Source organism: Mustela nivalis (assembly GCF_964662115.1).
Source record: "Mustela nivalis genome assembly, chromosome: 7".
Taxonomy (NCBI): domain Eukaryota; kingdom Metazoa; phylum Chordata; class Mammalia; order Carnivora; family Mustelidae; genus Mustela; species Mustela nivalis.
In genome coordinates, this window is record NC_139026.1 from 131,210,747 (window position 1) to 131,271,694 (window position 60,948).

Here is a 60,948-nt window from a genome sequence, read left to right on the forward strand (position 1 = left end):
TTTTAACAGATCTCTGATCATCCTTGCCAGAGCGTCACGTTGCCTGGCACTGGGCCAGAACAAGATGCCAGTCTTTTTGAATCTTTAGATAATAACTGTCTCTTCCTTTCTGTGGTCATCAGCGGATGCTACTTCTTTCATAAGACTCTCTCGGAGCCCATTTGTTCTTCAATTCCTTCGTTCCCTCCTACTTTCTGGAATTATCCCTGAATCATTCATATTTCTCCTTTCCACCTGCATTGGAAGGTCTATCGAGAGGCTTCTGTTTTCTCTCGTCCCACTGCCTCACTTAACAATAGGTCCTGCACAGTCTACTAAGGTCAAGGACATAGGAAATGCAAAGCTACTCTTCAACATGGGCTCTGTTCTGCACGGAGAACATCTCACCAGACGGACCTGTGCCGGGGCGCAAGCACACAATTGTTTGGTCTACGAAATGAGAAGGGAGGCAGGGGAAGGGAGAGGGATGAGAATGGAATTTACAAGGGAAGAATCACATTTAATAAACCACTTCTTTCTTATTAAGTAGGCTCCATGCCCAACCTGGGCCTCGAAATCACCACCCTCTGATCGAGGGTCCCATGCTCTATAGCCCACCTCAGGAGAACCAAAGGCAAATGTTCTTTAGAGACCTAAGGAAGCCCTCATGGTTTTGTTGTTGTTGTTGTTTTGTTGTTGTTGTTGTTGTTGTTTTCCTTTGAAAAACAAAGCTCCTTAAGGACGTTCCCATTTTGAAAGTGCAGGGGTTTCAGGAGCCACAACCGGGAGCACGGAGAGGACTCGGAGGAAAGGGTCTAATGGGGGCACTCAGCCTTGACTCTCAGCCTCCTGTATGTTCATCCATAAGAAGAAAATTTGCCGGAGCCACCGTGAGATCAATTGAAGTGATTCCAGATTCTGTCTGGAGGCATTTCTCCAATTCTCTGCCCTCACAGAGACCTGGAACCCTCACTAAACTCTTCCCAATCTCCCTCTGCCCTAGCTGGGCTCAGCCTCCAGTCTCTGCAGTCTATGCTCGGGCCGTGGGCCTTGGACAGCGCTGTCCTTCTCCTACTCGGAGGCTTGCTCTCCACATGCAGGGGAAGGCATGCAAATCTCCCGTGGGCTCCTGCTTTCTGCTCTGTGCTCTGAGATCCCGAGTCCCACACACTCTCTGTTCCACCCACCCTGAGCCTTCCCCTCGAGCCTTTGAGGCTTGGAAAACAGGTTCCCAACATAGTCATCAAAGACCAAGAAATTATACTCCAAAATGAGAAAATAGAAAACAAATGGAATTACAAATTCACTAGCGAATTTGTAATTTATAAATGCTTAGAGAAGAATCTTCCCCCTTCCCCTCATGAAATAGAAGAAAAATGTAGTAAATACTTCCTTAGTTCTCAATGAAAGAGGATGTTTGGAATAAGTACACACACACTGAAGTAAAGCTTAAATCAAAAACAATAAAAAGTATTATTTCATCTAACCCTGCAGAAAGTGGAATCATGTGTGGATGACTAGCTTGAGGAAATGATTTAGGATGTGAGGGAAATGATATATATTTAATTCTTTTTACAGTGTCATTGATGTATATTTTACACTCAGTAAAATTGCCCATTGTAGGCAGTTTGGTGGGTTTTGAGAAATATACATGGTTGTGCCACCATAATTAAGGTTTTCTTTTGCTTTTTTTTTCCCCCCTCTGAGAGGGAGAGAGGGGTAGGGGGCAAAGGGAGACGGAGAGTCTCAAGTGAACTCCCCACTGAGCGAGGAGCCCACAAAGGACTGGATCTCACCATGGGAGATGACCACCTGAGCTGAAACCAAGAGTTGGAGTCTTAACCAACTAAGCCATTCAGGCGCCCCTGATTTGGCATGGTGGTTTTGAAATTCTTTCGTGTTATGTATTTCAGAAGTTCGTTTCTTCTTCTAGTTGGGTCCATTGTATGGATAAACAACATTTTGCTTATCAAACATAGACAAATATTTGAGTGGTTTTCATTTGGGGCGTTATTAGGAATAATGTTATAAATATTCATGTAAAAGTCTTCATATGGACATACGATTTCATTTTTCCTAGGTAGCTGGAATGAAAATGTTGGTACATTGGTGACTTGGTACAAACCTAAGGTAGATTTATACTTAACTTTTAAAGAAGCAGTCAAACTTTTTCAAAGGGGTTTACATTCTCACCATATCTTCACCCACATTTGATATTAGCAGTCATTTTGATTTTAGCCATTTTAATGGACATGTAGTGGCATCTCATTATGGATTTAATTTGTATTTCCCTACTGACTAATGATGTAAAACATCTTCCCATCTGCCTGCTGGCCATTCAAATATTCTTTTGTAAAATGTCCAACCTTTTGTGTTCATTTGTCCAATCAGATTGCTTGTCTTCTTATTAATTACATTTTAGGAGTTCTATTTTTATTCTGAATACAAGTCCTTCATCAGATATACATTTTATACATACTTTTTTCCTAATCTGTGGCTTGCCTTTTCATTTTTTTCTGGTGTTTTCCAAGAAGCAAACATTATTAGTTTCGATGAAGTTCAATTTATTGATTTTTCCTTTTATTTTTGTGCTTTTTATGCCCCATCCAAGAAATCTTTGCCTAACTCGAAGCCACAAAAATACTCTCCTGTGTTTTCTTCTGCAGGAAATAATTAGAGTAAAGAGACAGACATGGAGGGCTGCCAATCCACAAACTATTGTTAGGAAAAAAGTAAGTAGAACAAATAGATTAGAAATACTAAGTACAGAAAAAAATCTCTTTACAAACCTAAAAGCATTTAACATCTGTATCTAAAATAAACCTAAGAACAAAGGCTCGAGGTAGGTGGTCACTGGTAGGGTAGAGGTAGGGAGTAGAAAGAAGATAAATCATGAGTGTTTCAAAGACAGTATAAAAAAAAAGTACATGTTGCAGTTAAATGTTTAAATCTAGAAAGGATCTTATCTTTCTAGCCCCAACCCTTGAATCCAGGCTGACTCACCTGCTCTCCTATGAAATGAAGGCCTGGAGGACTTTTCTGTTCCTGTTCAGAGACTGTGTGGCTTTTTTTTTTTTTTTTTTTAACCTGCTCTCCTATTCCAAATCCTGAGCATGTGACTCCCAGAACCCACCCCGGTCCTTGCTTTGTCCTCTAGGCCCTCTCATTCTCTCTTCTCTGCAGTCGAATGGTCTACTGGACCTCAGAGGATTCTACTTGGGAAAATGCAGGGGCTGTCCTGGTTGTGAGGCTGAGAGCTGACAGTCTATCATCCTATGGCTGAAGGAGGGAAGGCATTGAAGGATATAACTTCCGAAAGAACTAACCCAGCTTAGTATACAACTTCTTCTCTCCAGCAGTGGAACATAGGAAATAATGGAATAATAACTATAGGACTTAGAAGAAAAAAAAAAGAGAATGTAACCATCCATTTGAAGGCCGTTGAAAAAAAAAAATCAAATATGCGTATTTTCAGAATATAGCTGATCCCAGTGTGATTTTGTCAAAAGATGCTTTAAAATATGTTCAAAATAATTTTTGAGAGGCAAATCAGAGAAGAAATGAATTAATGGGGAGTGTGCATGTGAGAACTGGTAGTAGACTTTAAAATCTCCAAAGATGGAGATATGGCTAAACGTACTAATCTATGATTAGGATAAGAGCGGTTCTTGAACTGTTAAAAATAGTGTTAGCAATCAGCGCAAAATTATGAATAGCTTGAAAGGTATTGTTCAGAATTTAACTGAATCCACGAAGATGGGTTGAAACTTACTACATGCAAGGCACTGAGCTAGTCGTGATTCACAAGGACATAGAGATGCATTGACTCTGTTCTTGGGGAGTTTATGATTTACGTGGAAAGATAAGGCCCATTGTCTTAGTGAGGTTTAGGCAATGACAAGGGAGCAACTGGTCAGCAGAATCTGTAATGCCCAGGAGCCCATATCTGGGACTAAACTAGAGTGTAGTAAGTTTGGATAAAGTAGGTCAAGTTCTGCAGCAGATACTTTTTGGAAGGAAAAGAGCATCTGTGTCTATCTGTGCCAGAACAAAACTCAGGTCTACATGGCAGGAAGCCAGATGGCAAGAGACACATCCCAGGGTTGGTTCAGGTAGGCATCTGGGGATCTGGAAGCCAGGGCTTTCCAGTCACTGCACAATCTGACCGAGCACAGATGGGGTTATTATCATCCCTTGGTGGATGTTTTTCTTTCTGGGGGCAGTCTTTGATCCGCAGTCCTGGTGCTGCCTCTGGCGTGCCCCGAGAAGTGGTGACAGCTAGTGGGAGAGCAGAAACCCCCAGCTGCAGGAGTTGTGGGATACAGAACCACTGAGAGGTTTTATTTTTTTTTAAACATTTATTTATTTGATAGACAGAGATCACAAGTAGGCAGAGAGGCAGACAGAGAGAAAGAGGAGGAAGCAGGCTCCCCGCCGAGCAGAAAGCCCGATGTGGGGCTCAATCCCAGGACCCTGGGACCATGACCTGAGCCAAAGGCAGAGGCTTTAACCCACTGAGCCACCCGGGTGCCCCCACTGAGAGGTTTTAAACAAAAGAATGATATTATTAGACTGGAACTTTAGGTAGCTCACCGTGGTGGCTGATGGAGAAGGGAATGAGACTGGAGACAGGGAAGTTGGCTGAGTAAGTGTCACTTTAGCCTCCAGTAAGAAATGACAGGCTTGGATTGAGGTCCAAGTGGTAGAAGAGAAGGAAAGAATGGAAAAGATAGGGAGAATGTTTAGGAGGTAGACTCTGTGATGGGTGAGGGAAAATGAGATGCCTAGAGTTTCTTCCTGGTCACTGGCTGAGTTCCTGAATGGGACTTGGTGAAACCCACATGTAATGTCAGAGTGGAAACAGACATGAAGCTGGAGCAAATTAGCTGGGAATACAAGGATAATTATCCTCTTTTTTTTTTTTAAAGGATTTTATTGTAATAAAAAGCAATGTACATATACTGTAGGAAATTAGAAAATGCAGAGAAGCCAAAAATAAAATCATAAGAAGATCTCATTTCATCACCCACTGATAAAACTATTAAATTCTTAGTGTATATCCTTGTAAATCTTTTTTTTTTTCCCCCTAGGATATCATATTGTCTGTCCATTTTGTCTTGTTTGTTGCTTTTTTTCACTTAACAGTCTCCAACTTTTCATGTCCATAATCTTAGGGATATTTTATCTAACATTCCATTTGTATTACATTTCCACAATCATCCTAAAATAGCCCTTTCTACCTCATTTGTCTAAACTACTGTTCTGACCCGAAACCATGAAACACACCTGATTATTATTACAGAATGTAGACACTATGTCATAAGGCAGGGTCTCTGTTTTCATGGTACCGTCTCATTAAAGAGAAAAGACCAGCTAAATTACAGAATATCCCACTGTAGAATGTGCCGTCTTCTGGACCCATGTGGTCCTTCCTATAGGAAGTATCATTCAGCTGGTTCCTCCATCCTACAGGGAGATTGCTCCTCAGTCACTAGTGGAGGAAAAAAAGGTTAAAAAAAAAAAAAAAAAGCAAGTAGGGGCACCTGGGTGGCTCACTGGGTTAAGCCTCTGCCTTCGGCTTGGCTCGTGATCCCAGGGTCCTGGGATCAAGCTCCACATCGGACTCTCTGCTCAGTAGGGAGCCTGCTTCCTCCTCTCTCTCTGCCTGCCTCTCTGCCTATTTGTGATCTCTCTCTGTCAAATAAATAAATAAATAAATAAATAAATCTTTAAAAAAAGAAAGAAAGCAAGTAGTAAGCATAGAAAATGATCAGTCTAAAGGAGGTGTGCTAAGGAAGGATGGTTTTCCCCTGAAATTTATACCTTGAAACCTACTGGCCAAAGCAATGCTATTAGGAGGTAGGGTCATTAAGAGGCCAGTAGATCCCTATAATGAAATTAGTGCCCTTAGAAGAGCGGTCCAAGGGCGCTCCCCTACCTCCTCCCCCAACCATACTGGCACCCGGAGCTCAGACTTCCAGCCTCCAGAACAATGAGAAATACATTTCTGCGGTTGATTTGTCACCCACTCTGTGGTTTTTGTTTTCGCAGTCCAAAGGGACTAAGACAAAGTACAAAGACAGCAAGTGCCATAGAATTTCAGAAAAGGGAAGATGATATTTGAGCAGACCCCTTGAGTATGCATAGAATGTAGGTAGTTAACCACTTAGAGAAGAACTCAGGGAGATGGCACGATGAGCAAAGGCCTAGATAAGGGAAAGTATGAGTCTGAACTGATGACTCCAGTGCTTTCTTTTTACTCAGAGAATGCTGCCACTGCTTACCAAAGTTACCAATGATATAAGTAGTTGCTATTCATGACTGCTGTAACTAGAAACATTATTACTACCAGTGTTTACAAAGGATATTTTCTTTTGTATTGCACCACCAAAGATGTTTCCAACAATTTTACTATCTCAAAGAGTTCAAACAAATGAAATTTATTCAGAATGTGCATTTGATACAAGAAATGTGTTACTATTCTTTCATGTTCTGATTGTGTTTTATTTGGGTTATTTAAAGATGTACTCTGGACAATAAATTCACGGACGATATAGATTTTCAGAACATGTTGCGCACATGACTGCCCTACTGACAATCTTTTTCTGTGATAAAACTAGAAAGCTTGTCAGAGGTTGGAATGGACATTTTCAGTTACAAGTTTATCGCATTGAAATGAATGTAGATGTGTGCTTCTGAAAATAAGTTACATCAGATGTCTGCTTGAATTTACCTCAGTAATTGATACATCCTCCTAAGATCTGATCACTGAAATGAACAGACCTTTACTTCTAACTTGTGTACATGAGATTGCCACTATAATCCTAACAAGAGGATTCTAGATGCTGTCTTCAAAAGCCGAGAGAACTGTTTTCCTTCAGTCTCCTCACTAATTTGGATTCTAAACCTTACAATCATTTTGGCCTCTTCTCTTTCCTTTGTTTCAATAGTCATGATGCCCCATGGAGTCTTTTTCTTAAATCTTCTTGCCATCATACCTCTTCTTTTTAGTTCTTATTACATGCACGCTCATTGCCACTTATCACGTATGCTATCGTAGTAATAAAAATCGACTCCTGTTTCTGGTTCTTCACCTACATACTTTGCACCAGATAAATTATACTGAAACTCAAATTTCGGCCAGTCGTAAAACACAGACACAGACAGATGGACGGACGGAGAGACAAACATACAACCTCCAGAGACTGCATGACAATACCCTAACTCCATTCTCCCTGCCAGGAAATTTCTGATCCAGCCTGACTGATCAAGCTTCGGGTCTGACAAGGAGTAGCTTCTTGAGCACATCCCACATTCATTCTGAACTCTGGTCCTTTGCCTCTGCCATTTTCCTGCCTTGGAGGAAGCTCTTCCTTCCATCATTTCTAAATCCTGCCTGTCTTTATCTCATGTCCATAGAGCTTTTCTCAGTGGCCCCAGTAATTTCAATCTTCTATGAAATTACATAATTTAATTTGTGTATGTAATTTACTTTCAGTTTTTATTATTCTTGACTTCTCCTAGTTGCTTAATAGCTGTTTTGTTTCATTTATTTAGGTTTTATTTCAGAGGGCAGTTGAAGGGGAAGGTTGTCCTTGAATAGTGCTGTATTAAAGAATCCAGTGGCGGCCAGGCTATAATATGTAGGCTACGACCTCTGTCTAAAGCTGTGGTTTGTAACCTTAGGGACACTCCAGAATCACCCGGAGATCTTTTAAAAAAAGACTGCTTGGATCTCAGATCAAAATTCTGATTCAATTAATCAGGAGGTGTGGGGTGGGTGTTAAAAGCTTCCCAGGTGACGTGCAGCCAAGTCTGAGACATTGAACTACAGCCAGTCCCAAGCACTGCCCATTCAGAGGAAGGTGAGCCATTTAGGGTCTTTCTGGTGAGCTGGGAGGCAAGCTAGTATGTAAAAGACCGAAGTGGCCTTCTCTGTGACAATTGAAAACCACATTCAGGAGGCAGTGATTGAAACCTACATTGTAATCTGCATCCATCAACTAAATAGATAAGAAAAGACATCACCAGTAGTTAAAAGTAAGAAGGACAGATTGAATAAATAGGAGAAAGGGTTTGTTAAAAGGTTATTAGGTAACAGTGATATGAATTGAGAAGACTGCAAACTTGTATATTATTTTACATTTAGCCCAAAATACTGTATGTTGAGGGAGGGGCAGATGTCAAAACACTTGTCCAATTTTAAAGTGTCAAAATTAGGGGCGCTGGGGTGGCTCAGTCAGTTAGGTGTCTGCCATCAGCTCAGGTCATGATCCCGGGGTCCTGGGATCAAGCCCCACATTGTCTTCCTGCTCAGCGGGGAACCTGCTTCTTCTTCTCCCACTCCCCCTACTTGTGTGCTCCCTCTCTCTGTCAAGTAAATAAATAAAATCTTTTAAAAAGTCACAATTAAATGTGAGCAGGTTTTACACACACTCGAATACACTATATCCGTGTATTTTATATTACCCTCAATAAAAATCAGAGCTCAATCAAAATGTTTAATGTTAATTAACAGTAGAGTTATATTAGTGGTTCTCTAATAGTTTCAAGTGGCAAAGCATCTAGATATCATAAGATTTTTTTTAAAAGATTTTATTTATTTATTTAACAGAGATCACAAGTAGGCAGAGAAGCAGGCAAAGAGGGAGTAGGAAACAGGCTCTCTACTGAACAGAGAGCCGAATGTGGGACTCAATCCCAGGACCCTGGAATCATGACCTGAACGGAAGGCAGAGGCCTAACCTACTGAACCACCCAGGTGCCCCAAAATCATAAGATTTTTTTAATGGAATATCATGAAATATGGGTAAAGTAAATATATGGGAATTAAATATACACTTTTGTGTTAAATCAGATGCTATCTCTAATAGACAAATAATGTCTATACACGATTTATAGCAAGAGTCAAAGACTTAAGAAAAAAACCCAACTTTATAAAAACCAATAGAGAAAGCACTATCATTAACCTAAACTTCTCTTTGAGTTCTGAAAAAGTCATCCCTATTTCATTTTTAACGGGCAGGATATTTCAGTTCTGTTCAAGAAAATTGATATTCTTTGAGAGATATTCTTTGAGGAATGACTTCCTTTTATCAGTGAACAAAATGCATTAGTAAGTGCGATATTCCTGTTTTCTTCGTGATTCACACAGGGATGGAGCCTAACCCCGGGCACTGTGTGCCATCAGAAACTAAAGAAGAGATAGCTGACTGTGGGACTTGCCTTGTAGGCCCAAACACTCTAAGCAGTATAAAATATTAAGTGAGCATTTCACAAAAATAAGAGGGAAGGAAGGAAGGAAGTCTATTAAATTATGTCCTTCATGAACCAACTACAAACTGATTTCAGATGAGGGCTCTCTTACAAAAAAATTGTGCATTTCCTGAACCAAAGCAATAGTTAAAAATCTTTGGTTTTCTAGGAATTCATTTTCTATTAAATATTTCTCTTAAAACAAAAATATGTCTTCCTGTTTAAACTGTCCGATTATTTTAGTTTCCTGTCTTCTGAGTTAAAGTCCCTTGAAACTTATTTTTCAAAAAAAAAAAAAAAAGAAAGAAAATCTAAAATTTCCCAAGAAGTCAAACTGGATTAAAAACACATCAACAACCTTGGAGATGAACATAGGGCAACATTTTCAGATACCTTATTAAAAATATACCAAAAAAAAAAAAAAGATGCTATCCAGATAGATTTAAAAATGTGACAAAGGGATATTTTTCTGCCTAAGGGACTATAATGACCTATGTTCCTTTCTTCAAAAAAAAAAAAAAAGTGATTAAAAAAAAGTCCATCTTCATTAGCAAAGTAACAATCTTATAACTTTTAGCTACCTGCAGAAACCATACAGACTTTGAAATGGACTGGCCTTGCATCTAATTGGAAGTAAGCAGGTGATACGTCATAACTGTGCCCCTTGCTGATTTTTAAGTGCAGTAAAATTACCAATTAAAATGAAAACAATAAATAAAATAAAAACAATAAACAAATTTTGTGTGTGTATTTGCCAGAGATCTCCAATCTTATACAGTTTACGGCTCTGTCCTGATACTTGTGTCTCTGACCCTTAATTCTGTTTGGTTTTAGGCTCTTCAGATTTCTAGCAGAGAAAATAATCTTTATTACATACTTAGATATCGTGCTTCTTAAGTGAATTAGACATTAGAGAATGTCTTCTTAGACAAATCATATGTTTTTTATAGGATATGTAACAAAAAATGCCAATTTTTTTCTGCTTTTTTTAATAAGGTCCATTAATAATTCATTCATTTGCACTATAAGAGGATAACGTGTTCCAGCTGAATTTTCCAGATAGTGTAAACCTACCATTAAGCATCCAGCTGGAAGAATCAAAACAAAGCAAAACAAAAACTTTCTAGACATGGAGATCTTTTGAAAAATGTCATACAGTTTACCCTTTCCTCAGTTTCTCTGGGTCCTCATTATGGGCATCTTGTAAGGAGGAATACTGAAATAACAGGATGTTGCATCTTACTGTGGCCCAAGCATGGGACAAACATGGGCACTTGATTTCTACAGCACAGCTGAGACATGGCAAGAGTGTGCAGATTGGATTAGTGGATGTGATATAGGTCTGTCCACCTGTCCCTCTCCTCTTAGAAGTTCTGGAAGGCAGGGACTGTTTGTGACTTTTTGTTGCAAGCACAGAGTGATTGGTGGTCCTTCCTCATCAAATGCTTATGAGGAAGTGAGTCTATGGGGATCCTGGCCAGAGTCTCTTCCTTTTTGTCCAATGAAGCTCTGAATCGCAGACAGTGTCACTAGGTGAGGCTACCCAGAATTATTGTTAGGTTCAGCTTTAGGGCTTTGATTTCAATTTTAAAATAATGAATCGGGGCATCTGGCAGGCTCAGTTGGTAGAGCAAGCAACTCTCATTCTTTTTTTTTAAAGATTTAATTTATTTGTTTGACAGACAGAGATCACAAGTAGGCAGAGAGTCAGGCAGAGGGATAGGAGGAAGCAGGCTCCCTGCTGAGGCTCGATCCCAGGACCCTGAGATCATGATCTGAGCCGAAGGCAGAGGCTTTAACCCATAGGCTTTGAGCCACCTAGGTGCCCCATGACTCTCATTCTTGAGGTCAGGAGTCTAAGTCCCACGCTGGGCAAGGAGCCTACTTTTTTTTTTTTTTTTTTAAAGACTATTTATATATGAGTGGAGGGAGAGAGAGAGAAAGAGAAAATGAGTGCAGGGGTAGGAGCCGAGGGAGAGGGACAAGCAGACTCCATGTTGAGCGTGGAGCCTGATGCGGGGCTTGATCTCAGAACCCTGAGATCATAACCTGAGCCAAAACAAGGAGATGGATGCTTAATGGACTGAGCCACCTAAGGTGTGACAAGCAGGGAGCCTACTTAAAAAAAAAAATTTTTTTTAATGATGGATCAAAATTTAAAAATGTCTGATGGTCATGAGATGGAAAGTGCTACATTTAAAAGGGTCAGAATGCATGAATATTCCAAAGTATATACATTTGTCTCTAATAGAAGAGTCATAACCTTTGGTTTGAACACAACAGGTCCTCTCCTGTAGTACTTGAGAAGTGCTTACTGTCATTTTAATCAACAGATCAAAATGAGGAATAGCATGAAGGATCTCTGCTTCATTTAATTCTACTAATTGTCCCCTAATAGTAAGTTATTTTGTAGCACCTGGGAGTTAAATCTCATTAGGGCTAAGGACAAAAAAATTGTCAAATCTCACATTTAGATAGTTACCCTTTCTTGATCTTTTCACCAGAATGATGAATTTTTACTGTCTTCCACAACGATGAGCCTAAGCTCCCACCAGTTTAGAAGACAATTTAAGTCTAACGCTTACAAAGGGAAATTCAAATTCCCAGCGGATCTGGACATACAAGAGGTACTTACATCAACCTGCGGGGAAAACAAGAGCTTCCCTGATTGTTTGCCACGAAGTGCAAAATAAAGTGTTTAAACCAATGGTAACTGCAGTCACAGTCCCGGGAAAATGCCATTTCCTTTTCCTAAGGTCCTTGCAGCTTCCTCTTGAATATAATAAGCTCATGACTTGGATCGTCAGATTTTTATCGCAAAACCAGAACGTGTGTACCCTGTCACACCCCGAGGCTCTCCGGAACATTCTGCCTCATAGAAGCTTCAAGTTGTTTTTCAAATTCATCCAACACCAGTTAACTGCCTCTCTCTTCCCTCCCTGCAGCATCTTTTATTCTTTGGTATTTTTTTTTTTTTGAAGATGTTATTTATTTATTTATTTGACAGAGATCACAAGTAAGCAGAGAGAGAGAGAGGAGGAAGCAGGCTCCCCGCTGAGCAGAGAACCCCATGCGGGGCTCGATCCCAGGATGCTGGGATCATGACCTGAGCCAAAGGCAGAGGCTTAACCCACTGAGCCACCCAGGAGCACCCCCCCCCACACCCCCTCCCCCTGCCCCGCAGCATCTTTTAACCTATAAAAGGCCTCTCCTCTTTCTGCAGGCATTCTGTCACTTATAGAATCGGGACAGTAAAAATTAAATTTAAACAAAAAGTCAATTCAGCTATGACTCCATCCTTTACTTAATTTTGGCAAGAAGAAAAATTTTTTCCTTTCCTCTCTCTCTCTCTTTTGTAAATGGAAGATATAGTTTTCCTTATTTTCAGCTTATTGAGGTATAATCCACTAAGAAAACTGTAAAACAGTTAAAGTGTACGAACGCTGGTTTGATATGCACTCGCTGTGAATGGATTTCCCCCAATGAGTTAATGAACACTTCCAGATCTTTCGTCTTCATAGAGGTTTCCCTGATGCCCTTTTTGATTGTCTCGATTCTTCGTGTTTGTCTTTGTCCTAGCCTTTGACTCACCAGTTTTTATTATCCCAGAGAACTACATCTCCTCAGAGAGTGTGAGAGTTCAATACAGTGGCTTTAACCCGCTCTACAAACACATTTACTTATTTATTATAACTAAGCTCTACACCCAGTGTGGGGCTTGAACTCATGACCCTGGGATCGAGGGTGGCAAATGCTAACCCCTGAGCCCCCCAGCGGCCACTCTCTGCATTTAAGTAGAAACTAGGGGCCCCTGGCTGGCTCAGTGGGTAAAGCATGTCAACTCTCCATCTCAGGATCATGAGTTCAAGACCCACATTGGATATGGAGCCTAATTAAAATTTAAAAAAATAAATAAAATAAATAGAAACCAGATCCTAAAAATACATCACTTGTTAGATAGGGTTAACTAGCTGTCAATAGTTTTAAATAACAAACCACTTTCCCATAAATGTAAGGGTGCTATAGTTGTAAACTTAGAAAGTTAGTAGAATATTCCTTAAATGTCAATGGGTGGTGGACAATGTGGAATTTGGAAGCTTCTTGTAGAGCCAGCCTTTCGCAGGGGCCCCCGGGTGGCTCATTGGTTAAGCGGCTGCTTTCTGCTTGTGTCATGATTTTAGGGTTCTGGGATTGAGCCTTGCATCAGGCTCCCGGCTCAGCATGGAGTCTGCTTCTCCTTATCCCTCTGCCACCCTTCCCTCCATTCATGGTCTCTCTCTTTCTCTCTTTCTCAAATAAAGAAAGAAAATAAAATATTTTTAAATACCCCAGCCTTGGGGCGCCTGGGTGGCTCAGTGGGTTAAATCCTCTGCCTTCCGCTTGGGTCATGATCCCAGGGTCCTGAGATCAAGCCCCACACTGGGCTCTCTGCTTAGCAGGGAGACTGCTTCTCCCACCCCCCACCCTTGCCTGCCTCTCTGCCTCCTTGTGATCTCTGTCTGTCAACTAAGTTAAAAAAAAAATCTTAAAAAAAAAAAACCCAGCCTTTTGTGATTTTAGGATTGATGGATGACCTTTAATAAACTCATTTCATGTGACTTTTTATATGCTAGGCACTGTATTAAGCACTTTCTATGGTTATTTCATGTAATTTTTTTAAAAAGATTTTATTTATTTGACAAAGAGGGAGAGAGGGAGCCTAAGAAGGGAGAGCAGGAGGCAGCAGGCAGAGGACGAGGGAGAGGGAGAAGCAGACACCCTGCTGAGCCGAGAGCCCAAGGTGGGGCTCCATCCCAGAACCCTGGGATCATGACTTGAGCTGAAGACAGCTTAACCCACTGAGCCACCCAGGCGCCCCTCATTTAATTTCTATGACAGTTGTGCCTGGGTGGCTTAGTCTGTGAAGCATTTGCCTTTGGCTCAGGTCGTGATCCCAGGATCCTGGGATTGAGCCCCATATCCGGGTCTCTGCTGAGCAGGGAGCCTGCTTCTCCTTCTCTTGTTCCTGCTGCTCAGCTTACTTGTGCTCTCTCTCTTTCTGTCAAATAAATACATAAAATCTTAAAAACAAAAATCCCAAGAAAACAATTGTGTGAAGAAGGTAAGAAAACTGACCCTGAAATAGGTTAAGTAATTTACTTGCTCAGCTAGAAATATCCAGCTAGAATATCCAAAGCTAGAAATATCCAGAGGCAGGACCCAATTTAGATCTGAGTGAATTCAAAGCTCACACTTTGAACCATTTGGCCACATTGCTGATGGAGTCGTTGTTATCTGACCCATCTCTTCCCTCATTGAGTCTTAGATGCCTGACATTCCAAAAACTGTGATTCATTCCTTTACGTTAAGGCATCGTCTCGTTAAAATACTAATGGTTTGGATGAGTCAATACTGTAAGCTATTTTGGTCATTAATACTTTTGTGTGAGTTACTATATTACAGTCTTTCTACCGTGATTCATTTTGCCTAAAAACAACTGGGAGCAAAGGAAAGAGAAACTTTTCTCCACTAGGTTAAAAGGTACTTGTGTCTTCTTTTAGTTTATGGGAGCTTATGACAAACAACAGATTTCATGTCAAACTGATTCTTGGATTAGAAGACATTTCTGCAATAAAATTTCATATGTAGCCCATCAGAACTATTTCAATGAAATACTTTGAAGCATGTTTCAATCAAGTCAGTAAAGAAGGCTTAATTAGAAAGCTAACAAACCAAACAAAACCCTCATCATTTTTGGCCAAGTTTTGTGCAAGTGGGATTTAAAAGTTTAACCAGCTCATCAGGAGAAACTGATCATGGCGTTGGGTAATGAACCAGCTCATCAGGAGAAACTGATCATGGCGTTGGGTAATGTTAATTTCCAGTCTGTTTTATTTTTTTATTTTTTAAAGATTTTATTTATTTATTTGACAGACAGAGATCATAAGCAGGCAGAGAGGCAGGCAGAGAGAGAGGAAGGGAAGCAGGCTCCCTGCTGAGCAGAAGGCCCAATGCGGGGCTCCATCCTAGGACCCCGGGACCATGACCTGAGCCGAAGGCAGAGGCCTTAATCCACTGAGCCACCCAGGCGCCCCTTTCCAGTCTGTTTTAAATTGGAATTCCTGTCTCCTGCCTGTTCTCTTGGTGGGCAGTCTCAGTTAGATCTGAGATGCTTTCCCTGCACAATTTGTTGATTTGAAGTTTTGTGAATCAAAGAGATTTTACATATTTTTATTTATTCATTTATTTATTTTAGATTTTATTTATTTGATAGAGAAAGAGCACAAGCAGGGGGGCGGGGCTCAGGTAGCAGGCAGAGGGAGAAGGAGGAACAGACTCCCCACTGAGCAGGGAGCCCAATGCAGGACTCTATCCCAGGACCCTGGGATCATGACCTGAGCTGAAGGCAGATGCTTAGGGCCACCCAGGCACCCTTACATATTATTTTGAGGTGGCCCTTCAGTTGCTCCCACTGATGATTTTGTTAAAAGTGTTTTGTTAAAACACGGAGAGAGGGATGGAAACTTTAATGAAATTAAAAACTAGCAACATTTGGTTTCTTTACCAAGTAACGGAGACAGGTGAGTCTAGCAACCCAGGTTCCCAAGGTTCCCCCCAGGCCATGTCTGTGCTGCTTGCCTCTTTCTCTCTCCCCTCTAACTCACTAGTTAGCTCCAACTCTCCAGCCACAGGTGTGGATAAGAGGCTAAAGACAGCTTATTCATAGCTCCTCACCCTACCTGGGTCTGGGCAGGTTAAGATAGTGCTCATTTAAGGATCCTGGCAATCAGGCTGCATTTTGGGGGTCAATTTAGCTCCTCCCTCTATTTTAATTAAATAGTATATATATGTTAAAACTCAAGGAGTCTGGCCAACAAGCTGGACGTTTCTGATTGGACCCCACCATCCACTAAAATTTGACTACAACATTTAGTTCCAGTACACCCCGGTTATATTGCTACCGATAACCATGCCCAAAAGGGCTTTGTTTTACCTGCAGACTGAAAGACAACAAAAGAACTCAGTGAGATGGACAGAGCCCAAACACTTGATACCATCAGATCCTTGAATTATACAACTAATTTCTCTTGTTACAATTCTAGGCTTACAAAACAAAATTCTCATATACTGGTTTTCCACAAAGCTCACTTACAGCAGGGTGGGGGGTGGCCTGGGGTTGGGGGTGGAGAAGTCAGGGTTTGATTTATCCACGCACTGTATTTTTTATTATAGGCGAACCTCCTGGCCTGCAAATTTATTAACTTCATCTCCTGTGATGTTGTCAGGACGCATCAGGCCCCCCGAGCCCAGTCAACTTTGCCGAGCGACAGGAGTGAGTTTGTGAGTGAGCAGGTCTTGGACAGTGGTGAATGGGAACTGCTGTCACTTGGGTGGGTGATCTGCTGTCCTTCCCCGAGGAGACCCCGAGATGGGACTGCTGCTTACCGTTTAAAACTTTTACACCAACATCTTAGGTCCCAGGATGCGAATTGTGTGACTTTCCTGATTCATCCCAGCAAGAGAGTGTGGCCCAATCAGCTCTTCGGTGAAGAAGACAATTGTCTCTCCCACAAGTTCTCTGTAAGGCATTTTAAAAGGAAAAGGGAAAAAGTGGTTTGACCCAAACTACCCTGCATGATGGGCAAATTGTCTCAAGGAGACAACCTTAATGGTTGAGTGTGCATATTTTTCCTTTATAGAGTGCACAGGATAATAATTACCTAAGTTACTCTTTATATCTAAAGTTATTTTATGCCATGTTGTGATAAAGACAGGAAAAGAAAGGGCACCTAGCTGGCTCAGTGGGAAAAGCATGTGACTCTTGATCTCAGGGTCATGAGTTTGAGCCCCACATGGAGTGTAGAGACTGCCTAAATAAATAAAACTTAAAAAAAAATAATAAAGTTGGGAAAAGAAAATAAATACCAGAACCAAATTTTAAGCCTACATCCTATACCTTTATGTCTGGATCTCTCAGTTATATCTCATGGTGGCTTTTGAGATTATATATGTGTGTGTATGTGTGTGTGTGTGTGTGTGTGTGTATATATATATATATATATATATATATATATATATATATTTACCTAGAGTTATGAATGAAGTTTGAGAATAAGATATGTGTTAACAGCAGGAAATACTCTAATTAGACATTTTTAAATGCTGATCATTCTGTGACTTCTTTTTCTCTTTCTCTCTCTGGACATTTATGAGATGTCAGAATCATCTAAGATAGAAAATTCCATCAAGCTAATTAAAGGTTAAGAAGGTAGATGCTTTACTTTGAAAGAAAAGTATATACTCTTCATCAGATAAAACGTGATTTGCTCTTGGCGAGAACTGTGAACCAAAACTAAACTTCTGATTCTGGGCTTCTAAGTCTGCCTAGGTGTCCCTTACTGGTTAATTAGATTGAATTAACTTCAATTAAGAAAGGTTTATTGAATAACTACTATGTGACAGACACTGCCTCAAGAACAAGGCATGACAAACAAGTGAATGGGCAGCTATAATATCCTGTACGAAATACCACTCCATTCTGGTGCTTTTGAGGCGAAACCAGAGGAATGACAGCATGGCTTTCGGGAGATTTACTAGCCATTCCACTGTTGGTAAATTCTTGAACCAGGAAAAAGTATTCTCTATACCTCTATACTTTTTGGTATAAGTAAAATCTTAAAACAAAACAAAAACAACAACAACAACAAAAATCAAGAAAGAGAATCACAGGTTGAGATCTGGTACCTCAGTTTCTAGTTTCTGGTGTGAACCAGGTGGTGTTTTTCTCCAGGTGGTAGCATTATTTTGTTTGTTTCTTTTTTTTTTTTTTTTTAAGATTTATTTATTTATTTCAGAGAGCAAGAGAGAGCACAAGTGGGAGCGGGAGAGGGAGAGAGAACCTCAAGAAGACTCCATGCTGGGCACAGAACCAACGAAGGGCTCAATCTCATGACCCCCAGGTCTTGAACTGAGCTGAAATCAAGAGTTGAATGTTTAACTGACTTCTCTACTCAGGTGTCTCTATTTTGTTTCTTTATAATTCTCTACTTATTGAATTTTCTAAACTGAGCACATATTGCTCTGACGATCTGAAAAAATGTTAAAGCAACTGGAAAAAGTAAAACCAAACTGAACACAGCCATCCCTCCCTCCGCCACATCATCATTCCTTGGGTCTGGCCTTGCCCTGACCTTTATCATTGGGTCAAAGTGGGCCACCGAACTCTGTTGGGTGAATGGGCCCGGGTAGGTGATAATGACTAGTTCGCACCAGAAACTAGAAACTGAGGTACCAGATCTCAACCTGTGATTCTCTTTCTTGATTTTTGTTGTTGTTGTTTTGTTTTAAGATTTTACTTATTTGTCAGAGAGAGAGAGTATACAAGCAGGGAAAGAGGCAGGCAGGAGAAGCTGGATCCCGTGAGCAAGGAGCCTGATGTGCGACTTGATCTCAGGACCTTAGGATCATGACCTGAGGCAAAGGCAGACACTTAACTGGCTGAGCTACCCAGGCGTCCCTTTTCTAGTTTTTCTTTTGAGGATGATTATAGAGATGGAAGGCTCCATCTCAGAGATGCCTGGCCCTACAGGATAGTGACCTCAGCAATTGAATTACACTGATTCTGTGCCTAATGAAGATTTGACAGGTAATTTCTTTTCAGTCGGCCAAGTCAGATTGTTTGGCTCAGTGGCAATGACTGTAGACAGACATGATGTCCATGCGTAATCCTTTTTTTTTTTTTTTCCCCTCAGAACATCTCTTTCCTCCATTGGTCTAGTCAACTGCATAACTGAAGGAGAAAAGAGGTCAAATCCCACTTCCATCCTCTTGATGAAGGGGTAGGAGATAGGACGAGGGCAATTAGAACGCCATGTGAAGCAAAGTGATGTTTGAACTGCTATCAAGCCACCGAGGGGTTCAGAACAGGCCACTTTGTTTCTCCTCAGGGACTGAGGAATCTTGGCGTTCCTGGATGTGTTGAAAGACAAACTATAAATGGGTAGTTTAGAGCAAGACCAAATAAATACATGCTTTCGCCACATAGATTTCAGACTCTTGAGGGAAAGGAGCTATTTTATTTGATTGTAATTTTCTAGAATGTGCCACCTACAACTCTAGCATGGTCAAAATAGCCTGTAATATTTTGTCATGAGGTGCTTATGTTATCTATTTTTGAATTTCCCCATGAGAAGCTATAAAGGATGTGTTTATACTGGTGTCTGTTTTGCCTGTGGCTGTTGCCACTGGATGAATCCCTTTGACTGTGTGGAAACAATTGAAAAGTGTTACAGTGTATTATTGCTGAAAGGACAATGTAATGATTGTTTGGAAATGCCCTTGCCTTTAGGATGCAGATGGATTGTGATGTGATAGTCTGGACTGAAAGAACCCTTATTTTTGTGTTCCCTGTCTCTGGAAGAAGACATGCTGAAAATGGAATAAATAACATTCTGAGAGTTCTAGTGTCTTCTATGGAAACAGAAGCACGGTTGATTTTTTTTTTTTTTAAATGAAAATGCCAAAATACATTTCACAGTATATTTGGTAGTGTTTCATGAATGTTTTCTGTTTATTGCCTTTCATATACATACAAACATGCACACATACCATTTTGTCTACACTCATAGTTTAGACCAAGAAGTAAAACTGTTTTCAAGGAAAGCTGAAAAAATGTCTGTGCTTGTGTCACAATCTTATTTGAATATTTCTCGTAATTTTTTTCTGAACTCTGACTAGTTCTAATGGCATATTGGAAAGGTCATAGTTTTTTTTTGTTGTTGTTTTGCTTTTCTGCTTTTGGCTCTGCTGGGAGAACTTATTGTTGAAAAAGACAAAGGGACAAAATGGGCAGTATATTGATTGTTGCCATTCTGAAGAAGAATGGAAGGTTCTGGACAATGAGGTTGATGCATCATTAAACACATGTGTGGTGGAAAGAAAAGACGGCAGTTTAGGGCACAAGATAACACACTCATACACTAGATTAATTCTCTAAGCTTTGATATTTTAAAAAAAGGTGGATTTATTGCAATACCAGCCTGGTTTCTTTTCTGTAATAACTGTGAATTTCCTAAGAGGTACAACACAAGATACTCTGAAAGCTGCAACTTGAGCAAATCCCAGCCACTTGGTCGGTGGAGAGAAGGCGCAGATGCAGAAGACAGGAGGGGATTATGACAACCTGTTAGTAGGCAGGTTTGATCTGCTGTCCCACATGGGGTATATTCCGGGATAAAAATAATGCATGTGTGCTGGTGTTCCTGTTTCTTCATATCAGTGTCTAACAGTGCCCAAGCCCGCAGACCTGTGCTTCCCTAAACCCAGAATAATAAATGGAGGGTTCAGTACATGGGACACAGCATCAAAACCTTCCAACTCCATTCAGAACCTGGGTGAGGATTGTCCAAATTAGACAGCTGGAGGGGTTCTGAAAAAATGTAGAGGACCCAGGTTCTCATGTGACTCGCCTTAACTATCTGTGATTCTAGTTTCATGGAATTAATGAACAGAAGAATACGAATCGAGACATTTTACACTAACTTGTTACACACACTTGTTACAGACATGGTCCCACGCATGTTTTCATTGAAAGAGGATAGAGGTTAATGCCTTAGTTATGAAAGTGTGTTTTCATATTTAAGAAAGAGTTGGGCCTTTCTAAGTATCTATGGAAGTGATCTAGAGAGTAAACTCTATCTATAGTCATACAGGACTTAGTATTATAAGTATTACTAATTATTGGCATTATTATTTTATTATTTTATCTTACTCTCTGTATTTTTTTAGGGTACCTTATGATCTTTAACTACACCATGTAATCCAAAAGGAAAAAGAATACCTTTTTACCTTTCTTCCTTCCTCCTTCCTTTCTTTCTTTCTCTCTCTCTTTTTCTTTTTATTTATTTATTTTAGAGAGAGAGTGAAAGAGAGAGCATAAGAGAGGAGAAGGTCAGAGGGAGAAGCAGATTCCCCATGGAGCTGGGAGCCTGATGTGGGATTTGATCCCGGGGATCCTGGATCATGACCTGAGCTCAATCCTGGGAATCCTGGATCATGACCTGAGCTGAAGGCAGTTGCTCAACCAGCTGAGCCACCCAGGCACCCATCTCCCTTTTTTCCCTAAAGATTTATTTATTCGCTCTAGAGAGAGGGACAGAGGGAGAGCATGAGTAGGAGGGGCAGAGAGAGGGGAGAGACAATCCCAAGCAGATTCCATGCTGAGTGCGGAGCCTGATGCAGGGCTCAGTCTCACCACCCCAACACCACGACTCAAGTGGAAACCAAGAGTGGGCCCCTAAAAAGCCTTTCTGTAGAAATTTGATGTATGTCTCAATGTAATTTTGGTCTTTCTCCGTAGTCAAAGAGCTAATGTTTTATTGCTTTGGCAAAAGATGAAATCATTATCACAGGATCTCCATGTATCTAAGTGAGAGGTTGTATAGAAATTACCAAACAATAACACCTTTAAAATTTAATTCAATCAATACTTACCAAATACCTAATGTATATCAAGCCTTTGCTAAGTTTTGGGTATACAAAGTGTAAGAGGGACAGAGGTTCAGGAAGACAGAGTTCAGGAAGGTAGACAAGTCTCTCTTCAAAAATACAATTCGGAAGACAAAATAAGAATAGAATGTTTTGGGGTGCCTGGATGGCTCAGTGGGTTGAGCCTCTGCCTTTGGCTCAGGTCATGATCTCAGGGTCCTGGTATTGAGCCCCGCATTGGGCTCTCTGCTCAGCAGGGATCCTGCTTCCTGTTCTCTCTCTGCCTGCCTCTCTGCCTACTTGTGATCTCTCTCTCTCTCCCCGTGTGAAATAAATAAATTAAAAAAAAAAGAATAAAATGTTTACACAATGCAAACACATTCAAAGAGTCCATCATTTTAGGTCAGTACATGGAATATCCAGAACTTACCTCCCCTCTTAATGTTCAGCTGGTTTGCTCTCAGGAAGTTTCCCCTTATAGGCAATGTAAATCACTTAATAACTGAGGAGAATATAGTAGTCAATTAACCACAAATATCATGGCTGACCATCCTCTAATGTGAGGGTTGGCTATCACCAGAGCAATAAGGATGAAATATTTGGCCACCATTGTTGCTCTCCACACTGTTGCCAGTTGCCTGGAGCTTAGCACCCATTTCTCATGTACAGGCTGGTAGCTCTACGAGGGCGTTTTTCCTCAGGGTCTTTTTTGGGTCACTGCTCCCGACAGAAGGGCTCAGACTAGAGTCTCCAACTGTACCAATGGGGCTTATGGATCATTTGTAAAAATAAAGGGAGTTTCTTTTTCTACAGCTCTGTGGTATGCCAGGTCACTCTCTCTAGGAAAATCCTTTCACTGTTGATACATAGGTTGATGCTTTGTGTTTGTGTTAATGTTTGCAGGCATTTTGCACAACTTTACACATCTAAGAAGTTTTTGCTGGTTCAGCCATCTTTTCCTATTTTATAAAAACTTTGAGTCTCTCCTTACTAATTGAATAGAAGCTGTGAAATGAATTTTTGAAAATTCACATGATGTAAGGAAATATATCTTTTTAAGATTTATTTATTTTATTTTATCTTATCTTATTTATTTCAGAGAGAGAGAGCAGGGAGAGTGGGAGAGAGAGGATCTCAAGCAGACTTCCTGTTGAGCACAGAGCCTGATGTGGGGCTCGATCTCATGACCCTGATGATCATGACCTGAGCCAAAATCAAGAGTTGGTTGCTTCACTGCTGAGCCCCCCAAGGCAGCTGAAGATTTACTTTTTTTTTTTTTTAAGATTTATTTATTTATTTGACAGACAGAGATCACAAGTAGGCAGAGAGGCAGACAGAGAGAGAGGAGGAAGCAGGCTCCCTGCTGAGCAGAGAGCCCGATGTGGGGCTCGATTCCAGGACCCTGGGATCATGACCCGAGCCGAAAGCAGAGGCTTTAACCCACTGAGCCACCCATGCGCCCCAGATTTACTTATTTTATTTCATTTTATTTTTAAAGATTTTATTTATTTGGTAGCAAGAGAATGAGCATGAGCAGGAACGAAGGGGCAGTGGGAGACTCCCACACTGAGCAGGGAGCCAGACATGGGGCTTGATTCCAGGACCCGGAGATCATGACCTGAGCCAAAGGCAGACACATAAGCAACTGAGCCACACAAGTGTCCATATTTATTTATTTTGGAGAGAGAGAGAGAGAGAGAGACAGTGTGAGCTAGGGCAGGGATAGAGGGAAAGAGAGAATCTCAAGCAGATTACCCACAGAGAGTGGAGCCCCACAGGGGGAGATCCCCACAACCCCAAGATCATGACTGAACTGAAAGAAAGAGCAAGTCGCCCAACCAACGAAGCCACCCAGATGCCCCAGGAAATACACTTAAAAACAAAACAAAACAAAAGTTTTATTTACTTAACTAATCCCTACACCCAACAGGGCTTAAACTCTGAGATCAAGAGTCTCTCATTCTTCCAACAGAGCCAGCAAAGCACCCCGGGAAGTAAACTCTCAAGTGAGGAATATTAGAATTTCAAGTTTGGTCCAGGGGCAGGTTTTCTCTTTGTAAATTATTTTAAGAAATTCATAGATCAATGGGTTCCTAGGTCATTCAGTTGGTTAAGTGGCTGCCTTTGGCTAAGGTCTTGATCCCGGGGTCCTGGGATCGAACCTCACATCAGGATTCCTGATCAACAGTGAGCCTGTTTCTCCTTCTCCCTCTGCTGCTCCCCCTGCCTATGTTCCTCTGTTAAATTAATTAATAAAATCTTTTTAAAAATAATAAGAAGAAATTCACAGATCGATTACATAGATGTTGTATATCAAACGTATTAGTAATGACACTGTTTTTTTCTAGTGCCTGTCATGATTCTCCATGATGTTGGGAAGAAAAGGGTAGAACAGATTATTGGTTGGGCCTGGCAGAGATTCAGCTTTGGGATCTAAGATTCTGCTGAGAGCGGCAGCTGTTACTATGCTCTCTTTACTCCATCTTCCTACTGCTCTGTGAGCTCCGTGGTGTATCCCAGTGCCTGCTATAGAACCATTGTCAATGGATATTGAATTACTAAATGAAAGGTGAATGAATCAGAGCACAGTATCCTTGAGGGATCATTGAAAAAACCAAGGCTGTATCTAACATTTAATAATGTTTAATGGGATGGCGAGAATGGAGAATAATAAGCAGTATGAGTTTTTATTTTTGTTCTGTTTTGGAAGGAAGGTGGGATAAATTTCTGCTTTCAAATATAAAATCTGGGAACACTTCTAAATACAGTTGTATTTACCTATAAATTATTTAATGATTCGAGAGATGACCGTGTGCTTTTGAGCAAGTGTTCATCACAAGTCATTTTGAAATTGCAGATTATTAAGAAATTATTAAGTAAGTGACTGCGAAAAGAAAAAGGCAAAAGTAGCTTCTGACTAATAGAGAAAGAAAGTGAAACTTCTCTCTCTCAAATGGGAAGGAAGAAATGGTGGAGAGTATGGGGGAAGTTGAGTGTACAGAAACCTTCAGGATTTGAAAAGAGTTAACCAAAAAACTCCTGCCCTCTCTACTTAGTGTCACAATGTTGGTTTGTTCTCTCTAGTTTGTGTGAGGAGCTGAAAGACAAAGGGGTCAGAGGGAATGCGATATTACCAGAAAGATAATATATATTTGATTAATCAGCACAAATAGCCCAAATGGGACAAATAGCCTGATTATCGGCTATAAAAGTGAGAAGACACTGGCAGCGATAGGAAACCACAAAGTCTTTTTGTTGCCAAACTTGGTCTGAATTCCCAGGAACATGGCCAAAACTGGGAGAAATTGAATAGAAATAAGTTTTCTAATCAAGTTTAAGGATAAAGTTAAAGATGGACCCAATTGTGCTAGGCACCAGTGATGGGTAGAAGAAGGAAGCCAAGGCTTTAATGGAATCTTACTCTATTTTATTTGTAGAGGTACCATTTTCTGTTGGTTTAGTCCAGGGTTACTGAATTGATATTTTAAAAAAGAACAATGAGGGTCACCTGGGTGGCTCAGTGGGTTAGGCCTCTGCCTTCGGCTCAGGTGGTGATCTCAGGGTCCTGGGATTGAGCCCTGCATCAGGCTCTCTCCTCAGCGGGAAGCCTGCTTCCTCCTCCCTCTCTGCCTGCCTCTCTGCCTACTTGTGATCTCTCTCTCTGTAAAAAAAAAAAAAAAAAGAAGAAAAAGAAACAATGAATGAGGAATTCTGTTCACCTTGCACTTAAATTGTACCCCTCAGTAAAGCCTGGTAGTTTAATGGGTACAAACAAAACTTTCTCAAATACAGTTTTGATGGGTCAATAAATGTCTTAAAACCTGAGTTTATAATGAAAAAAAAATGATAATGTTATAAATTAATACATTGAAAAGCTAATTAGAAACTATCAGTGTAATGAAACTTATTAAGTCAGAAATCCACTTTCAAATCATTGGGATATCCAATGCAATATGTCATTGGACATTTATCATCACTCCATTCCCTCTGCTTTAGACTAAATAAAGGTCTATACAAGACAGTGATCTCCTAGCATAGCTCCTGGCACATAGGAAGCATCCTGTAAATACATATTTGGTAAATAAATGAATAGTTCATTCATAAGGAGTATCTATCTATCTATCTATCTATCTATCATCTGTCTGTCACAATGCCTACTATCCTAAAGGAATTTACAATCTAATTGAGGGAGACCATTAATAACTATGTTAGTCCCTACACAGTAAGTAAAATAATACGAGGAAGAAAGGGTTTCCTAGCACACATTCCTCAAGAGAAAGGAATTAATTCCAATTTGGGCATCCTGAAAGCTTTATGAGAGACATCACATTTGATCTGGCAGTGACAAGATAGGACTTTAAAGAAGTGCATTTCAGGTATGAGCATGTAAAGTGTGGAGGGGAAATGGTAACATACGACCCAGCTCCGTGACCGAGTTCATGGCCCACAAACTGGAAGACAGGCAGAAAGGGGAAGGCTGAGTTGGATGGTGGAGGACTTTGAACGCCCTGCTTTGGGGGCCTTGTCTCTTTCTCTACTGGGGTGATCCTAGCATTCCTTAACTGTACGCTCCACCAACACAAATTTCCAGTAACTAACCTCCACATTGAAATACTAATTTCTAACTCACGTATTAATATAAACGACTATATTTGTATATTCTGTTCCTTGAGTAGAAAAGCTAAGTGAAGCTTTTCTATAACGAAGAGTATTTTTTATGAATTCAACGAAAAGCTATTAATTAAACAGAGATTCATACCTTGTGGTTTAGGCTTTCCAAAAAATTTTCTGTGGGGATTTATCCTACAGGAACAGGTTTTGAAAGGGGCAGAGATTTATTAGCTCATTTAAAAAGTATTTATTAAGAGCCTACAATTTTCCAGATACTCTACTACGGGCACTGGGAATGCAGTGGATAAAAATGGAGAAAAAAATCACGAAGTTCACAGTTGAGTAAAAGCATTAGGCTTTAGTCAAATAATCACACAAGTACACATAAGATTTGAGTTGAATCAAACAAGAGTGGAGAGATTCATGGTAGTCTGAGAACATGCATTATTCCTAAATTAGGAAAGCAAAGCTAACTTAGGGACCAGGGATGATATTTTGAGGAAGAGACAAATGGGCAGAAATCTGAAGACTAAGTAGCACTGTTTCTTGTAGCATTGTTTCTAATAAACAAAAATGCGGATCAACTTAATTACAAAAATGATTAAATAAGCCATCATCATACAGCCATTTAATGGAATACTGTCCAACTATTAAAAAGAAGGAGGGGGTGTCTGGGTGGCTCAGTCAGTTAAGTGTCTGCCTTTGGCTCAGGTCATGATGCCAGGGTCCTGGGACTGAGTCCCATGTCAGGCTCCCTGTTTAACCGGGAGTCTGTTTCTCCCTCTTCCTAAGCTCCTCCTCCCTGCTTATGCTCTTTCTCTCTCAAATAAATAAAATTGTTAAAATAAAAATAAATAAATAAATAAAAAGAAGGAGGTATTACCATGGAAACAAGTCCAACACGTATTGCCAAGCTGTATAACACTATATTTTATAGAATTCCATTTATGTTCCATATGTATAAAAAGTGTTCCAAGAATTTTCCATGTGTATAAAAAAGATATACACACATATGTATATACACACTGAGAAATATCTAGTTTGCTTTGGGGATTATGGTAGATTTTCATTCTCTATCTTAAATATTTGACATATGTTTGAATTTTGTCTGACTCTATTATGGCTCTAATCATTTTTTAAAAAGCGTTTTTAAAATTAGTGTCCAGATCTTACAACCAGTTAGAGGTTGAAATGCCCACACATATTTGCATACATACAAGTGTGTAGTCATTACAGATAATCTTTTTTTTCAGATATTCTTGATTAGTGATTTATATAGTCACATCCAATGGTATTTTATTTTATTTTATTTATTTTGGATTTTATTTATTTATTTGACAGAGAGAGATCACAAATGGGCAGAGAGGCAGGCAGAGAGAGAGAGAGGAGGAAGCAGGCTCCCTGCCAAGCAGAGAGCCCGATGCAGGACTCCATTCCAGAACCCTGAGATCATGACCTGAGCCGAAGACAGAGGCTTTAACTCACTGAGCCACCCAGGCACCCCTCAAATGGTATTTTAAAGTATACATTAAACTGTGTGTCTGGGAATGTTTAGAAGTAGCATGAGTGATTCTGAAGAAATGGAACAGAAAGCATAATCGTGATGGCACCAAATTTCAATTTCAGTCTTGCCAGAAGAGAAATTAGATGAATTCTTGAAATCCTATTCTTCTCACCAGTTGCCAAAAGACTTAAGTTAATAAGCAAGGTATTTTGTTAAAGGGGTAACAATATTCTGAACCATGGACCATAGGAATTTACCAAACCCTCATATTTCTAAGTTGCCAAGAGTTTGTTAAAACCATCATACAGCATGGCTCTGTGGTTCTCAACTTTCCACATATACACAGGAATCCCCAGGGTACTTGTAAAATATTCAGATTCCCAGGCTCACTTTGAATTTGCTGAGTCAGAATTTCTGGGGGACGTCCTGAGCTCTGCATTTTAAAGAGATCTTTGGTGGTTCTGTTGAAGGTGGCACCAAACCCACCTTCAGGAAACCCAGCCCCCTTTGGATCCAACCAATCAAGCTCTGCCTTGACAGAGAGAGTGTTGGTGGCTTGAAACGAGGAAGGGGCTCCTACAAGAACTCCTTTTCTCATTTCTGATACATTTGCTTCATGGATGAAAGGAGGACCTGAGGCCAATTAGTAAAAACGTTTTTCCTCTTTCCAGTTCCTCAGACTTTATGAAAGACAAAACTTCTTAACAAGAGCTGTTTCAGCCTATTATCCATCTTTTGTTTTCAACATGAACACTGGCTTTTTTTTTTTTTTTTAAGATTTTATTTATTTATTTGACAGACAGAGATCACAAGCAGGCAGAGAGGCAGGCAGAGGGAGAGGAGGAAGCAGGTTCCCTGCTGAGCAGAGAACCCGATGCGGGACTCCATCCCAGGACCCTGAGATCATGATCTGAGCCGAAGGCAGTGGCCCAACCCACTGAGCCACCCAGGCGCCCCAACACTGGCTTTTTAATTAGAAACCAGTGCCTTTCTTAGTGGATACAATCAGCGCCTTCATGTTCTTGGGGCAGCGGGATGATTCTTGTCAGCCCACGGGACTCCGTTATGTGACCAGGAATCCACTTTCACGGGGGTGGGGGATGGGTTGGGTGGAGGAGGGGAGGGGAAGACCTGTCCTCTCAGTAAAGGGAGATCGCTGTATTTTCTTCGTCTTCTGCTGAGGATTATTGGTGACAGAGAATTGTGTTTACCATTTCATAGAGGAGACCATTGTCACACTGTAAATATACCTGACTCTGTAATGCGGATTTCATATAATTCTGTAGTTTATTTTTATTTTATTTTTTTAAAAGATTTTATTTATTTATTTGTCAGAGAGAGAGGGAGAGAGAGAAAGAGAGCCTAAGCAGGGAGAGCCGCAGGCAGAGGCAGAAGCAGGCTCTCCGCTGAGCAAGGAGCCCCATGCAGGACCCCATCCTAGGAATCTGGGATCATGACCTGAGCTGAAGGCAGATACTTAACTGACTGAGCCACCCAGGCATCTCTGTAGTTTATTTATTTATTTTTTAAAGACTTATTTGAGAGAGAGGGAAAGAGAAGGAAGGGGCAGAAGAAGAGAACCTGGAGCAGACTCCCCGCTGAGTGGGGAGCTCCACAGGTTTTGGGGGGGGGATCATTGTGGGGCTCCAGGAGAGCTTCGATCCCAGGATCCTCAAGATCAGGACCTGAGCCAAAATCAAGAGTTGGCTGCTTAATCAGTTGAGCCATCCAGGTGCCCCGTGGTCTTGTAGTTTAGAAAAGAATACATCAGGGGTGCCTGGGTGGCTCAGTGGGTTAAGCCTCTGCCTTGGGCTCCGGTCACAGTCTCAGGGTCTTGGAATAGAGCCCGGCGTTGAGCTCTCTGCTCAGCGGGGACCCTGCTTCCTCTTCTCTCTCTGCCTGCCTCTCTGCCTACCTGTGATCTCTCTCTGTCAAATAAATAAATAAATCTTAAAAAAAAAAAAAAGAATACATCACAGGCACTTGTGTGGCTCAGTCATAAAGAAGTGTCGGCTTTCCTCTCTGGTCATGATCTCCTGGTCTTGGGATTGAGTCCCACATGGGGGTCCCTGCTCAGCAAGGAGTTTGCTTCTCCCTCTGACCCTCACCCCCCTTGTTCTGTCTCTCTCTCTCAAATAAATAAAATCTTTTTTTAAAAGTTTATAAAGAATACATCACTTTTACAATTAACCAATACTTGATAGAGAATTTAAAAAAAATAGACAACTGCACATGTGATAATAGAGGTATTTTCTTTTTTTTTTTTTTTAAGATTTTATTTATTTATTTGACAAAGATTACAAGAGAGGAAGGGAATCAGGCTCCCCACTGAGCAGGGAGCCTGATGCGGGGCCTGATCCCAGGACCCTGAGATCATGACCTGAGCGGAAGGCAGAGGCTTCAACCCACTGAGCCACCCAGACACCCCGAGGTATGCTTTCTATTTAATATAAGTTGATATTTACTATAATTGTATTACAAATACAAATACAAACTAATAACATTTAATAAAAAATCCCACTGCCTGTGAATTTTAGAGCATAGATCAACTAATTTTTGTTAAATTTCCAGATGTAAATCTTTCTTTCTCTCTCTCTTTTGCTCTCTCCCTGACCTTGCCCCACCCCCACCCCACCCTCTTTTAGCAAATACTCACCCAAGTAATGGAAAATACCGCTATCCTTTTCAAAAGTCCCTAATTTCCCATCCTGATAAAAAATTAAGAGGTTTGAAGCTTAATATAAATACTTAATATAGATGATTGTTTTTTTCCCTCCCCTAAAATAATTAGTTGTTTTAAGTCCCTCTAGCAAATTCCCAATAAATATTTCAAAATATCACTATTTGGCCCAATTCTGAAAGTGGCATACATTCATTTTTAAAAATTAAAAAGTTCAGAGAAGTGTAAAAAGTAGAAGAGATGCCATCATAATCTCACCACCCAGAAACTAGAGTTAACAGTTTAGTGTGTCTCCTTGCAATCTGTTTTATTAATATACATGATACTATACATAATTTGGTTCAGAAAGGGTATACAATTATTCTATACATGATTATGTTTCTGACTATATTTATTTATAATACCAAGAAGGCTTTACCAAGCCATTCCATATTATTTGAAAATGAAAGATTAAAATGGCTGTCCAATGTCCTACCCTATGGAGCTACCATAATTTAAGGAACCCTTCACTACTGTTGGATTTTTCAGTAGTGTTCAAATTTTTTTTTTTAAATTAAAAATACAGGATGAAAAGTATTTTGCTGGTTGATCTTACGCTCTGTCTAGAGAGGGATCTTTGTCCAGGAGACCACCATGCTGAGTTGCTTCTGGACATCAAAGAACTTGAAGAGCATGAAAATTAAATCCGAATTGAAGTCGTCTGCCTTGCTGTGATTTAAAACAATGCCCCTCACCCCGACCCCACTGCACACCTTTGCTTTGTGTGAAATGTTTTGGAAGAATCAAGGACGAGGCTTGAGTTAGGGGCCAGGAGGCGAGGGGAGTGGTAAATAGCCCAGTGAGTCATGAATGAGATCAAGGGTCTAGAGGTGAACAGAAGAAACAGCGACAATGTAAGTGCCCAGGAATTTGCAGAAATATCAGAGGAGGGCACTGTGCTTCCCTAGGGACATAGATCTAAAGGCTCAAGCCAATTTTATTTTAATTTTAAAAGGTCAAGATGACCTCAGCTAGCATCTATGAAATAAATAACACTGACAAAATAGGACACAGTTGGATTTTGTTTTTTGATCCACTGGGGCGTCTTTGTCTTCTAATAGAGGAGGTTTTAACACACGCACAGGGACACATATCTACCCGTTAGCTTGTTTCATGCTCTCAGTTACAAAAAGCACTCTGCGTAAATATTTTGTTGGGTTTCATTGTGTTTTGCTTTAACTATAAGGACTGTGTTTCCTTTGTCTTTTCCACCCCATTGTGACTTTGAAATCACATAGGGTTATTGGTTGCCCCAAGAAACAAGTAGAGATTTGCCTGCAAGAAGTTTGCTGGAAAACATGCTCAGGAACAGTATCCCCAAGGGTGTAAGGAACGTAGGAGTAGGCGGAGAGAAGCTGAACTGTGATGCAGTTGCAGCAGAGGCCTCAGCCTAACTCACATGGAGCTCTGAGATTGGGATGGCCCTTCTAGAACATTCCAGATTGAAGTGTGGGGGGCGGGAGTGGGAGGATTAGCCAGTGGCTGGCATTTATGCTCTTGTATCACTAGTCATGGATGCAGGCTGCCCCTGGAGAGGGGTCATGTGGTCATGTCCTAGAAGCAAGGGAGCTCCTCCAGTTGAGGGCACTTTCCTGGGGGAGGTATCCAGGGGGAGTCTTCAGGGGTAATACTCCCAGCAGCTGGAAAATAAAGGCCTCAGTTCTAAAGAAGGGATATTGGTGATAACCCTCAGTGCTCATTATACATAGCTTCTTATTTTTCCTACTAGCATTAAGCTGTAAATTAAGAATACTGGGACTTCTTTTCTCTCATTTTAATGTCAATAATTACATTATACTTCAATGGAAAGAATTATTGACTTGCTTTTGGGTCAGATGAAAAATTTAGCAGAAATACTTCACTGTCTAGTTTTGGTTGATATAATCTGGAATTTTGGATGAACATAATTAACAACATCATATTATGTTTCTGCAATGTTTATCTTGTCTTTAAGAATTAGTCTTGTCATTAGTACTATTACATTTTGTGGCTATTCCAACATCTTTATAGATTGAACCACTTAAACTCATAAATGCTAAATATTAATTTTCCTCACTGCCTTGACTTGAATGAACAAATGAGCGAAAGAGCCAGAACCGAGGAGAATTATACTTGCTTTGTTGCTAACCCCATAGCCAGCATTTTCTAAAGGACATCCATACCGCATAGTTAATATTTTAAAAATCTGATCATGGAAAGTTGCATTTTTGCCTTGATATTTTTCTCCTTATGGTCTCATAGGAAGGTGACTTGGAGACCTAGCCAATCTATTTCGTTAAAAACTATAGTAGATCTTGGGGCGCCTGGGTGGCTCAGAGGGTTAAGCCTCTGCCTTCGGCTCAGGTCAGGATCCCAGGATCCTGGGATCGAGTCCCGCATCGGGCTCTCTGCTCAGCAGCGAGCCTGCTTCCTCCTCTCTCTCTGCCTGCCTCTCTGCCTGCTTGTGATCTCTGTCTGTCAAATAAATAAATAAAAAATCTTTATAAAAAAAAAAAAAAAGAAAAAAAAAACTATAGTAGATCCAAGTTCTTCCAGTCTGTAAGGGTGATAACAGAACAGACAAGAGCTAGAATCCCATTCACTTGGATCCATCCACCCATCATCCTGCTTATATTTAATTCTTCTACCAACTTGTTTGAACTTAGGAAAGACACCTTGATTCTAGGAAAACATCAGAACTATGCCACCGAAAGATTATCAGCACAGGACATGCAAGATTCTGAGTCTAATTCAAGAGATCGACTCCAGAAACCATGGGTTAAAGCCAGGTTCTGCACCCTGCCCTTAACCTGTCGCGTGATACCAACTTTTCAACAAATTGCTGAAACTATGATCACATCTGTTCACCATTTATTCAAGTGGGGAGAGCTTGGAGGAGAGTAGGATGCAAGGTGAGACCGGAAGTATGTTTCAGAGCATGACTGCCCTGCGTGATTGAAGACTAGGACTTTGCTGGTTGCCCTCACATAATAAATTAGCTTTCACAAAACACGGGTTACTAGGAAAGCTTCAGGCATAGCTGGTTGGAAATAGTGCTCTACTGGAGTTTAAGACAGTGCAGAGGTTAGTAGACATATCAGCAACAACTTTTGCTTAATTTTAATGTGGAAGTTTTAGCTACTTCGCTGTGAATTGAAGGGAATTTGGATGGAGGGGCAGGGGATTTTTATCCTACGATGTGGTGGCACCTTTCTTAAGATGTAGGGAATTCTGGCATGACTATGTAGGTCTGAGATCTGTCATTTGCAGTCTAAGTTAGATATAGTTCAGAACAAAGCATGAGACTCTGTATTTGGTAAAATGTTTTATTAGGTCAGCATTACAACCTTTTATTGAATCCTTGTACCCTGTTACAATTAAATTCCTCAGTCTTCCATTATCTTGTCTGGTAAACTTATTTTTGTCTTAATTCTAGTCTGTTTTGGGGATGCCTGGGTGGCTCTGTTGGTTAAGCATCTGCCTTCGGTTCCGGTCATGATCCCAGGGTCCTGGGATTGAGCCCCATGTCAAGGAGCTCAGCAGGAAGCCTGCTTCTCCCTCTCCAAAACCCCTGCTTCTGTTCTCTTTCCTCTCTCTCTCAAATAAATAAGTAAAATCTTTTTAAAAAATTCTATTCTGCTTTTTAAAATTGATATATGTGGGCACTGTTCATTTGTGTGAATGTTCATTTTATGTTAAATGTTTAGAAGTTCATTTTTGGTATTGTATATTCTCTACTTGGATAAGTAATAGAAATGTTTTTTCCTGAAGGTAATCTGCTTTATTAGACAAGCAGTTCTTTTACTGACCTGATGTCCACAAATAGACATTTCTTTAGAGCTGATGACAAGAAGGATGGTACCATGCAGATTCTTTGTCTGTCCTTAGACTACCCTCTTTTATTTCCATGTGAATCTCATTGCATAAAGATGTAAGTAATTAATTAGCCAATTTGTAAGTAATTCTTCCTGACAAGCTAACCACCTTCCTTTAGCAAGGGTTTAAAATGAGCAATCTAGGGGACATGTATTAAATTCATTAATTAAATTAAATACAAAGCCAAGGACTTTCAGGGATGTTTCTTTTGTATGGCAAACTGTAATTATAATTAATAATTACATTGCAATCATTTAATGTAAACAGTGCCTGATTTTAAAGATAAATTCACAGAACAACATTCGCCATCAAATGTCATTATATGCTAAAGCCTGAATGTTTCTATCATTAGGTTTTTTCCCAGGGGACAATTTTCCCATGGATATTATCAAAGAGGAAGTTTTTCTGGAGTTAGGAGTCTTCCCCTGTATCTTTCCACACCTTGGAAGAGAGAGTATATTGATGAATGTACCGTGCATACTAATGTCCTCGACTATATTGGTGGTGTGACAATAATGTCACTTGCCACTTAGAAAGATGTTATCACACAGGAGGATGATTACTGGAAGCTGTCCCCACTGCAGAGGGAGCAGAACCAGTCTTGGTAATACAGATAGAGCCTATGTGATGCAGTCGAAGGTTACTGCAAGGCTCTTTGCCTGCAGCAGTAGGGGCTTCCTATGGAACCATCATCCTGTCTACTTTGCCTGACACACCTTTATGTACAATGAAAATAGTGGTGAATGGTTAAAATCAGCAGGTGGGTGCTGAATATATGCATCTCAAATCAGGATGAGGCCTGAGTGGCCGCCACACATTGCAAGGTCAAGAGTTCCCAAAGAGAGCGAGTGACATGCAGAGAGGAGATGTTAGGGTGGTGGCCTGAGTCGCACTAGTGCCTACGTGGTGGGGAGTGTGGGAACTGCATGCAGCCGCGCAGAGACAGGAAGCATGGGCAGGCGCTGCAGCAGCCATAGGCCTCCAAGTGGGGAGAAGGAGGAGCAATAAGCAGGTGTGTGTGACTGGGCAGGGGAACTTAAGACACATGTGCCTACATGTGGGTCTGTCCCCTCCATAAGGACACCACCTTCCTCTCCTAAAGGACAGAATGGGAGGGTCCATGCCTCACAGGGGATCAAAGTATGGCTCTCTTTGAAGCATCAGAGAAAACCTTCTCAGGTGATATGGGTGGATACCATGTTGCACATGAGGTTAAAACAGGAATAACTCAGACTGCAAAGCCAAATTTAAAATGAGAGAAACAACTCATCAGAGGAACAGCAGAGAGGACAATGTGTACCAGAACTGGAGCTGAGGATCCCCAAGCTCCAACAGTAACAGGCGCCGCCCTGGACAATGCAGTTACTGTGACCGTCCGTCACCAACGTGGCTGAGCTCCAGCCCCCCCCAAAATGTCCCTTTCATTCCAGTAGGCCTCTGGTAGGAAGCAAAATCTGGTAAGCAGGGGGAAGTAGAAGCTTAAATGCAAATCAGTGAATGAAAATAAAGAAGAGAAACCAAAAGTTGCAAACAGAAAGCCAAAATATTTCCTTTATTTCAAAATCCATGGTAAATGGAATAATGTTATATACCATCAGGAAACTCTGAATTAACACCGGTAGACGAGCAGAATATTTAGATTTTTTTTTTTAATCGAAGAGGAGCATGTGGGTAACAAAGGATTTATTACATGCTACTTCTATCTTTCATGAGCTGATTTTAAAGAAAATTATCCTTTCCCAAGAATTAAGTTATAAATTAGATGGTAAGTGCATATTTATAAAGATTGACACCAAATATTAATACTGATCTTTCATTTGTTCATTGATCATTTCATTTGTTCATTCATTCATTTCTTCCTTTAGCGGCTCTTTATTGATTGTCTACTTTGATCTTGACTCTGTGCCAAACCCTGGGCATAACAGGAGTGAGATAGACCAACTGCGGTCCTTGTATTCACAGAGCTCCTCCCCTCTCTTGCCCTCCACCAGGTTAGGGGAGAAGACATTAATCAAACAATCATACCAGTCATATCAACAATTGCAAAGTTGAAACCATACTAGAGGATATTTCATAGTAGGGAGACTTGCCTCAGAGCCACAAGAGAAGTCTTAACCAGGGAACTGACAATTTCAAACACAGGTAACTATGTGAGCAAAAGGCCCTCTGGCATGAAGAATCATGACCTGAGAGGCCACTATGGCGGTTATCTGAAGAAGCAGGATAAAGAGTTTCTTCTTTATTTTTATATTTTTTTTAATTTTTAAAAAGATTTTATTTATTTATTTGAGAGAGAGGGAAAGAGAACGTGCATGAGCAGGGGAGGAACAGAGGGAGAGGAGAAGCAGACTCCATGCTAAGCGTGGAGCCCCAAGCAGGACTCCATCCCATGACCCTGAGATCATGATCTGAGCTAAAATCAAGAGCCAGGTGCATAATCAACTGAGCCGCCAGGCATCTTCTTCATTGTTAGAGCAATGCAACCTGTTGGAGGGTTTTAAGCAGAAAAGCAGCATTCCGAGAATGCTATTTCCTAAAGGTCACTCTGGCTTCTGAGTGGAGGGGGGGGGGAAGAGTGTGGGGACTGGAAGAATAGTGAATGACCCAGATTGTTACAGGAAGAGGGTCCTGAAGTCATGTGCACAGGAGGCCATGGTGGCTTGGGGTGAGACAGAGAATGCATTTGGGAGATATTTAGGGGATGAAATCACAGGACTAGATGTGGGGATCAGAATGTGGTGAGGGAGAAAGGGCAGGTAAGGGTGAGTCCTAGATACCTGGCTTCTATAACAGGAAAGGTGGGTGTGTCTTGTGCTGAGAAAAGTAAAGTAGAAGACTCCTATGGATTGGTGGGTGGAAAGATCAAGAAGTTAGTTCTGGAACTGTAGGTATACCTGTGAGACAGGTGAGGGAGAAAGGGCAGGTAAGGGTGAGTCCTAGATACCTGGCTTCTATAACAGGAAAGGTGGGTGTGTCTTGTGCTGAGAAAAGGAAAGTAGAAGACTCCTATGGATTGGTGGGTGGAAAGATCAAGAAGTTAGTTCTGGAACTGTAGGTATACCTGTGAGACATCCATATGGAGAAAAGGCAGCAGGTGGATAAATGGGTCTGAAGCACCCATGGCATGTCTGGTCCCAAGACATATTTATCAATCACATGGAAAGGTTGCAATTGATGCAAATGTATGGGAAGAGAACACAGAGTGGGGGGAAAAAAGGGAAGGCCTGGTACCACGATGACTATTTAATGGCCAAGCATAAGAGGGTGAGTACCCAAAGGAGAGGTGGCAGCCAGAGAAGTACAGGGAAGACCAGCAGAATCCTGCATCACACAGCCCAGAAGTTTCCCCACCACCACGTTGTGGTCATTAGGTTGCACAGAGCTGTCCGAGCAGTGAGTTGAGGGCTGTGCCGTGGCCACTGAACCAGGGACCTAGGAAGATTATGGTGACCCTGACAAGAGCAGTTTTAGTGGAGGTTGGAGTAGCCGCCAGAATGAGGGGTCGGGAAGTAAGTGGCAAATGGAGGTTGGGGAAGGCAGGATAAAAAAAAAAAAAAAAAAAACCAAACCTCAAAAGCTTTGACAGCGATGAGGAACCTAAGAAGTGGCTGAGTGGCCATAAGAGGCTGAATAAGTGGCCGGTCCTAAAGTGTGCACAAAAGAATTCTGCCAAGAGAGATTCTCTCTGTGGGAGGAGAGTTACCAGACCGTGCAAGGGTCCTGAGGAGACAAGCCGGAAGGGAGCCAAAACCCGAGTGTAATTATGGCTGTGAATGTTTCGTATCCAGGCCACGGAAGAGACCTCATGTTACAGCTTCAATTTTGTTTGGGTTGCAGCAAATTTGCTGCTGAGATCGAGGGAGGGGCGAATGCGTGCTTGTGTGTGCACGTGGTGCTGAGTGCCGCCGTCGGCCAAGGAGGTGAGAAGCCTGGCCGGAGGAGAGTGAGTTAGCTAATCGGAGAAAGGCAGTAAGAGGCTTCATCTAGGATTTGTTTTTCTGCATTGACAGAAAAGCAAATCTTCTCTGTTGCACGGCATTCTTCGGAAGGGTTAGGCGCTCGGGGCTGGACGGAGACCGTCGGGGTCAGCAGGGGAAAGATTCTGCCAGACAAGGGAAACAAAAAAGCTGAAGGGGCAAGTGAACTTAGAGTATTGGCAACAGGGCCAGAAAAGTGCTGAAGCACGGGCTCTGCGGGACGAGGAGGGAAGTGAAGACAGGAGAAGGTCAACGCCCTGTGTCGGAGACTGGAGCACCGCACCGGAAGTCCGGAAGCTCGGAAGCCCGGAAGCCCGGAAGCCCGCACCGGAAGTCCGAAGTCCGGAAGTCCGAAGTCCGGAAGTCCGAAGTCCGGAAGTGGCTGAAGGGAGTGGTCTCAGTGGGAGGAGCTGAATGAGCCCGGAGCGAGGAGCGGCGTGCAGAGAGCGTGGTGGCGTCCACGGTTCTGAGCGTGAGGAGCCGCGCGTGATGGCTAGACCCGATGTATGTGCACCAAAGGAGGTGACTTAGAGGAAAGCAAACCAATGGAGATGAGCATGTGAGGAATGAGGGGCCGTTTTGTCAAATGATTGTCACGTGTGCATTGAAGCTCCTGGGGGTAGCAGAGCTTGTAGGCCAGAGGCTAAGAGTAGAATTGGTTGTTTTTCTTTTTTCTTTTTCTTTTTCTTTTCTTTCTTTCTTCTTCTTTTTTTTTTTTTTTCTTCAAGATGAAACAATGGGGGAGGTGGGAGTAGAAATGAGCAGGGAGGGTGGCATCCCTACCTCCTCTGGATACTAAAGTAGTGGGGACCGGAGGGAAGAAACCTGAGGGCAATCAGAGGAAGTGACCTGGAGGGGAGGCGAAGTCTCGGGTGAGGCAAGGTGAGTGAAGGAAGGTCAGTGAGAGCTGAGGAGCCTGGAGAGTTTCTCTGACGGCCAGCGAGGGGCAGGGCACTAGATCAGGGCTCCCACTAGAGCATTATTATTAGAACACAGAGGAAACAGAGTACTACAACTGCAGGCCAGAAAGAGAACAAAAGCCTTAAAAAATCGTAAGAAACGGAACCTATTAGTGACTAATCTCTGCCAGGGTTAAGCTAATTTAAACCAAGAAAAGCAGGTACCCCCAAGCAGCTCTCTGAACGCCCTTCCCCTAGGAAAGGAGGCTTTCAACCAGACAAGAAATTTGTTGAAACTAGGGTCGGAACCCCATTTGAGACAATTCTCTTAATATTTAACCCCAAATATTTGTGCTGGAGCTTAAAAAGTGTGTTTGCTCCCTAGTGAAAACAGAGAACAGCTGAATAAGAAAATACGTATACAAGCTTGCCAGTTAAAGACGCCAATCTAATCATCTCTTGGCTTTCTCTTCTTTAGACCCAATGATCGCTGTCTCTCACTTGTTTGCATACGTCTTATTTTCTAATCCCTCTTGAATTTAGCGATAGAACGTTCCCCGAGTTCTTGGTGTCCCTCTCACTTTGGACCTCAGGAATGGACGCAGTGCCCTGGGGAACGTTGAGCCACTACCAAGTAAAAAGGGAGGATGATCTCACTGTTCCTCCAGGCGCTTGTTTGCTCATCCCCACACTGTGCGGTGGTTTAAGAGCTGGTGTGATGACTGATTGCTTATCTATTTTCATGGCTGGCTCTTGTTTAGTTGCCCTCGCCTGGAGCCAGTCACGTCTCACTTTCTATTTGTACACTTCATTTCCCTCTCTTGAAGGCACTACCCTGTATTTATCTCCAGGGAACTTAAAAAAGGCATTCTGACCACTTCTCTCATTTAGTCAGGTTATTTTAAATTTTGCTGTTCGCCAGCAGACCGATGCTGGCCTTCCCAGTCCTCCAGTGAGGAAGTGACTCATGTTCTCCGAGTTCCCTTCATGCCAGGGCTGTGTCGGAGGGCATCTGTTTGCAAACATTTGCAGCCGGAGTGGCTATCTACGACTCCTGGGGCTTCTCTTCTGTGCAGGGGGCATTCTCCACGTGCCTCCATCATCTTCCTGCAGGCCTTTATCAGTGTTAAGAGAACTAACTCCCTGGTGTTTCGCACACTTTAAGGGCATCATCAGGCATCGATTGAAAGAAGAGTGAATGTCAAGAGAGAGCTCTGGAAAGGATACACCTCAGCATGCACAAATCCTTCCTCAGGAAGAGCTAATCTCTTCCTTGGCTGAGTTACGGTGGATGGCACTTCATCTCCTTTTCTTCTCCTCCTTCTGACTCTTTCTAAGTGTTGTTGCAAACACTTGTGCTTAAATCTTGCCTCCCCTAAGAAACTATAGGCCTGCTGAGGAAAGGGCTGGTGACTTAATTCATCTCTGTTTCACTCACAGAATCTTACATAATGTCTTCCAACAGTCAGTGCTCAATAAATATTTGTGGAGTGAGCGAACAAGGAAAGGGCGCATATGACTTAAGAGAGTTCAATCCCAAGGTGGGTTTTTTTGGTTGTTTTTTTGTTTTTTTTCTTCCTGGCAAAGTCACTGAATTTTGATCAAACTCTTGCTTCTTTCTAAATAGAATCTTTAACTGATTTAAACAGTGAAAGAATGGGAAAAGATACATTTGGCACCTAGAAATCAAGATTATTTGGAGAAAAGGAGAAACCTTTGTGGATTTTTCTCTAAAAAGCCCTCAGATCAGTTGTCCTAAGCAACTGTAAGAGGAAGTCAGGTGTTTTCCTGCCCCTCTCAAGTTTGGACAAGATACTTGGAAGTGTTCAGCAGCAGTAGCAAATCAGTAAGGGCCATATGCTGAGATCCTCTTAGCCGGCTCCAAATGCTCTGATTATGAGAAGAAAAAAAAACCATATGCAAGCTAGTATTTCTGGATAAAGCACGCATTCAAAAATGAACAAGACAGTCTGAAAAAAATTAGATTGAATTAAACATATAAATCAGATACTTTGTCATACCGTCATTGCCATGCAGGATTATCTAGACCAGGCTAAGAAGGCTACTGTTTGCAAAAAATTGACCTATAGTAAATAGGTGTTGTTAATTCCTGTGATCAAGTACCCCTTTATCTGTCAGGCCGTCCCCTGCACTGTGGCCCAAAGAATATATTGTACCTGAAAGTCTATCCTGGGACTGTTTGTGTTCATGGCTTGGCATTTTCTTTATGGAATGTATAAATGGTTTTAGTTAATGCAAACGTTTTGGTAAGAAAAATAGGCCACATGTAAAAAACAATCATCTACTCAATTATCTATTCTGATATGGTTTGTTACATTAATGGACGATCAGCCACTGTGTTGCTGTTTCTTGGTATGTCAGGTGGAATGTAGAATAAAGAAGGAGAGATACAGATATGAGCTACAGTCTTAGTAGGAGGTACTGACTCTTTCAACATACAAACTCACTCAGACCTGGTCCTGAGCTTTTCCAACCAGAGCCAGGGGCAGGGACATGGAAAGCCATAACCTGAGTCCATTTGTCTAGTGGGATCTGGAATAATTTCTGCAATTGCAGAAACTGCAGGTCTAGAGAGAAGTTTGGAAACTGAGGTATCAGAGAGAGTTTGGAAGCCAAGGCATCCAGGGCATTGCAAAATATCCCTATGCCATGAAGAATTGAACCAGCCTACAGAAACTCAACACTATCAAACAAATATAAAATTTTCCCAACTACTGAATATAGCTACTCTCATTAATTGAAAAGTCACTCTGCTAGGCATTATGCAGAATGCTTTACATAGAATATCCTATTTAATTCCTCATCACTACTTGATGGGGGCGGGGGTGGGAGCATAAATTTGCATTTCATTGGTGAAGAAACACAAAATTGCAGAGGATTAAAGGACTTGCCCAAACCACCAGATTGTGGTTTGGTCACCACATCTCCCCAAGCCTGGGCTCCTCCACTCCGCCATACACACATTCCGTGGAAGATTGCACGCCTTGGTCCCTTGGCATTTGGAGCAAGCTCTGACTTGATTCCCAAACTGCTTGGCAGAAAACATGGGGCCCTGCCCATTTCTAGCCAGTCCCCTCTGCCTTTTCCTCAAAGGTTCCTGATGGAAGAATTGTCTACAAGATGATTTATAGAGAAATTGGTTCCAAACAAACAAAAGATGTAGAAATGCTATAGTTGAAAATTCCCCCTTGGAGATTCATATTATACAGTAGAATCCTAAAGACTCAGGACAGTCTTGCATGAAGGAAACACTATCTAGCGCAGTGTTTCCCAAGCTGATGTGAATACAGAATCCTTCCTCCTTGTATAAAATCTATAAATAACTATGGAAAATTATAATCTGCTGGCCATATCTTGGAAAATGGTGATTAAGGACATTTCCTAGCCTCCCCTCTCAAGAATGACTCTCTTTCTTGGACTCCTGCTTCTATAGCTTTGAAGTTCTTGTTCTTGGATCTTTTTGGAAATCACACCAATTGAATCAAGATGGATTTTGCTGCATCCTTTTGGACAAAAGACTGCCTAAAGGGTTAGTACCTAGTGCCAAGCTCATCCAGATTTCATACCCTTCTCCCTCACCCTGGCTTCACTTTGCTGAGGCCCCAATCACAAGAATAAATCCATCATTTATAAATAAATCATAACATGCACAGATGTTGATAAAGAAGAGCAAAGAAAGACGATGGAGGCAAAGGAAATGGAACAAAAAAGAAGGAAACAGGAGATTCAGTTTTCTTGTTTGAAAGCTTAACCACCACTTCCTTAGTGGCATCTGATAACAAACAATATATTTACAACCTTTCCTATTGTTGAATCATTCCAAAACAACTTGACAAGTCATGTGTTTGTGCGTCTATCTGGTCAACTATAATATATATCTATTTCAACAGTAGTAGTAAAAGTAGTTTAAATTTCTCTGTCAGATACTTCTTTTTCTTTCTTTTTTTAATCTTTTTTTAAAATATTTTATTTATTTATTTGACAGAGAGAGATCACAAGTAGGCAGAGAGGCGGGGGCGGGGGGAGGTTGGGAAGCAGGCTCCCTGCTGAGCAGAGAGCCCAGTGCAGGGCTGGATCCCCGGACCCTGAGATCTTGACCTGATCTGAAGGCAGAGGCTTAACCCACCGAGCGACCCAGGCACCCCTCTGTCAGATATTTCTATTGCAAATTTTTTATCAATTATTTCCCCCAAAAGCTTAAAATTACTCATTGTGAGCATTAGTGTAGGATTTTCCTTCAAACTAGTTTATGTTTTCAGAAAAGTAGGTAGTGAAATGTTGCATAGAATGAATGAATGAATACCATGTACCAGGTGTATCCAAAACTTATCTCAGGTGATCCTCACAAAGCTATGATAAGACATTATTAGCTCCTTTTACAGATAAGAAAATAAAATCCTAGAGGTAAAATGTTATGTCCAAATTACTTATCTATTTAGTTTAAAAGCCAGGATTCAGGGGCTCCTGGGTGGCTCAGTGGGTTAAAGCCTCTGCCTTCGGCTCAGGTCATGATACCAGGGTCCTGGTATCAAGCCCCGCATTGGGCTCTCTGCTTGGCAGGGAGCCTGCTTCCTCCTCTCTCTCTGCCTACTTGAGATCTCTGTCGAATAAATAAATAAAATCTTAAAAAAAAAAAAAAGCCGGGATTCAGTCCTTAGTGTTTTCTTGCTCTGCAGTCTGTGTGCTTATGCAGTGCATTACCCTGACTCTCAGGAAGTTAATGGTACATGGCCTGTGCTCATTTATTGGCTGACAATTTTCAGATAAATCACCTTCCTTTAAATTAAAAAAAGAAAAATCATTTTGCCATCTTTTAAATTAAGAAAAGAAAAATCATTTAAGGTTTTGTAAGCTAGCCAGGGACCTAGGTCAGCTATCTCTTTCTCTCTCTCTTTTTTTTTTTTTCTTTTTTGCCCTCAAGAATAAAGTAGCTCTGAAAGGAAGTGATGTATATTAGATAGTAGGTCTTGGTTTCTAAAATTTAATAATGGGACAACAAATTTTTATAGACAAACCATTGTCCCTTACAAAGATAAGGTAGAAAGAAGCACAGAGAAACCCGCTCTAGAGCATAATTTTAGTTTCTTCCACAGAGAAACTAGATCTGGAGAGATAAGTATGTCACCAAACAAAAGAAAGTAAAAGAAAAATGGGGTAATTAGAATCATATCTCCAGTTTTGTAGAGCATGGCCATATTATAACTGTTCTCTATTGACAGAAATACACTATCATCTACTGTTGGGAGATGTCATTTGGCACAACATGTTTTATAGAATTATTGGAATAAAAAAAGGGGGAGGGAGTCCTGTGATTCATATACTGAAAAAATATCTTTATATATTTTGATATATCTTGAGGATGAGGTAGTTCATCCTCTTGTCTAGGTTGTTGATGTGTTCGTGAAATGTAATGTGCACTGAGATTCTCCCTTCCCATTTCATCGGTTTATCTTACTCTTTCTCTCAGAATTGGAGAAGTAATGTGGATTTGAGTTTCTCCATTGTGAAGCAACTCTAGTCAGAGAAACTATTGATGCTGTCTGTGCATAAAAACATCATTTTCAAAAAACAAAGCCAAAATGATATCAGTGGGAAAATAGAAATGTTTTGTGGGTTGGGCAGGTTCAGGAAAAAAAAATTTCTTTTGGTTGGTAAGAGTTGTTTGTTTTAGGTATTCTGAACGAGAACTTATGGACCCAGAGTGTAGGCACCCTTCCAGTCAGCTGTCCCAGTAAATCCCAACTCTGTAGACATTCAAACCCCTTCAATGTAGAACTGCTGCATCCTTCATGGATTCCAGGTTGTAGTCACTTCATTCTCTGAGCAGACCTGGGGAGGTGATAACTGGGACAGCTGGAGGCCCCACCCCATTCGCTTCAGTCAGTGATGGACAGAGACAGAGAACACCTTGTGATTTAAGGGCAGTGAAGCACATGTACCTGAGAGAAATGACATAGCTGGAGAGAGAAAATGATCTTTCCCCCAGATTTCCTTTTCTCAGGGGAGAGCGAGGGCTACCTACCTAGGAGACCACAAGAAGGTGTCCATCACAGGAGCTACATACATGTAAAAATATTTTTAAAATATTTATTTATTTGAGAGAGAGAGAGTGAGTGAGTGCAGGGGTTGGGGGCAGAGGGAAACAGAGAGAGAGAGAGAATCTGGAGCAGACTCCCTGCTGATGCAGGGCTTGATCTCCAACCCAAGATCATGACCTGAGCTGAAATCAAGAGTTGGATGTTCAAGTGACTGAGCCACCCAGGTGCCCCTAAAAGTATCTTTCAATAAGAAATTATGGAAATTGGGCATTGGAAATATTAATCACACTTGTGTGTTGAATATTCTTGATATATCTTTTTTGGTACATATCAATAAAATAAATGAATATTCAAAATAGTGATTACTACTGGGGAAAGGAATGAAGACTACAAGGGTCAAAATAAGATTTAAAACATATCTATTAAATTTTATGTCTTTAAAAATAAGATGAAACAGGTATGGCAAACTTTAGTATTTGGTAAGTGGGTTGATTTGCTCATGGATATTAAATGAATTTCACTCTGGTTTTTTTCATGGTTTGAAATATTTTTTTTTGTGTGGTCAATATGAATTGCCTTGCTAAAAAGATCCATACCAATCTCCTTCCAATGTGCCTCTCTGAGCTCAGAGAATGGAAATCTAAAAACCAGACTCTCTTCCATCTGGAGTCCCTGAAATGATTTAGATTCCAACAACATGAGACTTAATTGGAGGTGACATAATCGAGGCGAGAGGCAAGAATGAGGCATCTATTTGGCGGAATGGCCGTAGGGGTAGTATGGTTCTGAATTCAGTGGCAGATTCCCCAACATAGCCAAGATGGCTTGTTTTGGAGCTAGCAGGCTCTTAAACCATGCTGTGTGTGGGTGTGGGTGTTAACACCAAGCAGAAAACCAGCAGAGACAGAGTTCCAGAAATGGGTAAGCCTGCATAGGATGGTCTTAAGTCTGCGGTTGCATACTGAGCTATACACATGTCTAGTGAAATACTACAACCTGGCAAAGACCAACAATATAACCTGAGCCCTCCCCAGAATCCTGCAAGGCTAGAAGATAATCAGGTTCTGACCAGTCAGAACTCAGAGATCTAGTTGAACACTTAGGCAATTGATAGAAATGTCTCATTTTAGTAGTGGGATTAAATTAGATTTTGTTTAAAAACTACCCTAGACATATTCTAAAAAAAAAACTTATAGGGGTGCCTGGGTGGCTCAGTTGGTTAGGCAACTGCCTTCGGCTCGGGTCATGATCCCAGGGTCCTGGGATCAAACCCCATGTCGGGCTCCTTGCTTGCCAGGGTGCCTGCTTCTCCCTCTCCCTCTGCCTGCTGCTCTGCCTGCTTGTGTTCTCTCTCACTCTTTGTCAAATAAATAAATAAAATTTTAAAAAATATCTTATAAACAGACTTCAAAAGGGTCAGATTGTCTTGCAAGTGACTTAACTGCCAGCCAAAACAAATTTCAACAAAGTGTAACGTCTTTTACAGGAAGGGAAAAATTCAGATACTCAACAGTATAATATTCACAATGTTCAGCATCCAATAAAAAAAAAAATTAGTGTCAATATAGAAAAGCAGGAATAAAAGTAAAAGATCAAAACGACAGCAATGATGGAATCAACAGAAAAATCCCCTAAGACAACTATTGTATGTTCAAGTATCTAAGGGAAAGCAAGAGCATAATGAGGAGGCTAAAAGAAATTTAAAAAGAACAAAATGGAAATTTCTGAAGTTGAAAAACACAATGTCTGAAGTAAACATTTCATTGGATGGGATTGGCAACAGATTAGACATACAGAACATAGCAGTGAACTTAAAAACATTGCAGAAGAATGTTGGGTGGCCAGACTGAAGCAAAAAGAAGAAAAGTGGGGGGCCTGGGTGGTTCAGTTAGTAAGCATCTGCCTTTGGCTCAGGTGATGATCCCGGGGTCCTGGGACCGAGCCCCACATCAGGCTCCTAGCTCGGTGGAGAGCCTGCTTCTCCCTCTCCCTCAGCCCCTCCTCTCTTCTCGTGCTCTCTCATACACAGTCTCTCTCAAGTATATATATAGATCTATCTATCTGTATGTATATAAAGAAAGAAGAAAAATGTGAAAAAAATGAAGAGACGTAGCACCCAGGAAGACAATAAATATCAAGCAGTCCAGATCCATGTAATTGGAGTACAGAAGGCGAGGAGAAAGGAGAAAACAAGTCATTGAAAGAAAAAGATGTTTGAAGAAGTAATAGCCCCCAGTTTTCCAAATCGGCTGAGCAAAATCCATAACCACACTATTGAGAAACCATGATAAACATAGAATATTAAAAACAGTACGAGGAGAAGGGATGGGAAGAATTACACATGGGAGGAAAATAAGTATATTCAGCGACTTCTCATCAGAGACAATGCAAGCTGGAAGACAGAATATTTCTGTTCTGAAAATGATGAAAGGGGAAAAAAGTCAACCTAGAATTCTATATCTAGAAGAAATATCCTTCAAAAAGACAGACAAAAACACAGACATTTTTGGGCAAGTAAAAAAAAATGCTAAAACAAGATTTGTTTACAAATTTTACAAAATTTACATATTTAACAAAACGATGTTTAAGAAAATTTGTTCTTTGGGCCGATGAAACAAGATCCCTGATAAAAACTCAGATCTATAAAGGAATGAAAAATAGCAGACATAGTAAATATGTTAGTAAATATTAATGACTTTTTTCCTCACTTTTTATTATTTTTCAAATAATTGAGTATGCCAATCAAAATGAATGAGAATGGGGGCGCCTGGGTGGCTCAGTGGATTAAGCCACTGCCTTCGGCTCGGGTCATGATCTCGGTGTCCTGGGATCGAGCCCCGCATCGGGCTCTTTGCTCAGCGGGAGCCTGCTTCTCTCTCTCTCTCTGCCTGACTCTCCACCTACTTGTGATCTCTCTCTCTGTCAAATAAATAAATAAAATCTTTAAAAAAAAATGAATGAGAATGTATTTGTGGCTTTTACCACATGTAGAAGCAAAGTGTGTGATGATAGCAGCGCTGGGACAGGAGAGGGTGAGCAAACCATGCTATCTGTGTGAAGTGGTATACTATTACATGAACGTGGACAGAGACAAGTTCAAGATGGATGTTCTAAATCCTTGAGCAGCGATAACACTGGGGAGCTGGGGAGGTGTTTTGGAGCTCTGCATATTCCCTCTGCAACTTTTCTGTAAGTCCAAAATGATTTCAAAATAAAAAGTTAAAAAGACTAGCAATTTTTTTTCTTTTAAGAGAGAGAAAGTGTGAATAGTGGGGGCGGGGGAGGGGTGGCGCTCAAGGAGAGGTAGAGGGAGAGAGAGCAGCTTAAGCAGGCTCCACACCCAGGGTGGAGCCAGAGGTGGGCTCCATCTTACAACCCTGAGATCAACACCTGACCCAAAATCAAGAGTGGGCCACTTAACGGATTGAGCCACCCAGGCACCCAGAAACTACCAACTTTATATATATATTTGAAGTGGGTGTATTTTATCTTATGCTATTGATATCTTAATAAAGTTGATTTAAGGGCGCCTGGGTGGCTCAGTGGGTTGAGCCGCTGCCTTCAGCTCGGGTCATGATCTCAGGGTCCTGGGATCGAGGCCCGCATCGGGCTCTCTGCTCAGCAGGGAGCCTGCTTCTCTCTCTCTCTCTGCCTGCCTCTCCATCTACTTGTGATTTCTCTCTGTCAAATAAATAAATAAATAATAATTAAAAAAAATAAAGTTGATTTAATAAGCAACGATACCACCGGGGATCCAGTTGTGTTTCCTCTCTGTGTGTCACGGAATCAGCTCCATTTTCAAAGTGGTTAACCATTCCAGTTTCCGGACGGTGCCAGGCACAACTGGGGCTGTTGGTTTCATGATTGTGTAGGGAGAAGAGCAAGCACCTTACAGGAAACTCTGATAATTCTCTCCCAGAGAGCCCCCAAACATCGCTTCTGATGTCCCACTACACCGATTGGCTATTCTTCCTACTCCTTAACAGAGTACTCTGGCCTGGCAAATAGGATACCTTGATATTGGGGCAGATGGGGTCTTGTTGAAACGGTGGTAAAAAGGAATGTAGGCTGGGGAGCTAGCCAACACATGCCTGGAAGAAATGGCTTCTGGCTTGCTGTAAGGACAATATATTTTAAATTTCAAGCCTAATAGGCTCGAAAGACTAACTACTTAGCATTACTTAGTTAACTATAGCTATTTTGTCAGCCTATTTGCCTTTCTGGGGTTTGGATGGGTTTACACTTATACCATTTACATCAAGTATAAGATAAGCTCAAATCAGCGATTTTTGACTTCCAGAAGATGCACCATCCCATTCTCTTTCCTCCTCCTTCCCCTCAACAGTCTTGCTTTCCCTCTTCCTCCCTCTCATTTCCTACATTCTTTTTTGTTCTGAATACCTGGCTTACAGTAAGTAGCACAAGTAGAGCAATCTTTGAGTCAAGTGCAAGACCGAATGAAATTTATTTGATAGTTTGCTGCTTTTAAAGAATGTTTGTCCTATAGATGCTGAGGCTTTGATTTTTCCAACAGCTACCAAATATAAAAGTGGTTAGCGTTATGTACAAAAACATCGAATGTTCTAGCTGTGAGCTCTGTGCAAGGGAATAATCAGTTTAAGAGTGGGAATTAGAACCTTGGCAAACAGAAGAAAGCAATCACAATGAGTCCTCCGTCCCCCTTGCCTATGGTATACAATTTTCTCAAACTTCCATTGGTAGATGTTTCCCCAGCAACTGTCATGGTAGAAGATTGTAATTTTCCTAAGCCTACTGCAATGCTTCTAGCTTTGACTGAGCCTAACACTTTTGGAACGGATTTCAAATTTTCAAGGAAAAATATGTAACTGGTTTCAGAGTTTGCCAATAACAGGAATACACATCAAATAATGTGTTAACCATAATTATGTTTTAGTTAGCAAGCTCTTATATAATTAGCAATTTTTAGATTACTGTAATAATCAAAAATGCATATATTTTGATAATGTACTGATTACATAGCCCACAGAATATTGCAGTTCTTAAGATGCTTGCCTCTGAGCATTTTTAGAATTCATACAGTGAAAAGTCAGCTCGTCTAGCTTCTCAGCTGCAAACCACTTAACAAATCCAGAGTGAATTTGAAAAATGCCAACCCTGCTATCTAAAGAGCCTCTTATTGTGCCAGATTCCGCTGATGGAGGAATGTTTTCTACAGCTTGAATATCAATTGTGAAAAAGTATCCAGCAGAAAGTAGAAATATTAGACAAAGGGGAAAACTTTCCTGAGAAAGAATGTACTATTTCCCTATCTAGAGTGGCCTGGACTAATGATTGTCTGAATTCTGACTTACCAGGTCTGTCCATTTAGAAGTGTTACTTTTGCTTTTTTTTTTTTCTTTTTAATAATCTGTACACCCACCATGAGGCTCAAACTCACAAGATCAAGAGTGATCAAGAGTCACACGTTTTACTCTGAGCCAGCCAGGTGTCCCTACTTTTATTGTTTTTAACTTTCAAATATTTTACACCATTCACTGTTATTAATTCACAATTTGGTTGAGTGTTAATTAAAATAAGTTAAGTATAATGTGTGTATGTTTAACCCAAATTTACAAATCAAGGTAAATCATTGTTCTTTTTCCCTGGAAGATAAAAAAATATTCTGTGCTGTTTCATTGGGAACTGGTGCATATGCATTAGGTATCAGTGTGTAAAGCCAGGATTTACACTAACTGACCTCACACTCAGCATAGTGGCAGAGTTGGTGACACTAGGGCCATGCTGTCCAAGAGAACATAATGTGAGCCACAGATGTAATATCTAATATCTTAGTAGCCATATAACAAGCAAAAAGAAACAAGTGAGATTAATTTTAACAATATATTTTATTTAGTCCTATATATCTAAAATATACTGTTTAAACATATAATTGATATAAGATGATTAATAACATACTTTACCTGTTTTTCATACCATGTCTTTAAAGTTTAGTGTGTATATTATTCTTACAACACATCTCAGTTTGGCCTAGCCACATTTCAAATTCTCAATAACTACATGTGTTTAGTGGATATCATTTCGACCACACAGCTCTAGGTCAAATTTGCCATGGATTGGATGTCATCTGCTCATCAGGCTTTGGAAGATGAATTATGTTAATGGATTTTTTAAAAATATGAACTTCTTTTGAAGTATTAAACATACAGAAAAATGCACAGATGGTAAGTATAATTGGGTGACTTGTCATTAAAAAACATAGCTGTTTAACTAGAATCCGTGAGATGAAATATTAACAGAACCACAGAAGTTCCCTCATGATCCTTTGGATTTTCTTTTAATATCACAAATATCAAGACCTTACTCTCTTATCTTTCCCTAAAATGGATCAGTGTAAATAACCCAGAAGATATTGTTGATGTGGTGAAAACCAGCCCTTTTGTGCTCAGGGCATTTTCATCAATGACCATGAACCTGGATTATGGACCCTCACAAATATGAAGAAACTCTCAAGGAATCACGCCAGGAAAGGAGGCTTGGCCACAAAGAACATCTCGACTATTGTGAGTATTTGTATTTGTCCTGGCTCTCACTTAGTTTCAAATATAGAGTGATTTAGATTCAAATGGCTTCTTAATCTGCTTTCTTTCCTCATATGGTCATTAAATATAAGAGTAGGATGTGAGAGAGGAGTATAGTACTCAGTTATATCAACTTCCATGAAATGTTGTAAAGATGATAAACATTTTTCATCAGCCAAAGTTTTCTCCTGGCATAAGAAGAACTGGGCGTCCAACATATACTCTAGAAATATTTTGTGTAACTAGGAGCTTGAGAAGCAGAGCAAGTAGCCAAGCACTTTATGTATATTTTTCTGAAAAAAAAAAAAAAAATGTTTGGAAGGCTATCTCTGAGCTTTATAGTTGTAAAATCTTTCTGGAGCCTGGTTGGGATGGGGGAGGCGCACAGAAAGGGCCAGCGTGGGGGTAAATGGGAATGCAAGGAAGCAAACACGGCCAAGCTAGAGACGAAATCACACATTATGCTTGGGATGGGAGAGCTGCGTACCTTAAAGAGCATTCCTAGGCAGAAAGCAGTCTCATCAACGCACAAATCAAAATGGCTCTCCCAGGAAATAGGACGTCTAGCTCCTGCTGTGAGCTTGATGGCTCTTTCTCTCCCCTTCTCTCTCTTTCTGGCTCATCCTTCCCAGGAGGGTGCCTTTCTTTGGAGGAAAAAGTGTCTGGGCTATTTTCAAGCACCTGACAAATGAAGGTCATAATGAGAGCTGAATGGCCATATAGCTATTTAAGTGGTTAAAGACAGAAAATGATATTGGCTAAAACCCAGTCTTTCCATAGCTTAGTGACTACTTTGTCAGGCCCTCTTCTGAAGAGACTGAAATCATTTTATAATATTGATGTTGAGGGAATGCAGCTGAGAATTTCATGTTATTTCACTTTTTCTGTGTCATAGAATATTATTTAACCCTGGTGTATCTGAATGGGTTGAAAAGGCATATTATTGTGGAGTCTCTGGGCTGAGAAATGGGCTGGCAATAGTACATGACCTGTGAAAGGTCTCATTCCCCACAAGACTTCTGACTGAGAATCTCTGGGAAACTCTGAATAATAGCCTTAGAACATTCAAGAATAAGGGGTGCTTGGCCTCCTCAGTCAGTGGAGTGTGAGACTTTTGATTGATCTTGAGGTTGTGAGTTCAAGCTCCATGTTGGGTATACAGATTACTTAAAAATAAAATCTTTTTTTTTTTAAATCAAAAATAAAATCATAAAAAAAGAGCCTTCAAGAATAAAAAAAAGTAAAATCTGAATATTTACATGGAAAACAGATCTTCCTGTTCCCTGAAAAAGAAAACTACATAGTAAAAAAAAAAAAAAAAAAAAAAAAGCTATCTGAAGTTCTTATTTTTTTAAAATTTCAGCTTTAATGAGACCTACTATAAAATTAAGATATTCAAAGTATAAGACATGATTTGATATAATAAAAATTGTGAAAGGATTTCCCCCCATCTAGTTCATTAACACTTTTATTGCCTCACAGAAAAGTCGGTGCTAGCTATGTAGTTACTGCATGTTTTTTAACAAAAGGAGCAGCAATCTAGCTCTGGGAAGGCAGTTGCCTACAGCAGTAAGAGTTTGATCTCCAGACAATGCCTAAAGCCTACCCATTTCCATTACAACTTTCTGTAACTTCCTCCTTGAGGAGGAAGGAGGAAAAGGAGGGAAAGATGGTGACTTTCTGTATCTACTTTCTCTGGCTCTTCCTCCTATCTTCTGCTCTACCCTACTCTTTACTCCCTGATAAAGGTCTCAAGGGTTGATGTGTCTGAACAGAGCATAGAGCTAACATTGTACTAGAGCTTCTCTTTGTGCACCTTCAGTTTATCACTGTCATAAATTCAGATGCCTTCTCTATACCAACAGCTTCTAGATCTACATATACAGCACAGACCTTCCCTCTGAGCTTCAGACGCATAAATGGAACTTTATAATAGACATCTCCAAACACATGGTGTCTAGGTACATCAAGTTCTGCAAGTTCAGGGCGCCTGGGTGGCTCAGGCAAGTAAGCTTCTGCTTTCGGCTCAGGTCATGATCTCAGGGTTCTGGGATTGAACATTAGGCTTCCTGCTCCATGGGGAGCCTGCTTGTCCCCCTCTCTCTGCCTGCTGCTTCCCCTGCTTGTTCTCTTTCTCACTCTCTGTCAACTGAATAAATAAAATCTTTTAAAAAATTCAGCACGTTCAATTGATCTTAGGATTGTTCCCTGACAAACATGTCCTCTTCCAGTATAATGCCTCCGTGAATGGCATTATACCACATGTCCCTGGTTGTCCAAGTCTGACACTTGGGAGTCATCCATGACCTCCTACATCAGTAGTACAACTTCCAGTCAAGCACCCAATCCTATTGAATCCGGCTTCTGCATCATCTTAAATCTATCCACTTATCTCCACCACTCCTAGCTGCCCTATCACCACCTCGAAACAGTTATCTAATACCAGTCATATCCCTGGATTGTGTGTAGGGTCTCTCCATGCATGTCAAGTAACTATTAAATGCGCAAAAATAATCGTCACTGCTTTAAACCCTTCCAAGTCTTGTTTCCTACGTCTCTAAGAATTAACTCTGAAATCTTTAACATCATGCACCAGACTCTGCATGAGCACAATCTTCCCTCATCTCAACTTTCTGCTGCCTAGCCAGGGTGGCCCCTTTCAGTTTCCAGTGGGATCTTCTTTATCCTGCCTTGGCCTTTGCATATGCTAATCACTCTGCTTAGAATGCTCATCTACTTCTAGGAAGATTTCCCTGACTCCTAAGACTAACTCAGGGCCTGCTGTTCCGTGTTCTCACTATTTGCAGTGTAATTATTCTGTATCTCTCTTCTTCACTGGTCTGTGGGGGTCACGAGAACAAGAAGTGTCCAATGTTAGTACAATGCTGGGTATACAATAGACACCCAAGAGACGTTTGTTGAATGGATGAATGAAAGAAAAGTGACTCATTGGTCCCACTAGAACTGGAAGCAAATTGTGTTACAGAGGCACTAGGGAGATAAAAAACTGGGATATAGGTATCTAACTGGCTCAAGTCCTCCATGCCAACCTCCCACTCAGAACTCTAAATTCCAATCAGCCACTCAATCCAGCCCCTGCATATCTTATATCTCTACTTCAGCTTTGGGTGAAGGGCACCATCCTCCAAACTGTCAAGTCTGCTCAAGACTTCTGACACCACCCAGAAGTTTGACGGTTCCAGGAGCTACCCTCACATCAGATTAACTGGGCACAAATTCACAGACTCCCTCAGGCCTGATGGTTTGAAAGGATGACTCACAGAACTCAAGAAAGTACTATGTATATGAGTACAGTTTTTTTTTTGTAGCAAAAGATAAAAATCTGAACCAGCCAAAAGAAGATATGTATTGGGCAGAATCTGGGACTGAGAAGACTCCAAGCTTGAAGCTTGCATGTCCTCAAGGAAGTGTTACTCTCCTGGTGGCTGTACACACATGGAGTGTGGTCAGGTAACAGGCTCACCTGAGCTTTGGTGTTGAGATTTTACTGAGGTTTCATTAAGCATGACTATTGAACATGGCCCATATTATGGTTAAGCTCCGTCTCCAGCCCTCTCCCCTCCTGGGAGGTAAGATTGGTCATAATGTGGCTCAAAGTCTTTATGGTATGGTCTGTGCTCACTTTAAAACTATTGGTGTAGGCAGGGCCCCTCTACTGACTTATCTCTTTGCATAACCAGTCAGATGCCCACAATGAATCATCTAATTAGCAGAAACTATTAGGTGTAGTCTGAGGGCCCACTGTGAATATAACACATTTTTATTAGAATTCTTCGGGAAATTCCAAGGGTACAAAGATTAACTCCCAGGAGGAGGGACAAAGGCCAAACCTCTCTTGAGTCAAGTTAATTCATCACCATACAGATCTTGGAACTGGTAAGATGATGCCCAGGAGAGTCTGTGTTCCTTTCCTAACTATATAATAAGGCCAAAGACCAGAAAAGAGCAAATTGGGGCTTAGGGAGGTTTTAGTCTTCAAATACCATTAGCACACTTTAATTTGGTTACTTTCATCTTTGGTTACTTAAACTTCATGTACAATTTCCTCCTAACAATGTGAAAGGCTTACTGATGTAATATTAATATTACGAGATATACAAGTGAGAGATGACATTTTCAGTGACCACTATAGTAGATTAGGGCTTACTTAAACTAAGGGTTACAATATGCTACCTTACCTTTTCCTGGTGATTTGTAGTTTACAAAATGCTTTATATACCTTATCCCCTTGATTGCTAGTCAGAGTGTAAAAGAACATAAATAAATAATTTGAAAATTGAGTGACAATTAACAGAGGAAAAAGATTATTCAACTTAATTTATTTAAGAATTAAATCCTGCTAGAATTCATTTCTCTAGCTCCCAGAAGCATCATTTACATAAGAATTGATATGCTAATTGAGATTCATTTAAGAACTCTGTTATGTGACAATGCTTTGTTAATGTAGTTAACATTTTACAAATTTGAGAGTTCAAAGTTTGATAGACAATAATTTTTTGAGAGTTTTCTTTTTTTTCTGAAATCAAGCTTATGTTAGTGTGACATAAAAAAATTAAGGTAAAGTTGATAATTAATTTTCTTCTCAGAAAGAAGCTGTTTGCCATTTAAGCAGACTATTTGTTCCCTTTCCCCCTAAATAGGTAGAAATTCTATCATATGTCTTTTTGAGAACATGTTCTTTACTTCTAACAATATATCAACCTACCTCTCAGTGATTTTCAGCTGCAGAAAGTTATGGCTTCACACTTTGTTCCTTTAAAATTTCTATATTTAAACCTTTCACAAATTCATACTGTCCAAACTAAGAAGGCTTAGCTATAATGATGACATTTTTTTAAACCTATCAAAAAATGATTCCAGATACTTTATTTAAAAAAATAAAAAAACAAGAAACTCCCAACTAACTGGGCCCGGGTGCTTCAGTCAGCAGATCACGTGACTCTTGATCTTTGAGTCGTGAGTTCAAGCCCCATGTTGGATGCAGAGATTACGTAAGAAACAAAAGAAACCCCAGCCTACTAAAGGATTCTGGTTCATGATAGCAGATTGGGCTCAGACCAAAGCCTTATTCTATACCTTCCAAATCCTAGAAATAAGAGAAAAATTAAAAAAAAAAAAAACTGATAAATCCCTGATTGTTTGGTGGTGGTGGTGAGGGGAAGTTGCAGAACAAAAACTATGAGATGCTTGTAAAATATGGAAAGCAGAGAAGTTCAAATTTTAAAAGTCATGGCTGGAAATTTAAGAGTAATTGCTGGAAGAGAATTTTTAAAAATTAATAGATATATTGCCGTGTATCAGTTAGGGAAGTGGGGAAACAGGGAGGGTAGGGGTGTGTGTGTGTGTATCTCACACTATCCATAAACTATATACATATGTATATGTTTATATATACTGTGTAAGTACTACATATATATTGTATAAGTGGATAGAAATATACCAGTAAGTGAGTAAGCCAATTTCCTGAACAAATCTCTTTGTACATAGGAATATATATAGGAATGTGTATATAATATAGAGGTATTACATATAGGGATTAGTTATAGGGATTATATAGGAATAAACATATTTATATGTAAATAAATATATTTATTATAAATATCCCTATATTCTATATGGATAAGTATATAATTATATATCATTATACATATATAATTGTATATCATATAATTGTATATCATATAATTAGTATCATATATAATATATATGATTATAATTAATAATGATTAATCATACATAATTAACATTTACTATATAAAATTAACATTTACTATATAAAATTAATATTTACTATATTAATTATATGTGACACCAATTTTTATATTATATTAATTTAATAATTAATAATTAATCATATTATATTAATTATGCTGGTTAAGCAGATTGTGAAACTGTTGTCTCTGCATTTGATACTGAAGCTTGAAATCCACAGGGCTAGCATTCAGCATGGAAAGATCATGAGCAGGATGGAGCCCACAAATACCAACTGGAACCCCTTGAGGAGAGACTGAAATCTGTGCCCATTCTTGTTAATTCTGACATTGGTGACAAAGGTATCTTTCAGAAGCCAGGCCTTGTGTCATGGAACTAAACATGCAAGCCTGGCTTGGGTGCCAGAGAAGTGGAAGGATGATCCAGAGGAAGGTAAAACAATTTCAAGTCTAGCTGCAATTCCTTCCTGCCCATGGGACACATTAGGAGATCAGTAACAACGTGTGAGAGAAGTCTAACTGGAAACATAAAAGAAAGGGAACTCTGGGAAACGTAGCTCAGCCTAGCCAAGTTGGCACATTACGAAGTCATCATACTCAGAAAGAAGGAAAATATATTGGATCTGAGAATTTATACTTAACAAATTTGAAAAATGGTTGCCATTATTTCTTCAAATATGTTTCTGCTCCCTATTCTTTTAGGATTCCAATTACACATATGTAATCATGTCTCACAGATAATTAAGACTCTTTCATTATTTACCTAGCCATTTTCTCTCCATGTTTCATATTAGATTCTGTTTGCTATGTTTTCAAGTTCACTGTTCTTTTCTTCTGCAGAGTCCAGCCAGCTGTTAAATCTATCTGGTAAATTTTCATTTCAGGTTTTGTATTTTATAACACTAAAAGTTACTTTAAATGATTTAATTTCTCTCATTATGTTCATGTATTCCTTTAATTCCTTACTAAATTTTTAATAATGAGTTCATAGTCCTTTCAGCTAACTTTATTATCACTATCATTCTGAGTCTATTTTATTTTTTATTAGTTTTATTTTAAGTAGACTCCATGCCCACTGTAGGGTTTGAACTCACGACCCCAAGATCAAGAGTCATGTGCTCTACCATCTAACCCAGCCAGGTGCCAGTGATCTAATTTTATTAACAGATTTCTTCTCTTTATATTAGTTATAGTATTCTGCTTTTTTTGCCTATCTAGTAATTTTTATTGGATGCTGGACATTGTGAATATTACATTGTTGGGTGTCTTCTTTTATTCTTTTATTTTTAAAGGTTTATTTCTTCATTTGAGAGAGAGTGCAAGCATGAGTGGGGAGAAGGGCAGAAGGAGAGGGAATGGGAAAGAGGCAAACTCCTTGATGAGCACAGAGCCATCTCAGGACTCCATCTCATGACCTTGAGATCATGACCTGAGCCAAAACAAAAAGTTGGCATCCTACTCCACTGAACTACGCAGGCATCCCTATGAAAACTTCTTTCAAAGAGTGCTGAAGTTTGTTATGACTGGAAGGCAAGTTATTTGTGGATCAGTTTGATTCTTTTGGTGCGTCTTTATAAACTTTGTTAAGGTGGGCGTATAGTAGCCTCAGCTTTGGACTACTCTAGCACTAAGTTGTTAAACTTCTGGGGTCTCCACTGGATGCTCTATGTTATCAGTATGGTTTCTCCTTTTTCACTAGTTGGAAAATCAAACATCTCCCAGCCCCATGTGAGCTCTGGGAATTTTTCAGCTTACAGCTCTTTTGCAAGACCTCATGGAGTTCTGCATTGCACATGTGCCATGTAGTATCCTGCCAAAAACCAAACAGTCTTATGAAGATTTGCACATTTCTTGAACTCTTGTTCTGCACAGTTTCCATTTCCCCCAGCATTCTGCCCTGCAAATTCCATTCACCTAAGTGCCCCCAAACTCCAATCCCACTCTCTTCAGTTCAGGGACAACACGGTGGTCTGCCTAGCTCCCCCTTATTGTGCTACAGTCCGGAAAATGCCTTTAGGCAGAATCCAATAGTGATCATCAGTTTCACCTTATTTGTTTCATTTCTTTCAAGTATCGCAGTCCTGACTGTTTGACAGTGTCTAAAAACTGTTGTTTCAGACATTTTGTCCAATTTTCTAGTTGTTTATGATTAGTTCAGTGCCAGTATTCTGTCATGGTTGAAGAAAGAAATCTACATTTTCTCTTGGCTAGTATCATTGAGCCAATGAATCACATGAAAAAGACTCTACCTCTGGACTTTTTAGAGCCATGAGCCAATGTTCTCATTTTATTGTAAGACAGTGTGAGTTGGGTTTTTCTGCTTACCTACAACCAAAAGTTATATAGTAAGTGGAATACTATATAAAGACTTGGAGTCTCAGTAAAAAATTAAAATATATATTTAATATTCTATTATTTCTCTTACATTTTTTCTCCCAAATTGGTCTTTAGCAATGCAAGCATTGTTCTTATTTGGTTAAATTGCCATCTATACATTATATATGCCTTTTATACAATAATTTACTGAGATATATCTGTATAAATTCACCCAACTATAATTCAGATGCTATACTAGACACTAAGAGTTTAAAGGTAAAGTTCCTGCTCTCAAGAAGCCAACAGTCTACTAAGGAAAATTTACACATAAGCATATAAGGATAACGTAGTTCTTTGGGCGTTGAATTACGTCTCCCAAAAAGATATGTAGAATCCTAACCTCTGATACTTATCATGCCATTTTCCTTGGGAATAGGGTCTTTGCAGAGATAGTCAAGATAAAATAAGTCCATACTAGATTAAAGTCCAATAACTAGTATCCTAATAAAAAAGGAGGAAATTTGGACAGAAACACAGAGAGAAGGCCACATGAAGGCAAAAGCACAGAGAAAAACAGAGGAGAAATCCACACCAAGATGGAGGCAGAGATTGGAATGATGTATCTACAAGCCAAAGAATGTGAAGGATTGCCAGCAACCACCAGGAGCTAGGAAGCTGAAAAAAAGATTCTTCTCTAGAGCCTTCTGAAGAGTTTGGCTCTGCCTACCTCTTGATTTTGGACTTCTAGCTTCCAAAACTGTGAACAAATAAATTTTTCTTGTTTTAAGCCACCCCGTTTGTGATACTTGGTTCCAGTAGTCCGAGGAAATTAATTCTCAGTTTTATACACACAACAGTGGAAGTGCATGGCAAAGCAGCAGCACAAAGGAAGGAACAATGCATTTCCGGAACTCATATGCACTGTGATGTTATTTACTAGTAGTGACTAGAGGGACCTCTTAGTAGACACTGATCTAGATACTTGGTATCCGTCACAAGCCAGAGGGGGAAGGAGGA

The 60,948-nt window shown here is 40.4% G+C and overlaps 1 long non-coding RNA gene across 1 annotated transcript; it reads left to right on the forward strand.

Moving 5' to 3' along the window:
- The first annotated feature begins 38,780 nt into the window (after positions 1 to 38,780).
- LOC309870069 lies at positions 38,781 to 60,722 on the forward strand. Its single transcript, XR_014314467.1, has 5 exons — positions 38,781 to 38,924; positions 51,396 to 51,526; positions 51,709 to 51,865; positions 55,213 to 55,354; positions 57,837 to 60,722. It is a non-coding gene; the product is annotated as an uncharacterized lncRNA (long non-coding RNA).
- Positions 60,723 to 60,948: the final 226 nt, after the last annotated feature.